Here is a 71,153-nt window from a genome sequence, read left to right as displayed (position 1 = left end):
TAATATTCTAATTAAACTTTGCATCTAACCTATTATATTTAACATGTCTTGGGTGCTTTAAAAGTAATTTAAGCATGTTTTTGATAGGTATTACAGTTCCTTTTCGATGTATCCAAAAAAAAAAAAAAAGAGAGGTATTAGAGTTTGCTCGACATTAAAGATTAAGGGATTGACCTGATAAATAAAGTGATAACTTCTTGTTTGGCAACAGAACTTTTTAATTAAAAAGTCAAAAAGTTACTAAATTAGTCAAAAAGCCAACAACTCATACCAAAAAGTCAAAGATTTTCTTTTCTCTCTACTTTTTGCACATCTTTTCGTAAAAAGTCAAAAAGTCATCCCAAACATACTAATTTTTTTAACTCATATTTTAGCCAAATAATTAAAAAATTATTAAATTAGCATGTCCCCAAACGGAGTCTTATTAAGTGTAATGCTTGAGCCAAGGTTCATAATCATATATTATTGCAATTTTTACTCCCTATTCCCTTATATCAATGGGGTAAAAAAAAAAAAAAAAGTGTCCACTCAACATAGCCTCCGTTGGGGAAGTGGGTTGAATTTTTGGTTTTTTAGCTTTTTTGGCTATTTTAGCCTGGGTTTAAAAGCTTGGTTTGGGAAGGGCTTTTTGGCTTTTTTGAGTTTTTTTGTGAGAGAAGAATGTAATGATTATGGGTTGGATGTGATATTTTGTTTGTTATGACTAAAATAGCCTATTTTATTTTTTGTGACTAAAATAGTCAAAAAAGCCCAAACCATGGCTTCCCAAACAGGCTTATAATTTAATTTGTGTAACAGTGTTTATAAACTTGTCATGGTTAAGCATGACATGGTGAATACAAACTGTTCGGCTTTAACATATAATGGGTGTTTGAGAAGTTGTTATTTTAGTAGGTTATTTTATTTTTTGACTATTTTAGTAGATTAAAATTTTTATGTTTCAGACGATGATTGGATTATTTTGTAGTTGAATGTAATATTTATGAAAGAAAAAGTAAAATAATTATAAATTTAATATGACATTTCGTCTTATTAACTATTTTAATCTATTTCGTCTTTTTATAAATTTTAGCTTGAATTGCGCTAAAATCCTACTTTCCAAATAGCCCCATGATAATAAAGATTTTGATCGAAAGATTCAATTGAACTAAAAAAATCAAATTAAAAAATATATGGATAAATTACATTGATCACTCATGAGATTTGAAAAAGTACCATGATAGAAAGCTCTGGACAATGAGGTCTAAAGGCCGGCAATGAAAAAAAATAAAAAATAAAAAGTCAAAACATCATATTAATAGGTGGTGCCTACCATTAGAGCTCTCTTAGAGCTCTTAGTTTAGAGCTTTCAAATATTTTTATTTAAAAAAAATAAATACAATAAGTACTACAAGTTTGACATAATTATAATAATATTTTTTTAGTAAGGTTAAAATGACCAAAAATAATATAAAAATGTATAGACATGTGATAATAAAAAATAAAATATATATTTTAGTATTAATAATATAAAAACATATTTTTTTTAATCAATATGACTAACGAATAATTGATTACAAGTACGTAAAGTATTATATGAATTTTAAAAATAAAAAAAAAGATTAATTATACTTAGCACTCCTATACAGTGTAATTGTGTTAAATTTTGAGATTCAATATATTTTTTTCAAATCTCAAGTGAATCTCACTTTAATTTATCTAAATATATATATGTATACAAAATAGGAATAAAATGCTTATTTTAACATATATAAAGGGCACAATATTGTCAAGAAGTGTGTACCATATGCACTCCTAATTACGACATTTATGATTTTAGTTATAAGAAATTAGTTATGATTCATTATGATGTTAGTTATAATATTATTTGGTTATGATTTAAAAGTTTTTTAGTTATACCTTATGTAGTGTTTAGTTATAACTATTTTTTTTTTTTTATAATTATGACTCGTGTACGATTGAATTACGATATTTGTAAAAATCAAATTTATAAATATCATAATTTACATATGATACACACTCTTAACATAACTCGTTTGTCAAATAGAGTGAAATTATTTTTTTATAGCAATTAAATTAAACGGATTAACACATCAGCATGTGGAAAATTCGTATGGTGTCAAACTTTTGTGTGGTCCCCGTTACCACATTAAACCATTGTCTTTGTGCCAAGGGACCATATGGGCAAACACACTCATTATGCATTATTAAAAACTAGTGGTAACCGTGATGCACGGACTTTATAAAATTTTTAAAAATATAGATTATAATTATCTTGAAATAATTTAATATTTTATCTTATAATATATATAAAATTTAAAAATTAATTTTTATATTTATAACTTTTAAATTATTACATTAAAAAATGTACAAAATATATATATATATATAAATTTATTTAATGTAATTTTAATAATTTGTATTAAAAAAAAAGTTAAGCTTGATTAAATGAGATTAAATGAGTTATAACATACATCTTCTTGTTATGAAAATATATAAATTTAAAAATTATAATTAAGACAAATATACACTTTTATTGTTAAATATGAAGTGAAGTGATAATTTGATATTTAACAATAATTAATATGATGTTTCTATTATTAATCTAATAATTTAAGTGACATTTTTTTTTAATTTCAATTTCATAACTAAAAATACAATGTGAATATAATACACATATGGATTTCTAATATTTAAGAATGAGAAGGTTTCAAAATATTTTCAAACTTTCATCATTTTCTTTTAATTTTTTTTATCTAATTTTATTTTAATATTGAATAAAATTTTTGATTTAACATGAATTACTTTAACTTTGTTATTAAATTTTTATCAATTTTTAAAAGAAATTTCATTCTTATCTCAATTTTTTTTTTCTTTTCACCAATTTTGATGGAAAAAACAATAATTTTCAATGCTTCGTCTTTTTAAATTTTTATCAAATTATAATTTGATAAAAAAAAAATATTAAGGGTTGAAGATTCTTTTAATTGGAATTATAATGAAATAACATCTTGAAATAGTCAAAGTTTGAGTATATATTTGGTTGAAATGTATAATATAATTAAATTTCTTTTCATATTTGTATAAAAATTAACACTTAAGGCCACATCATTATAAGTCAGATTAGGAAAAAAAAAATTGAGGTGTCAAACATTTTCTATTTGTAAATATCCTACATATTAAAAAAAATGTGTAACTTTTGAACATGTGTTTATCAGTTTTGTTTCATGGACATAAATAATTGATGTTTCAATTTAAAAAATTTAAAAGTAAAAAAAAAAAATAGATTGGGTTTTTTAGAGACAAAAGAAGTCATCTAACTTTTCTATATACTATTTAAGATGGACTATTTAATCACATAAAAAAATAAAAATTATATTTAGAGATTATCCTTATATATATTATGCTATTATATACAACTATAGATGTAACCAATTAACTATAATATATATGAAAAGTTATACTAAGTTTTAATTTTCAATTAATTGAATTATAATTAACAAACTAACAAATAGCACTAATGCTATAATGGAATAGAAAGAGGATAAAAATAAAGATCACAATGATATTTAAAAGTTTTAAATTTACCTAGTTATACAAAAATCTAATGTTATAGTAAAATCTTGAATTCTCAATAAATTTTTACATTTTCTACAAAATAAAATGACAATAAAAAAAAATCATATCCATATTTTTTATTTCAATTTTATTGTCTTCATTGAAAAAAAAACAAAATCCGATCAAATCTTTGGCATAGAACAGACATAGATATTTCGATTGTAACCACAATCACCAATAATTCTTCTCCACCATGCAAACACGTAAACAAACATATAAACTTCACTAAAACCGAAACCAACAGTAGAAAAAAGAATCACATAAGGAAAAAAATAAAATTAAAAAATAAATAAATTTATGGAGTGGGAGAATGTTACGTCCAACAACTAAGACCTCATCTAACCCAATTCGTTAACTCAACCGCCAGTACCTGCGAAATTTAGGAGTTGGGATAACTAATCAAATTATTTTTTAAATAAGACTTGAAAATTGATTAATTTATCTCATAAACTGATTTAAAATTTTGATAGATATATATCAGAAAAATAAATAATTATATAACTAAACCATAATTTAAATTTAGATATTATCATATTTTTTAAAGATCCATATCTAAATTCTTATCTTTTTTATTTTTGTGTGGTTTTTATTTTTTTTTTCAATTTATTTAAGATGGAGTTGTAGATTTCTATTTTTTTTTCAATTTATTTTATCTGTGATTTCTATTTGTTTTTAATTATTATTATTTAAGTAAGTTATAATGTAAGTTAGATATGTTATAGACATGTGAGTTTTTATTGATTTAAAGTATGATGGTGAGAGATTTTTTCAAATTAAATTTGTTTAAATAAACTTTAAAGATTTTTAAAATTTAAAATTGGATATTGAGATACAAAAGAAATATTTTAACTAAATAAATAAAAATCTAATTTATTAATTTTATCCATTTGTATATTTGATTTTTAGTTTTTATTTATTTTTTATTTTATATATATATATATATATATTATGTTATAATATAATATATAAGATATAGATACATATCCACAACTTTCATGAAAAATATTATATGATTTTTTGGGAAAGAGAGAAGGAATGCAAGTTTTAATATGTTTTTTTTTGGAAATCGGTGAGAGAGATTAGATGGAGAGATTATGAAATATATTTGTTATCTTTCCATTTGAAATCCATAAATTAAGGGATAATAATTATTTCTAAAATAATTAAATAAATAAACCAGTGAATAGTTTTTTTAATCTATTTTATAAATTGAAAAATCAATAATTTTAAAAAATTGATTAATTTATCCCATTAAGTGATTTAAAATTTTAATAGATATACATCAAAAAAGTAGATAATTATATTACTAAATCATAATTCAAATTTAGATATTGTTATATCTTTTTGAGATTCATATCTAAATTATTATCTTATTTATTTTTGTGTGATTTCTATTTTTTTTTTCAATTCATTTTAGATGGAATCGTGGGTTTCTATTTTTTTTTAAAATTTAATATATCCATGGTTTCTATTTATTTTTAATTATTATTATTTAGGTAAGTTATGATGCGAGTTAAATATGTGATAGATATGTGAATTTTATTGATTTAAAATATGATAGTGGGAGATATTTTCAAATTAGATTTGTTTAGATAGACTTTATGGATTTTTAAAATTTAAAATTGGATATTGAGAGACAAAAGAAATATTTTAACTGAATAAATAAAAATTAAATTTATTAATTTTATTTGTTTGTATATCTAATTTTTATTTTTATTTTTTGTTATATTATAATATAACATAATATATAAGATATAGATAGATATCCATAACTTTCATGAAAAATATTATTTGATTTTTTGGTGAAGAGAAAATGAATGCAAGTTTAAATTTTTTTTTTTTCAAAATTAGGGAGAGAGATTATGAAATATTTTTGTTATCTTCCCATTTGAAACCCATAAATTAATGGATAATTATTATTTCTAAAATAAATAAATAAATCAGCAAACAGGTTTTTTTTAATCTATTTTATAAATTGAAAAATCAATAATTTTAGAATGAGAGTCTGGAACTCTTAGGAGGCTTCTCATTGTTCTTTTTCTTTATATGATATATAAATAAATAGATAAATAGATATAGATATTTGTTTTAGATATTTTTTTAATATATAAATTATTTGTTTTGAAAATGGTACTGCAGTAATTATGAGAGAATTCAAAAATATTTGTAGAATAAGAGAAGTTAATAAATGCTGAGATTAATTTATTTTTTAAATTAAAAAATTAAGATTAAAATATTGAAGCTCCCACAAAATTTGTGGGTTAAAAATCCTTTTTAATATAATATAGAGACTAGCATGTTACCAGTACTATGAACAAGATAAAATAATATATTATTTAGATAATTATTTTAATTTTTTTAGATGTTTTTTTCGTAAATAAAGTTTTATATATAAGTTTAAGAGTTTTATTTAAAATATTCCTTTATTATAATATATAATATAGATAAATTAAAATTGTTATATTGACGACTAATAATTAAAATTATGCTTTGTTATAAAAAAAATGACATAATTCTAATATTTCACTATTTTAGAATAAAAATATATGAATTTAAAAAAATTATTATATTAGTTTTTGAAAGGGAAATAATTAAAGAAATTTTAAAAACTTAATGAGTAAAAAAGAATTATCGTAACATGTAATTTAAAATATCAAAGAAAAATTAAAAAATGAATAAAGATTTCAAAAAGATGTGATTACAATTAAAAATAATGTCATATTTATTAATAAGTATAATTTTATTTGGATATCTATTTATACTTTAACATGCTTATTTAAAACAAAAAAATAAATAAAAATATTAATAATTTTGAGTTTTAAAATATGTTTTTGTAGGCTTGCTATATTAACTTTTGGAAGGAATATATTGGAATATTTTTACAAAAATTGAATATCAGTCATTGAACAAATCTTATAAAATTTATAATAGGAAGAAATTAATGATATTGCAACATATACATTTTAACAATTTTAAATTTTGAAAAAAAAAAATAGGTTAGGACTTTGAATTTTAATTATCGTACAACATTATATATAATAATAATAATAATAATAATAATAATAATAATGTAGGTAATAGTACTATTTTTAAATAAAAGTTTGATTTATTTTGAGAAGGAGTAGGAGGTTGAGAATTGAGTGTGTGTGTGTGTGTGTGTTTTTCGGCAATATATTTGTATTATATAATTTTGAAGGTTAATATTTATGTCATTGAAATATCCAATAGATGTTTTAATTTTTTTTTTATATAAAAATCAGAAATTAAAAAAAAAATTAGATTTATGGTTTTGAAAAACTTAGAGCCTCTAAGATGAAAAGTCACTTTAATATAATATCTAGTATAGATAGACGATGAGATTTAAGAAGAAGATAAATATTAGGGGAGAGATTTTCGGCACTTGTAATTCAATTATTATTATTATTATTATTTTTTTTAAATCTATAGTTACTTTGTTAACCAATAATATTATTTTTAAATATTTTTAAAATTACAAACATTAACAATTTTAGTTTTTTTTTTTTTTTAATCCATAGTTACTTTGTTAGCCAATAGTACTATTTTTAAATATTTTAACAATTGTGGTTTTACGTTTTTTTTTAATCTATAATTTTTTTTTCTTTGTAAAATATATAATTATTTTGTTATGAGATGAGATTTGTGTTTTGTTTTTTTTATTTTATAATGTATAATGTTTTTTTAATGTATAGTTACTTTATTACGAGATGAGATTTAGGAAAGAGAGAAATATTGGGAGAAGAGATTTTAGGAATTTGTAATTCAAAATTTTAGGTGATTTTTTATTTATTTTTTATTTTTTTAATCTATAATTCTTTGTTAGCTAATAGAATTATTTTTAAAATCACAAAAAATAGTAATTGTGAAATGAGGCTTTGGAGCTCTCACAAGCCTTCCCACTAAGAACTTCATTTTTTTATATAATACTAGCATATCACCCGTGCTATGCACGGAATAATTATAAATATTTATATTTGTTTTAGATTTTTTTTAGTGTATAAATTATGTTTTTTAAGATTTTTTATAAAAATAATTTAACAATCTTATCACTAACCATAGTGTATGAGAAAAGTTAAAAAAAAGTACTGCAATAACTATGTATGGATTGTATCTATAATTATTTATATGAGGAGATTTTAAATGCTGATCAGGAGATTTTGACCAAATCAATAAATGCAGACATGTGGATTGAAAAAAGTTAATAAATGCTGATCATGAGATTTTGACCAATTCAATAAATGCTGAGTTTTTTTTTTAATATCAAAAAATTAAAAAATTTAGATTGAGATATTTGAGCTCCCATAAAACTTGGGATTAAAAACCTATTTTCCTTAATATATAGATAGACAGATGGCACATATCACATGAAAAATCACGTATGAGTGGGGGAGTTGATATAAATATTTCGATATAACTCAAATTGTCCATTATCCCTCAATTCCATATTTAATTTTGTGACCCAAAATAAATTATTTTAAACATTCTGTAATCTATATATACCAACATGGCTTAAAAGGTGACACAAATTCCGATACAAAAATAACTAAAGCACTCTTCTCAAAATAACTTATCATCGAACGATGTACCTAATTCCATTAGTCTCATTTTTAGTCCAAAAAAAGAATTAGTAACAATAATAATGTTTACCCTTATCAGCATAATAATAACTACCAATTATCAAATATCAATATGAAAATCAAAATACAGGGGAAGCCGAATTAGAAAGCCAAAGAACAATAACTTCAAAAAAAAAAAATTCTATGCACGGGATAATTATAGATATTTATATTTGTTTTAAATTTTTTTAATATATAAATTATGTTTTTTAGAGTTAAAAAGATTTGGAAGAATTTAATAAGTGCTAAGTTTTTTTTTTTCTAAAAAAAATCAAAAAAATTAAGAAATTAAGATTCAGATATTGGAATTCTCACAAAACTTGTAGGTTAGAGATAGATATAAATAAATAGACAGATATAGATATAGATATTTATATTTGTTTTAAATTATTTTTAATATACAAATTACTTGTTTTGGAAAAGGTACTGCAGTAATTATAAGAGAAGTCAAAAAGTCTTGTGGGTTGAGAGAAGTTAATAAATGCTAAGGTTAAATTTTTTTTTTTAAAAACAAAAAATTAGAAAATTAGGATTGGCATATTAGAGCTCCCACAGACCTTGGAGGCTAGAAACCCCATTTTGCTAAATATATAGTATAGTATAGATGTGTTAGACTTTTCAAGGAATTAAAAGTCTTTTTTTTTATTATATTATATTATATTAAAAGTTTAGGGCAAATTACAAACACCCCCTCAAGATTTGGTAAAAATACAAATTCCTCCTAAGGTTTGAGAAATTACAAATTGCCTCATAAGGGTCAAATTTTCATAACAAATTAGGAAAAATTAGGGGGGAGAATCTGTATGAAAATAAAAACCTCAGGGGGCAATTTGTTATGAAAATATAAACCTCAGGGGGCAGGATGTAATTTCTCAAACCTTAGGGGGGAATCTGTATTTTCACCAAATCTCAAGGGGGGTGTTTGTAATTTGCCCTAAAGATTAATATTTTGATAATAATCATATGTGTTGGACTTTTCAAGAAATTCATATGTGTTGGATTTCAAAGAATTTTTTTTATACTTGTTCTTAATGCATTAAAGTGTCAAAAATGCTAGAGGCCCCAAAAATTCTACCAAAAGTTTTACCAAATGTCTCACATGAATGTGGGTCCCACACCCATGTGAGACATTTGGTAAAAATTTTGGTAGAATATTTGGGGTTTCTAGCATTACTCTTAAAGTGTTATTATGAGGGTAAGACTTGGGGGTTGGGAGAAGTTAATAAATGCTAAGGTTTTTTTTTTAAAAATCAAAAAATTAGGAAATTTAAATTGAGAGATTGGAGCTCCCACAAGGCTTGGAGTTAAAAACTCCATTTTGCTTAATATATAGTATATAGTATAGACTAGCATATCATCCGTGCTATGCACGGATTGTGTTTACAATTATCTATATATGTGAATTGCGATTTTTAAATGTCTTTTTATTTTTATTTTTAAATGTCTTCTTTTTTTTTCTTTTTTATATTATATTAAAGTTTAATATTTTGATAATAATCATATGTGTTAGACTTTTGAAGGAATTAAATGTCTTTTTTTTATTATATTATATTAAAGTTTAATATTTTGATAATAATCATATGTGTTAGACTTTTCAATTTTTTTTTATGCTTGTTCTTAATGCATTAAAGTGTTATTATGAGGGATAATAATTATATGTGTTGAGACTTTTCAAAGAATTCATGTGTTGGATTTCAAAGAATTTTTTTTATACATGTTCTTAATGCATTAAAGTGTTATTATGAGGGTAAGACTTGGGGTTGAGAAAAGTTAATAAATGTTTTTTTTAAAATAAAAAATCAAGAAATTTAGATTGGGAGATTGGAGCTCCCACAAAGTTTGGGGTTAAAAACCCCCTTTTGCTTAATATATAGTATAGACGTGTTAGACTTTTCAAGGAATTAAATGTCTTTTTTTTTATTATATTATGTTAAAGTTTAATATTTTGATAACAATCATATGTGTTAGACTTTTTAATTTTTTTTATGCTTGTTCTTAATGTATTAAAGTATTATTATGAGGGTAAGACTTAAGAGTCGAAAGAAGTTAATAAATACTTTTTTTTAAATAAAAAAATCAAAAAATTTAAATTAAAAAATTAAAACTCTCAAAAAATTTGAAGTTAAAAATCCTCATTATAGATAGATGCTCCATTTGTTTCACGTGCCAACCCATTTTCAGCTCTTTGGTGATCCAAATGCAAGTGTCAACATTGTTTTTAGACACCCCATTTCCTCCTCTCTCTCTCTCTCTCGCTCTCTCTCTCTCTGTCATTTGCTCTGTAACCGTTCATTTGAGAGGTGGGCGTGAGACACATCCCACCATGGTATGCGACAAAGACAAGAGACCGAAAGCAGTAGACCCAACAGTTGCAAAGGGATAAGCTGGTCTTTCACACTTTCCAATTTTCCATGAAACATCCTTAATTATTAATGTGTTTGAATCATAAATTTAAGTAAAAAAAAAAAAATTACAAAATATGAACTGAATATAAATAAAATATAAGTTAAATTTTTTTCTCCATTTACTTTTTCTTTTCAAATTTCAATGTAATTACATGATTCAAACAGAATGTTAATTAATTCCTCCTTTGTCATTCAGTCATAAACTAACCAATTTTTTAAGGGGTGATAAATAAACCGAACGAGCCGAACATTTAATTGTTCAAGCTTGATTTGATAATTTTAACGAGTTTTAAAATTTATTCAAGTTTGGTTCGTTAAACTTTCAACCCGATTTTAAACGAACTTTTATCTAGTTGAGCTCGAATAATTTGATATTTTATATAATTTTAGACTTATTGAATTAAGCCGAACGAACAATTAACTTTTCAAGCTTGATTTGAAAACCTTAACGAATTCTAAAATGTATTCAAATTTGGTTCATTTATTTAACGAAGATAACTTAAATGAATATTTAACAAATCGAATACGAGTCAAGCTTGAGCTGTTTGATTCATTAATCACTCTTAAATTTTTCTAACAAACTCCATTGTCAATAAAGATAAGTTTATCTTTACCTAGAAATATGGCTATAATAGTGAATTGTGGCTGAGATTCAATTACCTATTATATGAGGTTTACGACTTAAATGAATTTGAATCTGACAATGATATTTTGGAATAAATTTTAAAGTAAATTTTTTGAATTTGCTGTATTATTGCTCCATTTTGCACCATTTCTCAGTTATGCCACACAATAATGTTATTTGTATAAAGAAATTAAGACAAATTACACTGGTGGTTCTAACATTTTGTTTCTTATATCATTTTGATCCCTCAACTTTCAATTGACTCAATTTTGACCATTAATATTAAATTTTGTGCCATTTTAGTCCAATTGATAATGTCGTTAGTATTTTGATAGAAAATAATCATTGAATTGGTTAAGTTTAACTCACCGAGTTTAGTAAATATATAATTTCATTATAAAAAATATGACACATGCTACATTTTTTTTGAGTGAATAAGTCATAAATAAAAACAAAAAATTTACAAGATAACAAGGGGCATACCCCAGGACCTAAAGCAGCTAAAAACAAAACCAACCAAGAAGATGAAACTGTTCAAGATTACAAGGGGCATACACATGCTACTTATATGCATATTTTTCATAAAAAAATGTTGAGAATTGTAATTAATTGGATCAAATTGAAACAAAATCATAAATTCAGGATCAAAATCGAGCAAATTGAAATTATAGAGATTAAAATGACACACAGACTAAAATAGAGAAACTACTGTCACAATTTGTCCAAAAAATTAATATATGATCCAAATTTATTGTGCTAAAAACAAAAAAACAAAACCAAAACCAAAACAAAAAAATCAAAACGTGACCTAGAACAATGTACAGAAACAATGAATTTAGTCTACACACTAATTTTTCTATGTACTTTTACGTAATAACTTGGTATTGTTAAACTATCTCACTAGTTAGGTAGAGTTTTTTAAAGGCTCTCTAATTAGGTAGAGTTTGTTAATTCAATTCAAAATTTAAAACTGAATGTGTTAAGTGAAAATTAATTAAATATATTTGAGAAATGTCTTTTAAAATGTAGACTCAAACCAAAATAGTAAGGTCAAATTTACATTTTAGTAATAGATCATGTAAATTTACCCTTGTTCACATACGTAAGTAAAGGGACTACTATGCTTAATTTAGTAAGGGCAACAAGGGTAAATTTAAATTTAGTAAGGGCAAATTTAAATTGACAATTTTTGTTAATTCTAAAGCGCCCTCTTAATAACCTATATTTTGAGTAAGCATCCATTTCTCCTTCTATCCTTGCCCGCATCAAATGCGCACACCACAAATTACTTTCTTGTTTAGTGTACGGGGGTCAAATAATCGACGTTACTCGTACTTCTTGTGTCTAAGCTGCGCTTCGATCTGGTCGACCTGAAAACACAATGACAGTGAGCTACCCGGAGGGGCCCTGCCGGAAACCCCTTCGACGGTTTAGTTAGCACACAGGGAAAGAGGGAGAAGAGAGAGGCAAAGTAGTAGGTGCGTTGTGATCATAAGATGTTCTTGACCTCAGTATGGGGGCGCAGCCACGTTTATATACCTTCTGCGCGTGCCTCTGCATCCATTCACCTTTGGACACGTGGACCTACTCTTCTCTCCCATTTTCCCACGTGTTAGCGCAAATACAGCTAACCACAACTTAACAAAACTGCCAACGGCATTGGCATGAACAGACAGCATGGCACTGCTCCATTTTCTTACGACCGCGTTACTTCCGAGACATGCAATGCTTTAAACCGAGCTACGCCTAGCACGTCGCCACATTGTCACACCACGACCGTGCTAATTATCTAGCTTCATTAAAGAATCCCACTGCGGCTTAACCGTCTTTAGTTATGACCGAGCTCCTGTTCGGTTGGACTGACCTGCGGAAGATCTAACCTGCCTAACTCAACAAGCAAATAAATTGAACCGGGCTGGCAGTCCGATATTACCCCGGCCAAATCGGACTAGGGCCTTGATTGAGCGCATTGCCACATGTTCGGCCCAAACTTGCTTGGCCCAATTTAGCTCGGTCACTACCACGGCCCAAAGCCAAATTATGAAATCTCCCTCTCAATTGCCCTTTAATTCCGTCCGCGTTAGCGTGACTGGAATTACATCCTCTGGCCAAGGTCACTCATCTGCTCGGCCCTTCACCTCAAGCCATTCACCGCGCTAGGTCTCACGCTCGGTCTCGTGACTTGCTCAGTCGGTGCCTCGACTTGTCAACCTGTCCTTTCAGGATTGACACTGCTCTTATTACAGACGCGTGTCGCCTATTTATTGGCCTCGTACAGCCAACCCAACCGCCTCACGTTGCCTCTTTACATTCAAATTTTGGCGCCTCTAGTTCTCTTATATACTCGTTGTACGTCTTTTTACATCCCTTCCTCTTCTGTTCATCTTCTTCCTCAAGCAACTCTGCAAACCAGAGCCACAGCATAACCTCCCCTACTTAACACGAGTCTTGTCCACATCGTAGCAGCCTACTAGTGGTTTTGGCTCTGTCGTTGAAACACAGAAACACCTCCACACTTGGAAATCTGATTCTCGCCACTAAACCTGTAAGTCCTTCGAATCACCTCTATCGTTCTTTCTATTTGTGGGCTCACCATGCTCTTAAATTCAACTCCCATAGATGAGTTTAGTGTAAGAACACCGTAGGTCTTAGGGCTTCGAAAGAAGTTAGGTTAGGGTTCCTCTCCAATGTGATCATAAAGACCATCTTAGCCACTGTTCATCATCTTCTGTGATGAACACGCCTAAATCTGGGACTGACCGGGCTTCAAACCCTCTTATGATCCAAACCATAAGTGAGCCGAGCAAGAACCATATTTACACGGCCTAGATGAAGACCGAGCTAATAAATGCGCTGGGACGTTCGACAGGGCTAATATCTGGTCCGTTTCGAGCGACCAAGCTGTTTAGTTCATCTAATTAGGCCGAGGTGCTGTTGTGCCTAAAGTGACCGGGCTAAAGTCAAGCTCATTTGCGCGACCACGCTATCACTTACACTTGGCTTTTAACTACAGAGTCCTAGGGGACCAGACACCAACACAAGGGCTCTCAAAGGCCGAGCAGCCGCCATGCAAAATTTAATCAAACCAATTCTGCCGAGCTGAAGAAGCTGATCTGCCATGGGGTGCTACCGCTTCCTTGTAGACACGCCGGGTGCCCTTGTCGCGTTCCGCGAGGAGTACGGCGTCCCCGCTGATGTACACCTAGAGCTCGGTAAAGAGGGCATTAATCCGTGGGGCATATTAGAATCTTGCCCATTCACCATACTAAGCATAATCGAGGAAGGGTTGCGCTTCCTGATGTAGCCCCTCATGTGCGAATTCTTGAGACGTACCGAGTTAGCTCTCACCCAAGTATCTACCAACACCTTCAGAGTCATAAACGGTATAGCCGAGTTGAACAACCGGCTCGGTTTGAACCTGGGCCTAGCCGAGCTCTTGCATTAGTACACGCTCGATCGAACAAAAGGCGGCTTCAACTATTACCTGAAAATAAGGCCGGGTAGAGAACGATTAGTGGCTGGCACGCCGGACAAGGATATGAACGATGACGATTTTTTCTAGGTGACCGGTAGCTACGAAACGGCTTATGTGCCCGGTTGGTGCATCAGCAAGAACTTCGGTTCATCCTGTAAGCTCATCTTCTCAACTGATCTCTTTTACTAAAATTGTTCGTGCCGAGCTAATTACTTATTTTAATTATTTTTGTTTTGTTTTGCAGCTATTGAAAAATTATAAGTGAACTACTTGCATTCCAACGAGGAAGCAATCAGGGTCGTGCTAAGATACCTGTACCAAGATTGCCACGATCTCCTCGGTTGCGTCCCCTCCTACCATTATTCAGCACCGCGCAGGAGCAAGGTTACAGACTTTCTCTGGGCTCCTTCTCTCCCACCTGACCCAAGTCTGCCAGACGTGCTCCTTATACGACTAACCGAAGAAGAAGAAATGGTGAAAAGGAGCAGGATTAAGAATCTAATTACAGCTACTTCCGCCGAGATACCGAGCATGCCACCTCCTGCCCCCTCCGTTAGCCAGAGCTCGAGGACCGTGATTGCCCTGGCTTCCACAACTGTCCTTCCTGAGTCCCGCCACGCTTGTAAGCGAGCAAGGTTAGCCGATCCCTCAGCTGAGCTTGTGGCCAAGCTAAGCACTGACCAAACAGTGTAGGAAGCCGAGCCAGCTACACCGTGGAAGCCGGAGCTCAAACACTGGGGCAAAGAGATCCCGGCCACCGTGTCTGTCAAAGGTGACAAGGAGCATCTCCTGGCCTTCAACTTATCGAAGGCACTGTTGCTACCGAGCGATCATGTTCCTGACACCCGACTCATGAAATCAGCGGTCAAGTCCATGATGAGGGTATATTTCAAAATCTTACCAAGTCCTTGCTCGGTTAATCTTCCTATTTCGGCTAACACTCTTCTTCTTATAGGCCATCCAGAAACAACACATGGTCATGGACCACATTGTCAACCTACGCCACAAGGTTACCGAGCTAAACAACACTGGTAAAAATGTCTCTGCTGAGCTTGGCCGGGCTAAGGCTTCTCTTGAAATTGCCAACGCTGACAATGCCAAACTCCTTGGCCAGCTCGGTAGGGCCGAGCAAGAGAAGGACGCACTGAAGGTCCAACTAGAAGCTGAAAAACAAACAAAACAAGCCGCTATGGATGAGGCCAACAATCTCAGTTTCAAGGAGGCTGAAGACAATTATATCAAGCAAGTCGAAGCCACCAAGGACATCTACTTCAAGTCCGGTTACAAGGCTGCTTGTGAAAAACTTAGCCAAGGATCTAAGACTGAGGTGTTCGACTCCCCTCTCCCTGCCTTCCTGCCGGCCTATCTGACACCTTATGCCAATGAAGTCTTCAAAGCTTTGCAAGAAGAGGTGAAAGAAGAGACCGAGGATGAGGCCATCTAGAAGGATCCCGACGAGAAAGAAAAGGCTGCGGTGGTCGACCTGGAAACCGTGACGGAGGGGGCCAGGGACGAGTTTGCCGACCTCTCCCTATTAGCGTAGTTTTTTTATTTGAATTTTTGTAACCGGGTTATAAGCCCCACCTTATATACTAAAATTATCCATCAATGAAAAGTTGTTCGCATTTCGCTTGCATTCTTACAATGTATGTTGTTTTTTTATCTTACAACCACACTATACATGCCCGACATGTTACACACTAACCAAACCGAGAAAATTACCTCAGTCTTGAGAGACTGAAACAAAATCATCTCGGCACTGAGTTGAACAACTCATCAACTCAACTAGCTAGGGTACATCATCTCGGCTAAAATCCCAGAGTTGAATAAATCATCAACTCTTTTAGTCAGGATAAAACATCTCGACTAAAATCTCAGAGTTGAACAAATCGCCGACTCATCTAGTCGAGATAAAATATCTCGGTTAAAATCTCAAAGTTGAACAAATCATCAACAATTTTAGGCGGGGTAAAACATCTCGGCTAAAATCCTAGAGTTGAACAAATCATCAACTCTTCTAGCCGGGGTAAAACATCTCGGCGAAAATCCTAGAATTGAACAAATCATCAACTCTTCTAGCCGGGGTAAAGCATCTTGGCTAAAATCCCAGAGTTGAACAAATCGTCAACTTTTCTAGCCAGGGTAAAACACCTCGGCTGTAAAGGCAGTTGCCCCTGGTACACTACATTTCTTCAATCACAACATACTTCCTATGTAAAATAATTCGTTTCTATTACATATTGCAACCATGAATTCACATAATGACTGAGAGGATTACATTGGTAAATGGAGGGGAAACCTTGTCCCTTTACAAAAATTACATTTGAAAGACAGAGACTAAAAATAGTACAACTTGAGATTGGCTGCGTTCCACAGCCGGGGTACACTTTTGCTGTCCAAGTCCTCTAGGTGGTATGCCCCCTTGCCTGCCAAACTGATTATCATGTAAGGCCCTTCCCAATTTACCCCTAGCTTTCTTTTGTCCGTCACTACTGTGTTGCCCATCACCTTCCTTAAAACCCAGTCCCCGACTTTAAACGGTCTGGGGTGCACTGTTTTGTTGTACTTTCTAGACAATTCTTGTTGATATGCGGCCACGTGGATTAATGCCTTTGCACGACGTTTGTCAGCTAGGTCCAATTCTAGGGCGATGGCGTCAGCATTCAAGTTGGGCTCAAAATTTTCGCTGTGGATGGTGGGCATGCCGATCTCCAATGAGATGACTGCTTCCATGCTATATGCTAAGGCAAAAAGAGTCTCCCCAGTCGAGCATCTCGGAGTTGTCTGATACACCCAGAGGACACTTGAAAGTTCCTCGGCCCACTTGCCTTTGGCTTTCTCTAGCCTTTTCTTCAATCCGTCTAAAATGGTCTTGTTCGATGCTTTAGCTTGGCAGTTGGACTGAGGGTAGGCCGGGGTGGAATTGTAGAATTCTATCTTTAATTCCTCATAAATCCTATGAACAACCATCTATCAAATTGGGTGCCATTGTCAGAGATCAAAGCCTTGGGGACACCAAACCGTGTTACCACGTTCTGCCAAACAAATTTCTTGACATCTTTTTCTTTGATTGTTGCCAAGGGCTCAGCTTCAACCCATTTGGTGAAGTAGTCTATCGCCGCTACGAAAAATTTGCGGTTGAGAGTGGTCCAACTATGTCAAGCCTTCACATTGCGAAAGGCCAGGGACTTGTGAGAGGAAGAAGCTCTCTGGTCAGCTGATGGATTTGGTGGGTGAACTTCTGGCACTTCTCAGATTTCCTCACATATTTCTGCACATCTGTCTGCATGTATGGCCACAAATATCCTTACGAAATAGTGTGGTAAGCTAAAGATCTTCCACCAACGTGGCTCTCTGTCATGACTCAAACCCGCCCCTATAGGTTTAGCGACATAACTGGCCAATAATCCTTGGATTACCAAAGGCCTCTTGACAGACTAACATATAGATAGAGGCTGCGGAAGCAAATATGCAATATATACATAGTCCATCGAGCTGTGCAGACATACATGAAACTGATGATCTTAAAACTTTTGTAAACTTACGAGTGACGCCAAAAGATATAATAATTACATACCACTCCTAGGAGTATGATGTTAGAAATCTTGACCAAAAACTCACAAAATAACAAAGTCTAATACGATTACAAAAACAGCCACAAAACTGGACTTCATCTGGAACCTCCTCGGGAGGCACAAAGGTTGGCTGACAAAAACTGAACCCTAGGCCGTCAACTCCGGGCCTAGTCACGTGCTTGCTCACCTACATACATAATATAAATAGTGAGCGAATGCCCAGTGAATAATAACAAAGTAAAGACTTTTAATGAATGATGCCCAAAACAGATTTCAAATCCCATAGCAAATCAGAATCATAATCAAGTAGCAAAACAGAGTCATAGTCTTGTTCACATTCACATCATGTGCGGTACATCCATCGCATAACATATCTCTTTGGTCAAGTTTATCAAGCCTCATATTGGAACCTCCGGTACCGGGTGACATATCTCATATAACAGCCACGGTATTGTTTCCCCCGGACGAGGGCCTGTGCTACGGTATTGTTTTCCCTAGGCGAGGGCTTAGGCCACGGTATTATCCCCTGGGCTACGGTATTATCCCCTGGGCTAGGGCCTCATGACCATAAGCCACAGTATTATGTCCCGTAGGCGAGGGCCTCTGCTAAGGATACCACAAATACATTTCAAAGAAAATTGGACAATCATTCATTCATACAAAACATAGCATTTCAGAAAACTTATCATTTCATATCATCAGAAAATAATTAAAGTTAAACATAACTTTACAGAGTTATTACTCACAGATAACCGGCGGCTCCAAATGAGCGAGTGGAGTAAGTAAATCACTTATCTTGAGGCACGTAACCTACACGACATGATAAATACATACGTTGAATACACATGTTTGGATTGGACATAGCTTATTTTATTTGTTCTTAGTGTGTTTCTGGCCTTTAACCCCATTATGGTGTCTTAATCATGACCTAGGAATGCCTAGGATGGAATGAGGATGCCAAAATGCATTTGAAAATATTTTTCAAAACTTGCTGAAAATAGGGGTCTCGCTCGAGCGTAACTTTCTTCGTTCGAGCGGACATACTGAATGTGAGTGGTTGCTCGAGCGCACACTTCTTCGCTCGAGCGGTCTGCAAAATGTGAAAAAGTTCTGGTTGCGTGCAATCTCTGCTCGACGGTCGCTCGATGGTCGCTGGAGCGTGAGACACAGGTCCTCGCTCGAGCGCAAGTCTTGTCGCTTGAGCGTGCTTCCAAACACGTAACTTCTGAGAGCATGCAATTTACGCTCGAGCCAATCTTATGTCGCTCGAGCAAAGGTGTGAAAATAAAGGTGGTCGCTTGAACGTGGAAGCAAAATTTTGGGTTTTCCAGATTTGCTCCCAAGGTTCAAAACATGAATTCAACACTCTAAAACTCATCCTCTTGGGCCAAAATTTTGGAAAACATTTAGAAACTCACACAACATCATGATTTAAAGATCATTTAATGAAATCAAGGCCCAAAAGCATGCCAATTGTTCAAAAATTCATCTTGAAACGGAAGAACATGATGTAATTATGCCATGCATGCATTCATTTGAATTCATGACTTCCAAAACATGATCATATGAGATATTCTTTCCCAAAACATGGTGAATTCTTAGATTACAACCATAATATGTACATGAATGTGAGAGTCCTCATGAAAACAACTTTAAAACTCTATGATATGGACATGCATGCATAAATTGATTCTTACATCTACTCTTTAGGTTATTTCTTGACTTTAGTCTCTAATTTCCATGAACCCATGCATTAAACAACTCTATTTCACAATTAAAAGGGTGGATTCCTACCTTAAGCCTTGAATTCTCAAGTGTGGTAGCTTAATCCTCCAGGTCCTCTTCAATTTCCTCTAAATCTCAAGAAATTCTCTTGTTGAGTTCAATTTTCTTCCTACTCTCTCTTCCTCTCACGTTTTTTTATGTCTATGAGCTCAAAGATGCATGTAAGATGAAGAAAAAGAGTGAGTGGGGAATAAAAAAGTGTCTTATATAGGCTTAGACCAAAATTTCATTGGTTAGGCTTAATTGAGCATTAATTATTCTAATTTAATCGTTCCGAATCGAATTTCAATTAAACCTATCATAAAATTCTAAAAATCCTAATTAACACATAAGTCAAGTCAGTTTTTGAATCGGACGCCGATAAGGCCTTCGACTTGCAAACTGAAAGAAAACATGAACAGATCTTTCTACATTAAACAGATATAGACACAAATAATGCAACACACCCATGCAATTTAATCCAGAATTTCACCTTAATTACTAATTAGGCATAACTAATCATGGATTAACGTTGATCATGGATCGGGATTGTTACACTCCCACACATGCCCTTGTGGATCTCATAAAGGAAAGCCTTCACGCGGTTTGGATGAACATACTTGCGGTATGGACCGGAGAATGACTTCTTATACAAAATGCCAGATGGAGAGAGCCAAAACCGCTCAGACTTCACCCGGACTTTGTGTGCTTCATTTTTGTCGGTCAACAGGATCCATTCTTTAAGAAAAATGATGATGGGGTCCATCTAAGAAGGACCAAGCTCGGTGCAGAATAATTTCGTCTGCTCCGAGTCCTCAATGCTGGGTCTTGGGAGGAACTCAATCAGGAGAGAGCTAGGAGTTGATTTGTTGATCATGGAAGCTAGGCCGACCAACTCATCTGCTCGACCGTTATCTTCACGGCCAATTTGTTGGACTCTTATTGCTTGGAATTTCTTGATGTGTTCTCTTACTAAGGCTTGGTATTTGACCATTCTATCATCTTTGGCTTCATACTCTCCAAACACTTGGTTTACAACGAGTTGGGAGTCGTTATAGACCATCAGCTCGAATGCATGGAATTGGAGTGCACTTTTCAGTCCGGCTAGCAGTGCTTTGTACTTAGCCTCATTGTTTGATGCTTGGAACTCGAGCGTGATAGAATGTTCGATGGTCAGTCCGTCTGACAAGATCAAAACTACGCCTAGCTCGGCTCCATGCCGATTTGAGGCGCCATCTACAAAAAAGTTTCCACATTTCGCCAATGAAAAGTTTCCAGCATTCTGAGGGATCTTAGGATGCTTGAAGGTTGAGTTGATCATGGTCGCTCGGTTGCTCAACTATTTCTGCTACAAGCTCGCCGTTAATGATTACAACAGACGTGTCTTCATCCCCCATCGGCGATGCGGCGCTGGATCCAACAAGTTGACCTGCTATTCCCAAATCCAACGTCACATTACCAGGCTGAAGTACACCTTCAAGTGATGGATTTGTGGACGGGCGCGCAAGTTCCGTGTCGTCATCATTTGGTTGTACAATTTTCATCGCGCTTACACCCTTCACCCCGACTGCCTCGGTAAAATCCACCGGGCATACCGGGTGAATTCCAAGTAAGAATTCAACAACAAAGTCGGCCAATGCTTGGGCTTTGATGGCGGTTCGGGATTGAAACTTGATGTCGAATTGGCCCAATTCGACTACCCACTTTAGAATTCGACCGAAGAAATCCATCCACTCAAATAATGCTTTCAAAGGGAATTCGGTCAACACCACGATTGTGTGAGCATGAAAGTAGTACGCCAATTTCCTGGAGGCCATCATTAGTGCCAAAGCAAGTTTTTCTAGCGGCAAGTATCTCGACTCTGCCAGTAACAAGGTTTTGCTCACATAGAAGATTGGGAGATGTTGGATACTTTCTACTCGGACGAGCACCGCACTAACTGCATGTTGAGAAACAGCCAGGTAAAGGTAGAGTTCTTCGTCGTGCTTGGGTGTGACCAAGAGTGGGACGGAAGACAAATATGTCTTTAGCTCGGCCAAGGCTCTGTCACATTCTTTGTCCCATGAAAACTTGGACTTTAAGGGTTGGAAGAAAAAGCGGCAACGATCTGATGACCAGTTTATGAATCGGTTAAGCACGACTGCCATACTGACAAGATGTTATATGTCCTTTGCCGAGTTGGGCTGTTTCAATTCTTGTATGGCTCTGATTTGTGAGGGGTCCACCTCGATGCCTCAGTTGGTGACTAGAAAGCCCAGGAATTTCCCTGACCCCATGTCGAAGACACACTTTGACGCATTCAGGCGTAGCTTATGTTGTTTAAGAATGGCGAACATCTCTGTTAGGTTGGTCAAGTGGTCGGCCTGATGTTTGCTTTTAACCACCATGTCATCGATGTAAGCCCCCATCGTGCGGCCGAGTAGCGGGGCTAATATCTTGGTCACCATTCTCTAGAATGTCACCCCGGCATTTTTCAAACCAAAAGGCATGACTTTATAGCAGAACAATCTCCTGGACATTGTGAAAAAGGTTATCTCCCGGTTGGGTTCATGCATAGCGATTTGGTGATAACCGTGATAAGTATCTAAGAAACTGAGCCGGTTGTGTCTGGCTGTAAGATCTACTAGCTGGTAGATTCTGGATAAAGAAAAACTGTCTTTAGGGCAAGCTCGGGTGACTGTCTTATAGTCAACGCAAAGTTGCCATTTCCCATTCTTCTTAGGTACCACGACCGTGTTAGAAACCCACCGAGGATAGTGCACTTCTTGGATTGCCATAGCTTCAAGCAGGTTTTTGACCTCCTCCGCCATTACCTTGGCGTGATGAAAGGCTGATCTCCTCGTTCTTTGAATGATAGGCCAAGCGTTCGGGACGACATTGAGTTGGTGGCAAATAAAGATTGGATCGATGCTAGGCATGTTGTAAGGTGTCCATGCAAATACCTCGATATTCGCCACCAAGAACTCCACCATCTCCGTCCGTTCTTGGGCGGTCAGGCTGAATCCCAACAAAAAGAACTTGTCAGGATTATCTGTGTCGATCCGCACCTCTACTGAATATTCAACAGCCTTTTCTTCGACCCTAATGCCTACATCATCCAGGACACTTTGATCTTTCGGGCCTTCAATCATTTGCATGTAGCCTTTGGCTGCTCGGCTCTCATTCACTGCCACGAAACACTGCTTAGCCATGACCTGATTGCCCCAAATCTCTTCAATCTCCTCTGTAGTAGAGGGGAACCTCATAACCTGGTGGTAGGTCGACACCACCGCCTGCATGGCGTGAAGCCAACCCTTACCCAGGATCAGATTATATGTGGAGGGCACCTTTAACACCCAAAACTCCACCTGCTTGACCACGGATCTGGCTTTCACCGATAGGATTATCTTTCCAATTGGCCACTCCGGTAGTGAGTTAAAACCCACTAGTGGCGAAGTTGTTGAAGCCAAATCTGTATCTCTGAGTTTGAGCTGCTTGAAGGCGTTGTAATACATGATCTTTACTGAGTTACCTTGGTTGATCAAAATGCACTTAACATCAAAGTCCTTGATGCGAAGGGTTACCACCAGAGCGTCATTGTGTGGCATTTAAATGCGCTTGAGATCCCTACTTGAGAAGTTGAGCACATATTTCTTCTCGGTTTTGCCTCTTTTGACCACGGGCTGGACTGACAGGACTTCCCTCATATGTTTCACTTTTTTGATCATTCCCCAAAGTTCGCAAACCTACACTGGCTTGACGATTCCATGGATCACATTGACCACTTCTTGGGGGGTGCTTCTAAGGCGGCCAAACCACTTGGCCCAACCAGAGCATGGTGTGCGACCCTGGCGCCCCCATTGATGTAACGGTCCAAGTGACCAGTGGCGACCAACTTCTTCAAGTGTTGTTTTAGGGGTAAACAGTCCTTTGTTTGGTGCCCTCGCTCCCTATGAAAGGTGTAGCGGTACCACGGATTGAAGCCTTTCTGCACATCGCCCAACTTGGCTGAAAACCAGACGTAAACCTCGTCGCGAATTTCGCTAAGTATGTGGTAGATTAGGATCTTGAAAACTGTGGTGATGGCCATTCGGGTGTTCAACTTTCTATTTGCATCTGCCGCGTCATCGCGGGGATAATTTGCTCGATCGTTGTGGCGACCTTTACCCCGGTTTCTACGATCTAGACCACGGTCTGATTCCCGTACACGGTCACTTGGACGGTTTGTCTCCTGTCCGATCGTGTGGACTTTTCCAGCCACTATTTTGTCTGTTGCCCCAGATTTGTCTTCACAGTGGCCGTGGTCACATCATCCTCTACTCGGATGTGCTCGTTGATGCGCTGCATCAATAGCTCCATGGAAGTTGGTTGGTTCATCGTGAGCAAGTCCCTCAGTCTATGTCCGACTGAGAGACCACGCTTGTATTAGGTAATTGTCAGGTGTAGACACCCCATTTTTGACCGTGCTTAAGACTTGGACGTCATCATTTGAACACTCGATGATCATCCATGTTCGTGTTCATCTTGAGTTCTCGGAGGTCTCGGTCACGTGCCTTGCCTCAAGATCTCTAGACTTATTTGTTTTGTGCTTGGTTGGACCAAGGACTTGTAGTCTTTGCACCTGAGGGCGGGAAATGGCTTGTTGGCTATCCCCATACATCACCGGCCATGGCCTGAGGCCATCGGCCCTATTTTATTACTACCGGCCAAAAGTGATGGCCGGTCGGCAATGTATTTAGTCAGCCGACCCTTTGTGTTGGTCGATCGGCCTTTTCTGCTGGCCGAACCCTGTTCATCTGATTTATGCAGATATTTAGTGCCAGGTGACACAGACCCTGCCCTCCATACCTTTTGAACCCTTGTTTTAAGCTTCTTGAGGAAGTTTAAACCTTTTGAACCTTTTTTTTAGCTTTCTTGAGGAAGCTTGAACTGTTTGAACCTTTTTAGCTTCTTGAAGAAGCTTGAACCTCTTTAGCTTCTCCAAGAAGCTTGAATCTCTTTAGCTTCTTGAAGAAACTTGAATCTCTTTAACTTCTCCAAGAAGCTTGAACCCTCTTGTTTCTCTATAAAAGAGGGCCTCCCTCTCATTTAGAGAGGTTCCAAAAATTTGTTTAAGGCTCCAAGATATATCTCTCTTTATATCTCTATATTTTGGATTCAAAAGGGTCTAGTTCTTGGCCTATTACACCACACTTCATAGCCACACACCTCCACCATTCATCTAAGGTTCTTGGAAGCCATTTTCAGAGGTTAAAGAGTTGGTTCTTGGTCCAAGAACCTGCTGGTTTTGCAGCTGTGCATCGAGGGTAAGAACTACCCTCTTTATTCCCCATTTTTGCACACGCTTTTAGCCTATCTTGCATGTTGTTTTGAGCTTAACTTATAACTGATAAAAGTTCTGTTTTTGCATGCTTTTGAATTTTGTTTAAGATCACTTTTGTGTTTGGGGTTGTTTCCCCCCTCTTAGGCCTTGTTTGGCCTCATTTTTGTGCCTTTTTTGTGAGCTTCGATTTCAGTGGTGGGGATGGTGTTTTGAGGTCCTCAGAAGGAGAGGGCCATCCCCCCTCCTTGTTGTCTTCAATACTTGTCATATTTGCCTCATATGTGAGCACCTTTGTTAAGTTTATGTTGGCCATGTCTTAGCTGGTATTTGTGGTTATTTTTTTGTCATATGCCACTGTTTTTGCCTATCTTGGTCATTCCATGCATGGTTTATACACTTGTAGTGTAAATTTTGCAAACTAGTCTTGTATGTCTCATGTTTGAGCATGTGTTTCTAGCTTATTTTTGGGCCATCTCAGTAGATTTTTGGTGTAGTTTTAACATGCCTTAGATCTGTTTTTGCTTGGTTTGGTTGGCCCTTGCATGCCTCATACACTTGTAGTGTAAATCACACACACTAGCTTTGTATGCTCCTTGAAGTAACATCTCATTTTAGCCTATGTTGTGTCCATTTCAGCATGTTCTTAGGCTTATTTTATCATGCCATACCTTTGTTTAAGTTTGGTTTGGTTAGCCCTTGCATGCTCCATACACTTGCCATGCAATCCCATGGAATAGCCTAACATGCGTCATGTTGTGACATGTCTTTTTAGCATGCTTTTGGCTTGACTTCAAGAAGATTTTATCCATGTTTTGAAATGCTTGAGGTCTGATTTTGGTTGTCTTGGTCACCCATGACTTGTTTTGCATAGCTTTAGTTCAATCTTGCTTGTAAGCTTTGTGTATTGAGTCATTTAGTATGCATTACTTGGCCTATTTCAATGATTTGACATCATTTGTAGTGTAATTTCAGTCCATGTGTGACAACCCTCACCACTGTTTACTGATAAACCACTGATCACTGTTAAACTGAGACTGATTATGATAATTGACTGAATTAACTGAAATCACTAAACTGATTGATTGATTGTGCTAGTTTGAATGCATATCTATCTGTTGACTGTTAAGTTATCTGTTCATGTTTTATGCTTTAAACTGCAAATTGAAGGCCTTATCGGCGGCCGAATCTGAAATTGGTTAGTGATATGTGTTAATCATAATTTATGTGATCTTATGGTGTATTTATCTGAAATATGATTTAGTATGATTAAATTAGATTAAAATAAACTAAATCCCACAAGTTATATTATTTACAATTTTGCCCTATTAGTGGGCCACTACACCAAACATTTTGAGGCTTGTTTTATTCCATCTTGTGCATCATCTTGTTTATTCTTCTTGAGCTCCTAGCCGACCAAAAGAGAGAGAGAGAGTGAGAGAGTTGAGTTCAACTTGTTGATTGCTTGGAAATTGGAAGAATTGTTAGAGAATTTGCCAAAATTGAGCCTCTAGACTTGTGATTGGAAACCTAAGGTAGGGATTCTATCCATTGGTTTATGTATTTAAGTTGTATCTTCATGAATCATGGAAATTGAGTGAGTTAAAGTCTAGAATTGATTCTATATGTTGAATTGAAACTCATTTCATGCATGCATGCCTATATTGATGAGTTTAAAGTTGTCTTCATGGAAAATTGTCACATGCATGTTCATATTTTTGCTAAGGACCATGAATTTATCTTGTTTTGAAAAGAATTGGCTCAGTTGAGCTAGCATTTAAAGCTTTGAATTGGGTTAAATTCATGCATGTACATGTTTATCATGTTCTTGAAAGTTTGGTTTGAAATTGAGTTTAATTGAACTACCTTTGGGTTTTGATTTCTCAAATTGACCTTTGAAACATGTTATATTATGAGTTTTGAAGAATTTTCCAGAAAATTAACCCAAAAGGATCGAATTTGGTACATTAAAACTTGTTTTTGAGCTTGAGGTTCGAATCTGGAATATCCAGAATTTGGACTTCCGCTCGAGCGGGATTACTGGCGCTCGAGCGGGAAAATCGTGCTTCCAGCACTTTGCACTGTTTTACAGTCCGCTCGAGCGGGGTATTGGACGCTCGAGCGAGGACTTGTTTCACACGCTCGAGCGGATATCGAGCGCCCAATCGAGCGTGATTTTCACACATCCAGTACTTTTTCAGTACGCTCGAGCGGGAAAGTTTACGCTCGAGCGGAGTCTTTTGTTTGCATGTCTGCTCGAGCGGGGAATCCCACGCTCGAACGAGACCCCTATTTTCTGAAAACTCTGAAATGTTTTCTAAGTGCATCTTTGCATCCTTATTTCATTCTAGGCATTCTTAGGCCTAGTTTAAGACATCTTAATGAGGAAATTGATGTAGAACCACACCGAGTCAAGAAAGGGATTAAGTTACTATTTTTTTCAACTGTGTAACTTAGTGTGTTTTCACTCTATAACTATGTAGGGTTGGCATCCGGAGACGCACTCTAGCTTATCTGTAGCCCAGAACTCTGTGAGTAACAATGTTGTAAAGATATGTTCGAAAATGAATATTTTTTGAATGATTAACTGAACTGTTTCTAAATTGTTTTCTGTTAACTGAATGAATGTTTGTCCTCTATTCTGAACTGTATTGTGGCATCCTTAGCAACTACTGTTACTGTTACTGCTACTGTTACAGAGATCTCTGTCGGTTCCCATGTTTGGAACCATTACTGATGGCCATCATTGAATGTTCGGTCTTTCAAGACCTACTGTTTACTGTACTGTTCTGCTAACGGATGTACCACATATGACTGTTATGACTGAATGACTGATACACTGAATCAATTGACTGTTTTCAATACTGAAAGGACATTCATTCTTAACCTCTTTACACATTATGTTATTCACTGGGCTTTAGCTCACTGCTCATATATATATGTAGGTGTACAGGCACCGGACCGTTACTAGAAGCGTCAGGGTAAACTCCAGTTTTGTCAAGCCAACCTTTGTGCCTCACTTCGAGGTTCCTGATCTGTTCAAGCTGAGGCTGCTCGGGGAGTTTTAGATTTTCCCTTTTTGTTTATGATCCGTATAGACTAAATGTTACTGTACTATACTGTTCTAATAGGGATTAAGTCCCTGTCCTGAATGATTATATATATATATATGAAAAGTCTTTTTGCATACAGACCGTCACAGCTCATTGGGCATTGTCTATTTATTGTTTTGGCTTCCGCCGTGCCCCTGTACTCTGTATTATTGTTTGACTGTTAAGCAGGCCTTCGGTAATCACAGATTACTGGCCGGTTACGGTGCTAAACCCATAGGGGCGGGTTTGGGTCATGACACCATGTTTCATGGTCATGCACATGCATTTATCACTCTTTAAATGCATTTGAGAGTTGTGCTTGTATGTCTCATTTATACACCATTGCATGAGCTTCATCTTTGTGCATTCCGAGCCACCATCCCAACACATTTGGCCACTAATTTTGGCATGCTTGAAAACTACCCATGTTAGTGTAAGTCCATCTCACCATGTTGTTGCATGCTTGTTTCATTTTGCATGTTGTTGCATGCTATACATGTCCACATGTTTAGGTTGTATGCCTATTGCATATTGCATGTTAACATGCTCATGTTGCGTTAGATTTGTTGCACACTTGAGTTATTTGCATGCTTGCTTGCTTGCCTAGGTTGCATTGCATTGTGTGTGTATCTCTTGCCTCTTGATCAATCATGATAGAGGTTGGGGCCCTTTATGTGTTTTGTGCATTTCATTCTATATTGAGTTGCACACTCGGCTTCTTTGGCCATCACACATTGAAATGTGTGATTGATGGTCCGAGGGTCGAAAACCATACTCCTTTGAGTCTTAAACATGATAAAGAGAGTGGTTATGCAAACATTGCTTTGAAAATGCATTGACATGCTTTGTTTGCCTTCTGCTGCAGCAAAACAGGATTCTGCAAGAAGACATGGCCGATCGGCCATCTTCAGTGCCGGCCGGCTATGCATTGTTGGCCAAGAGCCTCACACATGGTCGATGACCATTTTCCAATGGCCGGTGGCCTTCCACAGTGCTCAGAAGGTGGTTCAAAAGCATCCTTGGGACTTGTGCAGTTCTTAGAGGTGCAGAACAGTGTAAACAGAGGCAATATGTGGCATAGCAATGGGTTTCCAAGCGAGGCGAATCGAGCATGCATCGTCCCATCATTTCGAGGCAGGGCTGCGGCCACCTCCTTTTGTAATTAATTTGTTAATTAATTAGAATTTTGTAATATTTAATTAGCTAGAGTAGTTAATTATTTATTTGGTTTGCATTATTTATTCGGACCATCCGAGAGAGGGAAATGTTGTAATAAGTGTGTGTGAGTGTGTGCATGTCTTCTAACCCCCACTTCTTTCTCTTTTTTACTTACCTGCTTTCAATGGTTAGTTTTAGGGCACGTTTCAATTAGCATACTTATGATAGCATGTTTGCATCATTCATCTGTATTGCATGCACCGGGCTCGGCGTATCATGCTAACTGCATTGAATTTCAATTCCAAGTTGAATACATGTATTGGATTGTCGCACCTTATATGCCATTCTTAGGATAGCCGAGCCTATCTTAGTTGCATTTTGCATGCGTTGCATTAGTCATCTTAACATGAACTAGGATCATGCATGATTACTAACTAGTTTCTTGTTTTGGCTCGGAGTACACTGTAAGTGTTTATGCTTTAGCATCTCGCATGAGTGTGAATGTTAACATGACAACATGCTTTCCATGAGCCTAATTGCTTAGGTAATATAACTGCCTGAATGCCTGTTGGTGAAGGTTGGATTGCTTGAATTGGAATAATTCATTGAAATCCGTGTTTTAGCCTACTTACGAGTAGCAAACTTCAAATCATTTTCCAAAAAAACGGATATGCGATGCTTTGTTCCAAATCAGGCGATTTAGTCTATACTTGTTTTGCTGCGTGCATCACATAGTAATTCTAGCTAATTAATCGAAATAAGAACGCATGTGTTTTCAAAAACAAGATATCATATTTAGTAGTGGCCGATCTTTGATCAGGCGAGCGGGGGGTGCTCATAGCTGACCTTCCCCAATCATACCCAAGTTCCCAAGCCGAGGCAACTTTGGTGATGACGGACATGTGGCCTTAGGCAACGAGTCAGGGTTTTCTAAATTTTTCAAAAATAAAACATTTAGGTGGCGACTCTGTATCTGACAAAGCAGTCCATGTTTAGCACTTCTTTCTAAAAATCTATTTTTTAAAATGATTTGCCAGATTTGGACTCTTTGGTGATTTATCAATCTCACATCGCACATTGTGAGATCAGATTAAGAACCGTGACAATTTGAGTCCGAACTGTAGTGAGCCCAAATGAACAAAACGAGATTCCCTCCCGGGACGTTCGGGGACGTCTACACCAGGTTGGTCGGGAAATCAAAGATCTTGTTGAAAGTTTCCCAATATCTGGCGTTGTATGCTTTGAGGGAGTCGCCCGATTCCATCTTGACACTTAGGAGGTGGTCAACTTCCTTTGGCGTTTTGGTGTTGGTTTTGAATCGGGTCATGAATGCTTCTGCCAACTGCTGCCACCTTTCGATGCTTTTCTCCGGAAGCCTCTCAAACCACTTCAAGCCCAACTCGCCCAAACTTGATAGGAAAAGAAGGCACATGAAAGCATCGTTACGCCTGTATCCAGCCATAACCTGCCGGAAGTGGCTTACGTATATGTACAGATCAGTTTTTCCGTCATAGAGCGTAAATTTGGGTTGGTGAAAGCCCGTTGGGAGCGGTGTGGTCTCTATCTCAAGGGAGAAGAGGGTAGCGCTTAGTCTTGCCAAATCTTTGTCCAAATAGACAGGTACAACTGAACGGGGTGTCGGCATTACGACTTCTTCATTGGCGCGACCTTCGTAGGATAACCGCTGGAGCGCCGGCACCCTTTGCCCCTCCTATCGGTGTGCTCGTTCTTCTAAGACGTTCTTTAAGTCCTCTGAATGAACGGAGTAAGAATATCTCGACATCATCGGCGGACGTGAGGGGCGGTAACTGCTATCTTGTGCGCAAAACTTCTCTGATAGCGGGTCAAAGTCACCAACCCCATAGCTTCTGGTGATGGAGAGAGAGGGCGTGTACCGCTGGTTCTGGCTGCCTAAGCAGTGGGGTTGAGTGCGCTCACTGTAGTCACCCACTCCAGCAACACCCTTTCCTTTGACTTGCCGCTTGAGAGCTTCCATCTTCGCCGCCATTCTCCGGATGACGGCGTCTTGGTCCCTCAACTTGTGCTCCAGGCATTGAGCGTACGACTCTCTTCGCCGTCGGTGCCCGTTTGGACTCCGCGAGTGATCAGTTCTTTTAGCGCGCTTATCTCGCGTATCTCTGGGGAGTCTTCCTGGTGAGGTCTTCAGGCCCGCCATGTTCGAAACAGCAGGAAATCCGTCTCTCCGCCGAACTGACTCTAGGGTAATACCGTCGATGGCGGACAATGGTACTTCATCGTTGTTCGCCATAAAAGATGATCGGATGAGCTTGGAGGACAAGTTTATGTCTGTTGAATTTCCCACAGTCGGCGCCAATTGTACCGAGGTCAAATAACTGACGTTACCCGTACTCCTTGTATCCAAGTTGCGCTTCGATCCGGCCGACTTGAAAACACAATGACAGTGAGCTACCCGACGGGAGCCTGCCGGAAATCCCTCCGACGGTCTAGTTAGCACACAGGGAAAGAGTGAGAAGAGAGAGGCAAAGTAATAAGTGTGTTGTGATCATAAGATGTTCCAGACCTCAGTATGGGGGCGCAGCCACGTTTATATACCTTCTGCGTGTGCCTCTGAGTCCATTCACCTTTGGACGCGTGGACATGCTCTCATTTCCCATTTTCCCACGTGTCAGTGCAAATATAGCTAAACACCACCTAACAAAACCGCCAAACGGCGTTGGCGCGAACGAACAGCATGACGCCGCTCCATCTTTTTACGACTGTGTTATTTCCGAGACATGCAATGCTCTAAACCGAGCTACGCCTAGCACGGCGCCACATTGTCACACCACGACCATGCTAATTATCTGGCTTCAGTAAAGAATCCCACTGCGACTTAGCCGTTCTCAGTTATGATTAAGCTCCTGCTCGGTTGGACTGACCTGCGGAAGATCTAACCAACCTAACTCAACGAGCAAATAAATTGAACCGGGCTGGCAGTCCGATATTACCCAGGCCAAATCAGATCAGGGCCTTGACCGAGCACACTGCCACCTGCTCGGCCCAACCCAGCTCGGCCCAAACTTGCTCGGCCTAATTTAGCTCGGTCACTACCATGGCCCAAAGTCAGATTATGAAATCTCCCTCTCATTTAGTTTTGAGCACTTAGTTTATAATTTGGGGATCAAATAGAATGAATTTATGCCTTATAATCAATCATAAATCATTATCATTCCTTAATCCACTTTTAGGGTTATAAACTGTTGCTTCTAGGACAATGAGTTTGCATAATGAATCTCAATATGTTTTCAACATGAAGTTGACAGTAAATTTTACCTAAGTTGGTAGATTTTTGTGTTTGTTTGGAAACATGTGCAATTTTACTTAAAATGCATTAGTGTCCCTCCAGCTCATTGAAAAGCTAGGTTGTCTTCTGAAACAACTTCACTCAAAAAGATTATATGATAATTTCATTTTCATTTGACAAAATTTGCTCACAAATGAGAATATAGTGATTTGGTTGCCCATATGCGTTTCAATGAGGGTGTGCATATAAAGTTTTAAATAGGGTGTTTGCAGTGGATGTGGGAGCTAAATTAAAAAATCACATTTCTCTAGTTCGGAGTTAAATTGATGGAATAACTTCTCTCCTCTAAGGATAACCTCTTCCCCGTAGATGATATAATTAGAGAGGTACTGATGGGATTTAATGGGCCCACTCCATGTCTATTCTATTATTGGAACCATTCAACTTATGTTTATGTAAAAAATAAGATTGATTGGACACCAATATAGACGCATTAGTGAATCATATTAATTTTAAAAAACTCAACAATAAATATAATTTTGAAAATATACTTTTTATTTAAAAAAAAAAGATAAATAGAGCTGCTCATGTGACTATTAATTTTTTACATAAATAATTTATTTAAATAACTGTACAAAATAAATGATGCGGATAAAAATAAATTTGTGATGGGTTGTACTGAGTCCAATAATACATCTCCACTAGGATCTCTAACAAGAGAGAAGTAGAACCATTAAATTGTATATGTATATATTTTATATGTAGAGGAATATATAGAAGTGTTAAAAGAGTTCAAGATCCTTCACAATAATACCCCATAAAAAATTTTTGAAGTTTGGAGGGCCATCCAAAATTTGAAAAGTCAGACAATATGGACCTCAAAAAAATAATAATTGCATAATTGCCTATTTGTCAAAATTAAACTTGAACTTTAAAAAAATCATACTAGTGCCTTTTTGAGTCTGAATAAAGTTGCTTAAAGAAAACAAAAAAAACAATAATAATGTATTCCATTTTTGGCAAGAAAAATATCAATTAAAACCCTAAAGTCTTTGATTTGGCTATGATTGCTTTATTGGCCTTTGGCTTAGATGAAGGGTGGAACTCTATCTATCTAGGGCTCTTGAACCTATGACTGACCAACAGGGCCGGGCAGACGATTAAGACCCTCAATTTTGAATAAAATTTAGAATCTCTAATTAAGAGAGTGTATCATATCGTATTATTTTATAATTATTTTAAAATTAGTTTTATTTATTTATTTTCATACTGTTGTATGGTATTATTTTGATTCGTGTTCGATTGATATTTTATGTGAAAACTTTTACTTTTAGTTAAAAATAATTTAGCAAGTGTATGAAGAGATTAAAATTTTTTCCATAAGTTGAATTTTATAAAATTTATTTCTACTAAATGAAATTATTCATAGAATGTTTGATTTTAAGTCAATTGCATTTTTCTAATTAAAAAAATTGTACCTTATTATTATATATTTTTATTAGATTGACTCTAAAATAGGTAACAAAAAAATACATATCTTAAATGAAAAAAAAATATTAGCCTTAATTATTATTTTGCATACTTTTTTATTCAGTTAGATGGAGTTAAATAAAATATTAAAAAAATGTCATTGCATCCCTTGGTGAACATTAAAATATATAACTAATAATTCATATTATTGAATCGTGTCATACTTAGATTCATGTTGAAAAATAGTCAATCCTAACGTACTAATTTTATATATTCCTTGAGTTGTGTCGAAAATTCTCATCCTTACTCCCAATTAATTTTAGTTCTTATAGCATTGGTAAGCTAAAAAATAAATATTCGATTCAACTAATTGAAGTTCAACTATTATATATATATATATATATATTTTATCTAAATTTGTTAAATTGTAATGCAATAGAAATAAATTTTTATCCTTTTTATTTTATCTAAACAATTTTTTTTTTAAAAATAATGATACATGAAAGGTCCAATTTAAAAAATTTGTCTTAGACCCCTAATAACTCAGGGCGGCCCTGCTTACCAAACACTCCTCTCCCTCCTTCATCATGGCTTCATGCAATGCCTCTTTTTCTGCTTTTATTTTCCCATTTTTGAAATGTACTTTACTACCCTTTTCAATAGTTGGTCCAAATGATTTCTTATAAGGTTGAACCGTGTATACAAGATGAATATGAGGTGAAAGATTTTGTTTGGAGTTTTGCAAACCTTTTCTACAGGTGTAATTTCTTGTTTACTTTAACCCCATAGCTAGAATAATATTGGGTAAGTTGCATATCAATGGGACAGCCTAAAAGTAATTGCATTTTTATAGAGACTTGCACAAAAATAAAAATAAAAATAAAAACTTTTTTTTTAATGAAAATGTTTTTTTTTTTTTTTTTTTTCATTGTCTCACCAATATGCAATTTGCCCAATAATATGTCATTGGATAATCAATTTGTGACATATCATTGATATGTTATATAATTTTAATCAATCTATTTTGAGACAAGTTGTAATGTTCTTATCTCAAGTTGTAATGATATTGTTTAATTTGGACTATGCTCTTATAATTTTAAAATCTTTTGTTATTAAAAAGAAATGTAAACTCAATTATATAATTTAGAATTTCTTTTTTTACTAATCCACGTGGAAGGAAATGTTACATTACATGTGCTCATTGTGATTGTGTTCTCTAAATCTAAGGCCTTGTTTGGAAAGTTAGCTATTTTAATAGGTTATTTTAATTTTATGCTATTTTAGTAGGTTAAAATTTTTGTGTTTGGGAAGATGGTTGGATTTTTTTGTAGTTAGTTGAATGTGATGTTTGTAAGAGAAAAAGTGAAATGATTATGGGTTTAATGCAATATTTTGTCTTATTAACTATTTTAACATATTTTGTCTTTTTTATAAATTTTAATTTAAAAAGCCAAATTTTAGCTATTGCCAAACAAGGCCTAAGTTTCCAAGTCTTTTTATAAAAAAAGTGTGGCAGCGAAAATTCCTAACTTGCTGTGGCTGAAGTTGGATGGTGCATTGTTTTACCAACAAGTTTTCTTCCATTTTTTTTATTGCCTTCAAAAACACATGCTTTTCTAAGAAGCAAAATTGATTTCATAGTGGTTCTAAAAAATCGAATTTTACGTTAAAACTCACATAATATTTTGTTATTTTTTTATCAATCATTCATTAGTCATATAAAATATGTATATATGTAACTTTGATTATCACCACACTTTCTGTGTTAATTCTTATTGTTGTAATTTTATTAAAAATGACAATGAAATTATATCAAACTTAAAAATTTTATTATAAATTTTTTTTAGATAGGGGATTTTATTATAATTTTTTCAAACACTTATCAGTATAACTTACCAACATGTTTCAATTACAAAGATGTATGGTCTCAAAAAATAAATAAATAAACAAAAAAAAAAAAGTAGAAGATCTAAAGATGTGTGAAAAGGATTAGAACTGGGGCCTTCTTGTCATTAAACCAAAAAAAAACAAACAGTTTCAGACGGCAGGTTCAAGTTCTAGCATGGTAAGGATTCCACTTGCCAAAATAATCTCTCTTTGGTGCAGTTTTCTGCCAGTTAGAAGTTGATAATTTAAAATGAGAAGACCATTTTCCTTACGAAAAATGTTTGAGGGCCACAAAAACAGTGGCTCAAATGGCTCAAAACTGTCAAAACGACGTCGTTTTGGCAGGTTTTGATCCCAAAACGACGTCGTTTTAGCAGTTTTGAGCCATTTGAGCCACTGTTTTTGTGGCCCTCTACCATTGCTCTTTTCCTTACTTCTCAATAATTCGATTTTTTTTTTTAAAATTATAAAAGTTATTTCTGTCTACTAAGGCCAAGTTTGGGAACTTGTAAAAAAGTCAAAAAGTTACAAAAAAAGTTAAAAAATTAACACTATTTACCAAAAGTCAACAATTACGGCTGCACAACTCCCAATTCGAATTTTTCCCTACAAATCAATTTTTACAATTTTTTATTACATATTGTTTTATAAAAAGTCAAAAAATTAACCCAAACATCCATATTTTCAACCTCAATTTTTTAGTCTAAAAAGACAAAAAATGTACTTATTTAGGACAATTGTTAGTTTCTGCATCAAAAACTCTTACAATTTTTTTTTTTGTTAAAAAAAAAATCAAGTTTATAATTACACCAAACAGCGCGAATATAAGATTGGAAGTGCATCCAATTGGATTGCAACTGTAACCAAAGAACCCTCCTTTGTTTTAAAGCCTTAAACTAAGCTTTCTTTTTCTCCTTTCTTTTTACCTTCTATATTCTGAGGTGAAAAAGCAAGTAGTTCCCATCATTCTCCACTAGTTTGCCCTAACAAATTTTTCAACAGTTGGCACTTTCAATGCTTAACTAGAAGATTAAGCCTATCCAACTAGGCTTATTAGTGTAATTAAACAACTCTTCTTTTTGCAAATCCATACAAGCATTACTTTTTTAGATCTCTCTTTTTCTCCATTGATCACAATATAGATACTCTGCTAATTCTTTCATTAGTTGGTCCCATTAAATTCCATAAGCAAAGTTAGTTCCTGTAATAAGAACTCAAACTTTATCAACTACATGTGAATTGAAAAAAGACCAAACTACAGCTTCCAATAAGGCCTGTTCGGTCATGGCAAAAAGAGCCAATCAGGTAAGTGATCTAAGCACTTTTAGGACATCTCTCCCTTTGAACACTGGGCCAACCCAATGACACCATCCCTATCACTAGATAAAGAGAAAAAAAAGTGTTTTTGTCTGACTCGTGATGATGTGTAAGGTGTTTGAATCTTCAATTTATGAAATAATTCAATTTTTCTTCTTAAATTTAAGATTTTAATATAGTCTAAAAATTGAAAAAATCATATGAATTAAGAGTTCCTTTGAACATCTCTAACGCCAAATGCTACATCTGCTATCCATTGTTAAATTATTTTTTTGAGTATAAAAGTAGATATGCAGATAGGTTACTATACATATCCTTAAAGGAGCATTGCACTTTAACATCACACAATAATCTACGAGAGACCCTACAACACCTACGTCGGAGCATAATCTAAGATTTTACCATGTGCCCTGGACACTGAAGAGTAAATTTAATCCCACTAAGAATACCAATGCAAAAATTTGATAACTTCAATGGCAGCTTCTTTAAAGCACCCAACTGTTATAATATAGCTATGATGTTGGAGATCTACTTTTAGGTGTGAACTAGTTTGGGTTCATGGGGCCACATCTTGGAATTTTGGGTTCGCTTCAGACAAGTAATCAACCTTTCGGTGTTCACATTTTTTGGACAGTTGTGCCCCTCCAAACCTTACATATAAGTCATCCCACACTCCTCTGTTCTTACTCTACACAACCTCTCTTCTTCTCTGTACAAAACTCTGCACTACTATCACTCTTAATCAATTTCATTTCTGGGTGTCACAATACCACTCAAAATTTTCAATTTTTGACAACTTTTGAATGATTTTGTCTTCTGGGTATTACAAAAGATTCTAATTTTTGAAGTTCTAACTAGTTCTTTAGTAGTTCTTGCTCTGTGTTTTTTGCTATGCTCTATCACAATCTATATTTATATAGTTGATTTTGTTTTTGGGATCAAAATTCCAAAGTGGGGTTGGTGGGGAAGGCTTTTCATTTATAAATTTGAATTTTCAAGGAAGATGATACCGTTGCACAACGGGTGCATTTTATGGAAGTTGTTTGCAATTCTTGAGAAGAAATTCAGTGTTGAGAAAAGCTTTTATTTTTGGATCTTCCAAATTTCCATAGGTACAGTTTGGGGACTTAGAAATAGCTCTGAAATTATCTAAGCTCTTCCCTCTTTCTTTTCTTTTCTTTTTCTTCTTTTGCACTGGTTTTGGAGATTTTGGATAGTTAGGGGAGTGAGAAAATGGCCGGGGCATCATTGCCACCCGGGTTTCGTTTCCACCCAACTGATGAGGAATTAGTTGGGTATTACCTAAAGAGAAAAGTAGAGGGACAAGAAATCGAACTTGAAGTGATTCCCGTAATCGATTTGTACAAATTTGATCCATGGGAGTTGCCAGGTACTCAATGCCATCTCGTATTTAAATCTTTGGTTCTCAATGTGATTTGTTCATATGAAAACTATACAAAAGACATGGGAAGTAAATCTTAGAACTTTATAAGGAACAAGCTATACTGAGGCTTAATTTAATTACCTTTAAATTCTCATCTTGACGTGCCACGAATTAGGCGCAATTATTATGTTGAGAAGAGATCATCTTAGCCAAATGAGTACAATTTGTAATGTTCTTGATGGGTTTTATTTCATATGACATTATTGTAATTTGAAACCAATTTGCATAGTAGAGAATTTCTAGTGTTGGAAAGTGGCTGCTTTTCTGTTTTTATATGTTTAGCCGCAATCATGTGTTTTTTTTTTTTTTTGGTGGGCCATCTCACTTTTGTTTCTATCCAAAGCCACTTCTATCGAATTTCTGTTCTTTCAAATTGACATTGATGGAACAAAAAGCACAACTTCAACAGTGAAATTTCTCATTCTTTTCTGTTTTCCGTGCTTTGGCTTTCATTTTTGTTGGGAATTTTGATGATTCTCATATGGAAACCATGATTGCAGAGAAATCATTCCTTCCAAAGCGTGATATGGAATGGTTCTTCTTCTGTCCCCGGGATAGGAAGTATCCAAATGGATCACGCACCAATCGTGCCACGAGAGCCGGATACTGGAAAGCCACGGGTAAAGACCGCAAGGTAGTCTGTCAGTCTGGTGGGACTGGTTACAGGAAAACCTTAGTCTTCTACCGTGGACGAGCCCCAATGGGGGATCGAACAGACTGGGTAATGCATGAGTATCGCCTCTGCGATGATCTTTCTCAAGGATCACCAACTTTCCAGGTAAATTTCATAGCCCCATTTAATGGATTAAGACTTTTGAGGGACTAAAACAGCATGTGGTCACTGGCACTTGATTTTCAGGGAGGTTTTGCTTTGTGCCGTGTGGTTAAGAAGAATGAGCTGGCGCAGAAGACAAATGATGGTTATGGAGAGCCAAAAGCAAAGCGGATTGGAAGTAGTTCAAGCATTGGGGATTTTACCTCGACAGGAATGTCAAGTGAGGCTGTGACCGTCTCTGAGGACACAACCTTTCAAATGAGTCACCTAGGCAATAGCAGTAATTTTTCGAGCCCGGTTACTTCTCCATATCAGACAACACCAATGGTGGAGAGTGAAGCATTTTCAATGGGGACTAATCCAAGTAGCCTCTGGGTATCACCTGACTTGATCCTTGATTCTTCTAAGGTACTGAAATTAGTTCTTTGGGTGTTTTAGGTTCTTGATGTGAAATTTCTCAAAACAATTTTCTTGATGAGAAATTTCTCAAATTTTTTTCTTAATTGCCTGATACAGGAATACCCACAAGGACAAGGTGTGTCTGCATACTATCCACAATGCGAGTTTCCAAATTCAACAACTCAATGGCAAACTTATAATCAATATGAAATCTCTCCCAGTTCATCGTACTCGAATTTTACAGAGGAAGTTGAACTTGGTGATGGTCTAAGTCAATTCTGTAGCATGTCACCTTACTCAGGACACACAAATTACATGGGTTTTTGTGGAAATGACGATGTGCAATATGAAGGTTATGATCACCAGACCAATTCACTGAGAAATCCAAAACACTTCTGAAAAACAACAAATGGGAGCCATTGTAGTTCCATTTTCATTTTCTTTCTTTGACGCCGGATTTGAAACTTGGGAACAACCTGCAATTGCTAGGCCTAGCAGATATTGGAGTTTGGAAGAACTTCGTGGTCTATGGTCATTGTGATGTGAAGAATAGTCTGCCAAAAGTAGGGCTATGCTTCTGAGACAACGCCTTTTAATGTTGTTCGTGGAGTGGAAAACAATGAGTACTATCACTTGTAGTCGGTATGGATTTGCTGTTAGAGTCCCGGTTATGGTTGTTGTCGGTGTTGCTCTCTGGTTTATGTAACTACGTAGTGAAAAGGACGATCCCCCTGGTGATGATCACTTTTATAGATTGCACTGGGAGTTGGTTATATATGTTGTTCTTATAAAATAATGAAGCTTCTTTCATGGAAGCCACTTTTCTGTCAAAATTAATGTTGAATGTTAAATCTTCAAAACCCAAGTTCGATATGGAAGCATTTTATTTACTCCTAAAATGCCACAGAAAGCTTATATTGTGCAGGAAAATATTGAAACAGTGAAACCATAGCTGCACTTTCAATTGCATATCATAAAATTCTCGTGCAAACTGCAAACCTTCATGTACAACATGTTTTAAACCCATGCATGTCTAACTCAAAGCTTATATTGTGCAGGAAAATATTGAAACAGTGAAACCATAGCTGCACTTTCAATTGCATATCATAAAATTCTCGTGCAAACTGCAAACCTTCAACGTGTTTTAAACCCATGCAGGTCTAACTCAAAGCGGGCAGTATTAGACATGAACAATAAATTAAAAATATCAGAACAATTAGTGCTATATTGTCAGTCCCCCCCCCCTCCCCCTTCTTTTCTTTTCTTTTCTTTTCATAATCTCTTCTTTTTTTTTTTCTTTCTTGGCTAGTCGGATTAAGAAGGTAAATGTGAAGCAGCTCATTGACAAAGACATGAAGAAGTGTCACCTTCAAGCATCCAAGAATGCACATTCCTCATGACCAAACTTTCCAAACTGATAAAACAAAAAAACAAAAAGAAACTACACTAATGCAACTTTAAATGGTGCTTTTAAAAGCTATAGAGCATAAAACCCTTTTGCTGCAACACCAACCGATATTCCCTGCAATACATTATTGTCCCGCCCACCTACTACTTCACCGCACCACCTACTCCTTGGCCATGGGGTATCGAATATTTGTGTAAGCAGTCCCTTTTCTTTCTCCGAGCGTGTGGATCAACATATAGTTAAGACAATCCCTTTAAATATTTATGTTTCTTTTTGGTCTGTCCTCTAAAGATTGTGCTCTATCCCCACTTGCTTCAATTGAAAACAATTCCAGGATTGTGACTGTTTCATTGTAATCAAATAGAAAAGAAAATGTCAAGAAAATTTGAAGTGTGGCAACAATCAATTCTCTTCTATTGGAAGGTTTTTACAACATGGTTACATAAATACCTGTTTGGACACCAATCTAGTATAGGCTTGCAATTTGAGGGCTGCAAAACACTTGCACCTCTTCAAGGGTAGCCCTGTTCTCATCACCAAACAATGACTCCTTCCCATCTGGCCTTTTAGCATAAGACAATCCTAATCTAGACTTAGCTTGCCTTAGATCACCAATACCTGAATTAGTATCTGGCCCTGCAAAACCACCCATGACTGGTGCCAGTGGTGGTCCAATGAGCAGCCCATCAGCCCCAAACTGTGGGCCACCGCGAGCATAGTCAAAAAGGGCTGCACCACTGCCCCCAACTTTGGGGAGAATAATGGGTTCTTTGTTCTCATTATCTTCTTCCCAATAGAAGAGAAATGGATCAAAAGTGTCATAGTAATCATCAGTACTTCTGTAGCCTTCTGGGTTGAATGCTCCAAACTTGAATGACTTGTTTGTGTAGCCAATTATAACACAGGGTCCCTTGAAGTCACAGCAGTTGTGGAAGGAGGTAGCACTAAATCCATCAATGGCGGCCTTGTAGCAGCATTTCAGTTCCCTACCTGCTCACATATCATTCATTCCAAAACTTAGGTTTCTTGAGGTTAACTTCAGATTCATTTCTTTTAAGAAATGCAAAGCTAAATTCCATTTTAGGGGTCTTGTTAACAACTACCCCCAAACCAGTTCAGATTTGAAATGCGAGACAATTTTTGTCAATTTGAAAACACATCTTACTGATTTCAAAACAAGCTTTTTCTCCTTTTTTTTTTTTTTTTTTTTTTTTTTAAATAATTTACTTCCACTCCAATTTCAATGTTAAACAACATTCAAAGAGGACTCATTAGAAATTACCTCTTTTTAACATGCACCTGTAACAATTTTAAGGCCTTTTAAGTTTGGTAGGTTTCTATATCCCAATTCTCATTTCCCATCTCAAAACACATGTTGACCATACAATTCTCATATCTCAAGATTCTTATATAATTTAATGATTGTGCGTATTTTATCACATAATTCAAAGATCGTAAGTATTGGAGAAGGAGAAAACATGAACATTTGTGAACACAGGATTCTAGATTTACACTTATTTTGTCTTGATTTTCCAACAATACCCAGAAAAAATATCCTCTACATCAATAAACTACATTCATCTAGACCACACACCTGACTTTGAGGATAATTTTTGAGCAATAAATTCAGGGTAGATGGTGTTTTTTTGTGATTAGATTGGGAAGCATACAAAGTATTGAATGTGCATGTGATACGAGTGTGCGTGTGTGTGTGAGAGAGAGAGAGAGAGTACCCTTCAGGAAAGTTTTGGAAACAAGAGAAGGTGGGAAGGGAAGATGATCAACAGGATGGTAGTTGGGCAGTGGTCTGTCATCTGCTTTGCCTCTGCCAAAGTTCCAATCAAAGAAGCTCCTTGGGATTCTCTCCCATCTCCTCTGCCTCTGCGACACACAGTTTGAGTTTGAGACAACACTAAAACCCATCTTCAGTTACCCAACAACACTCTCTCATTCACAATCACAACTAACTACCCTAAAAAAAATCATTTTTAAAATATATATATATATTTAAAAATAATAATAATAAAAATCCTTGTCCTTAGATCAAGTGATACCAACTGATTTCTCGACCTCAAACCTTGTCATTGATTTTTCCGATCAAAAAAAAAAACCTTGTCATTGATTTTGGGTCTAAATTAAAATACAAATTTAAATTATTTCGCATCATTGACATCAACAGGGTCCTTAGCTCAGTGGTAGAGCATTCGACTGCAGATCGAGAGGTCACCGGTTCGAACCCGGTAGGGCCCTTTCTTGGTAATTTTTTTCCACTTTCTTTCTGCATTCAATCCCAAGGGTTTTTTTTTTTTTTTTTTTTTGGGGGTTTAAAAAGCCTCCTTTTCCTTTTCTCTCTTTCGTTTCTTTTCTTTTCTATGTCTTTTTCTTTTCGGGTTCACATTGAAGGGTCATCAAGTTAAATTTAGATTTTTTTTCAAATATTTACTTAAATCTATGATTTGAACATAAAATTTTCATTGTTGGGTTGATGAAGTGCCATCGTGAATACTATAATGATAAAAACCGATTGCAAATATTGGAATCACAAAGTTTTCGGTAAAACAAGTTTCGCATAGGAATTGACTTTTTTTTGTAATTTTTTAATTTTTTTAGTAGAAGAAAAATGTTAATGTGTTTAAAAATGACTTTTTTTTAATTATATGAAAAAACCTAAATGAGTAATGTGTATATATGATTTGACTATTTAAATAAAAAAAAATTTATACTAATGTTTAACTATCATCAATTTTTAAAATATTTTAGCTAAAAAGTTAAGTCGCTAAGCAAGACATGAATTGTCAAGGCTTTTATGGCAGGTTAACATATAACTATATCTTAGGATACAGTGAGAAAATGTCAGGAATTCGAATTGATGGAGCAGAAGCAATCCTTTAACTAGTACACTAACTTTACTAATAAACTAACAAATCTAACTAACTACCTAAAATGTTGAAAGAAAAAAAATAAAATCTTAGAGATTAGAACTTAGAAGTGGTCAAAGTTGGTTGAATAATTAATACACTAGATATATAATTTTGACCAATAATACTATATCCAATTTATATATATATATATATATATATATTCAAAAAAATATATGAATCACGATTATTTTATATATAACTCACATCTCACTAATTTTAAATGTATACCATATAATTCACTTTTGGAATACTTTTGAAGGAAAAAAAAATCATGACAGATAACATTTTCCAATTTCAACAACGGGAAGATAATCCCAGTTTAAAATAAATAAATAACTATAATTCTTAAGAATAATCTAATTTAGTTTATTTTTATTTTTTTTAACTACATAAAGAAACCAGCCCCATAGCTGTCAATGCAAAAATTATACCTCTACACCTCACTCATCACGACTCATATCTTAATCTGCTCCATGGGAAGGCAAATGGTTCTCTAAATTCCCCATTTTAGGTCTCTCACACCTCACCTCTACAACCTCATCATCACCATCTTTAAACTCCTTAAACCTAGCTATCCTCCCCAACTCTTCAACTTCCTCAATGACAAGATCAAGCCTTGCCACTGTCTCCACAAGCAAAGAAGCAAAAGCAGCAAAAGGAAGTGCTTCTGAGAACTCAAGCCCAGTGATGGCAATCTTGCTCAATGTCGGTCTAAGCACTTTTCGCTCACTCTCCTTCGCCTGCTCAGAAGACCTCTTGCTTTTCCATTCCATCAAAGCTGATATGTCGGTTTTTGCGCTTGATAGTGAAGCCCCAGTGGCCTTTTGTTGGGCTGCTGTTGCGGCTGTTAGGGCTAGTATGTTGGTGCTGTCGGTGGCATGTTTGTTTTTGGGGCCAAGGAAGAGTCTTGGTTGAGATTTTAGGGCAGTGTTGAGGTCTTGTAGGGCTTGATGAAGATGATCAGAGAGTATTTCTGGTGAGCAATGGCGACGATTTCTTATGCTTTGTGCTAGTTCCATTAGGGCTTTTGATACTTCTACTGCAAGTCGAATGCATGGGTCTTTGAAGAGGACTCGAACAGTTCTTGGTGTCTGGCAAAAAAAAAAAAATTGAAATGATCAAAGCATAGTTTGGTTGTGGGGTTGCTTAAATAAAATGTATGAAATAATGAGATCAAAAGCAACTAAATATATTGCATGATAAGTAAATTCTTGTCTGGCTTCAAAATAAATTTAAAATGTCAATCAATATTTCATTTATCTAAGAAGGCTTTTGAATGGATGAATCAAAGAATTGTTGAAATGGCTAAGAGTATGTTGTATCAGATGAATGTTTCATTTTCCTGTTTTCCAAAGTAAAACCATATAAGGTTTGAAAAACCCATCAGTTTAATTTTTTGTAAGAAAATAGTTTTCAAAAATTCGAAAGCAACTTTTTAGTGTTTTCTAACAAGTAAGTGGGTGAGTTCTAATAAGTAAGTGGTTGAGTTGTTTTGAGATATTTTTTTTTTAACACAGTTTTCAGAAAAAAATTCATCAAACAAAAAGTAGAAACCAAAACTTTGGGAATATTACCTGAATCTCAGTTTGCAAACAACCATGGAGAGCTACAACTGTGTATCCAAAATGGCGAAGAGCACATCCTAATTTCACATATTGCTGCCATGGAAACCTGCAGTGTCTTGAGTGCCTTGGCTCCCAACTTGCATGTAATGCCTGCTCTCACCCCAAAATAAAAGATATATGATCAGTTTCTTTTAATTTAGCACCAAGAAACATACTAGAGCTATTCATGCTCTCTTAACCAGTCATTCAATTGATAGAACTAAACCAAAAAAAAAAAAAAAGAAGAAGAAGAAGAAGAAAAGAAATCCTTGCCAGAGTCTCATCAATAGATTTGGAGTCCAAAACTGCCTTATAACCCTTGTAAATAGGATCTTCTGATGATTCGTCTGTGGTTACTTCTTTCTCCTCTTCCCTAAAGTATTCATTAACACAAGCTGCAATTTTAATTTTACATCAAGTTTTAGTAAATATGTGCAGCTCTCTTTCTATATATATGGAACAACAAATTGCTTGGCTATTGTGCATGTAATGCCTGGATCATGAAATGTATCTATGTCATTACTCAGTTTTGAGGAAATTAATGGGGAGGCTGCGTTAGCACTTGGTGGAGGTACATTATTGAGAAACATTTCGTAACATGTACACGTGGTGTTCCTAACTAATGAGACCTAAATATAAGACAGGAGCTATCAGTGGCGGACACATGAGGCTAACTTCACAAAAACTTCATTATTTCCATGCAATTTCAAGTATTTATGCAAGTAATTAGTACTTAATTTGGCCGCTCCAAATCCTTGTAATTCTATTTCGGCTCTCACAAATTTGACAAAAACCTCATCAGTTCCATGCAATTTTGAATATTTAAAAAAAATAATGGCATTTTAGCTCCCTAAATTTATATAATTTTACTTGAAGTCCCTCCAAAATCTAAGTAATTTACCTTGGTTCTCCCTGTGCATAATTCTAAGTTTCCCATCTAGCCAATCAATGTAGGTCAGGTCAACTTCATTCATCACGTGGTCCTCCCTTTGCATAATTTCCAAGTCTCCCATCTAGCCAATCAATGTAGGTCATGTCGACTTCATTCATCACGTGACTATTGCTCCTATTTTTGTAAAGAAATTAAAGGTTTCCAAAATGTTTTCCAAGTCAATCAATTCTAAGGCAAGTTCCTTTATCTTGCTAAATGAATCAATACTACTCACTAATCAAGTTTCTTTTTCTTTTCTTTTTTTCTTTTTCTTTTCTTTTTTTGCAAGATTGTAGTATTCGTGATTTACTAAATAAAGTTGTGCATACCTTCAAAGGATTTGGCTAATCCTTCAAGCTTGTTTACAGTGGAGTTATGGAGGTCCTCACCAGACCAATTGGGAAACACCAAGAGACTCATGAGAAGACAAATACCACAACCAATGGCGATGGTGTAAAAGCGGTCATGAGCCATCTTGAACACATTGTCGACTCGATAGCTTGAGACAGTGATCAGATTGAATGTCAAGAGAAATATCACAACTCCATAGTCAAAGTTCTTCTTTATGTAAGGAAAGAATCTCATGTATGTTGATGCAGTTCCTGTGTTAAAATCATACAAAGGTCAGCTAAAATTGAATTCAACACAAAAAAATAAAATAAAACAAATGAGAAGAGAAAGTGCTGCTTTTTCTTCTTTCTTTTTTTCCCTAAACAATTGGTAGGAAGGGAATAAAAGAAAGGAAAGGAAGTAGCATTCATAACAATAAGACTTGAACTCAAGCATTGCTTGGTATGAGTGTCTCATTGACCAAAATAGCATTTTTTACTCGGCAATTTCGTAATACGGAAAAAATTTTGAAAGTTGACAAATAGTGTACTTTTAAACAGTAATGCTACATGCAAAAAAAAAAATACTACAAAAAATGTGCACAAAAAAATTGATGTGCTGTCGAGATTTATTTTGCTTGTGATCCACAGCACACGAATCTGAGCCACGCATTAATTTTTATATGCAAGCATAGTACTATTGACTTGTCTAGAAGAAATACTCAAAATTTAAAATGGGTGATTAAATTCATCTTAGGTCACACCACATTAAATTTAATTTACGCCATTCATCCAATTTCTAAATCTTTTTTCCTGTGTATATGGAAAATCTCAAACATTAAAGAATATTAACTGAATATAAAGGTCATGCCCCATGAAGAAATAAATGATTCTATTCTACTTTGGATGGTATTTGAATTCTGAACATAAAACTTGGCACTCTGATAATACATTGATACCAAAAAAGCACATTATGACCATTATTCCAATCTCAAAGTGATTATATCACCCCCCCCCCCCCCCCCCAAAAAAAAAAAAAAAAGGAAAAAATTTGTCTTGATGCATTATAAAAATGTCAAATGAATGAATATTTTTTTTCTCAAAGGGTTAATATTCTGAAACTTACCAATGAAAAACACAGCACCTCCAATGAATATAGCTCGAAATACTCTACCAGATTCTTTTGCAATATACTCTATCAGAAATACCAATGATCCTGCTAACAGTGTTCCAAGTCCTCTGTTCAATCCTTTGCATAGTGTTGCTCCTACCATACAAGAAACATCAACAATCAAATAAATCACCTTTCTTTACACCTTTCTGTTTGGGCCGAGAATATTTTCCTAGAACTTTTTTTATTTATTTATAAAAACACTCTTTTTAGAAAAGAAAATACAAATGCATAGTGATGGGTTTTTTAATTTCCAATAAGTGGATATAAATTATTCACATTATTATGTATGAAAATTTTGTGCCTTCTATGAAAAAATATTTTTTTGTGTTTGGTTACAGCTTTGAGAAAAATAGTGTTGATAGTTGCCGTACTGGTGGGGTGGTAGAGTGGTGGTGGTGAAAAGAAACATTTTCCTTTCAAAAAGTGAACGATATTTTCCATCAAAATTAACTTATTGTCCATTAGAAAGAAAAAGATATTTCCCTGAATTTCATTTCCAGTCGTATCAAATGTCACAAAATATGAATATATTTTCTGCCGAAACAAATAGAACAGAAATGAGTAGTGAAAAGAGTACAAAATATTTACCTGCAGTGAACTCAAGAACTACAACCACAGTCATGACAGCCCAAATAGCATTCTGTCCAATACCTTCAAACATTGGCTCAATCAGATACAACAATGAAACCAATGTCAATGCCAACCCTACTTTGAATGAGTGAATCACTCTCCTCGGATCTTCTCTACCCACTTTCCAGATCGTTTTCCATGTCGAACCTGGCAATCTTTTCATCTTCTCCTCAAAGATTTTCACACTTTTCTTCAAGTATTCAATCTTGCTACCTCCCTGGATTTCTCCTGTCACCACCTCGTCAATGCCGTTAGCAACGCCAGAAAACATTCCTCCACTGGAAACTAGGAAGTGCAACTCAATATATGATCAATGACTGTGTAGAGTATTTGTTATTGAGCTTCAGATATGAAGTCTTTTTAAAAAATGGTATTATTTTTGGTGAGTGGTGATGAGTTTTTGAGTATCATGTGCCACCCCCACCTCTCTCCCTGTGAAGAAGATGTTAGTTTATAAATATATATATATATATATAGTGAGAGAGAGAGAGAGAGAGAGAGAGAGAGGAGTGATGTTACTTTCTCTCATGTTCACATGTTCTCCATTGAAGTGATGAAGATGTTTGGGTTTCACAAGGAAAAAAGAACAGAAAGGGAAACCCCAACTCAAGTGGAAATTTTTTTCTTTCTATTGAAAGTGACTACAGGTTTGGATCTGTTTGGCTGCTTGGAATTCAATACTTTCCCCAACCATGGACCAGATTTTTTTTTTATTTTTTAAAATTTTTGTATAGTCAAGACTTTTCATAAATGGGTGGTGTACAATTCTTCTTTTCCCAAGTATCTATTGTAAATGTGAAGAAGATTTATAAAGTTATGCTTCATATATAAATGTCCTTGTGTATATAAAGATATGTTTTCAAATAATGGTTAGAACATGCATTAGTGGTACCAATATGCTGTCCCATTATGGTATATGAAAGAAGATCTCATTAGGAATATAGGTATTTATTAGAGTACCACATAAATAATATCATCTGGTATTTCGAAAGTATTTACTCTCTTCGTCTCAAAATAATAGTTTATTTTGAGAAATTTAACTTATTTTGGTAGTGTAAATATTGCACTTTAAAAATATTAATTTTCCAAAATTATTCTTTGGTAGTACATTTTTTTGAAAATATCAATTGTCATAATTGTAGTTTTTATGTTGTTAATGAATTTAAAAGAAGAGCAAAATAAAAAATTCATATTATTTTAGTCCTTGATTTTTGAAAAGAAACTAATATTTTGAAACAATAAAAAAATGAAATAAGGAACTAATATTTTGAAACGGAAAGACTATTCAGTGTGCTTGGTTTGAATTTTTTGGATTAGATTTTTTAAAAATTGAATTTTTTGGTTTTCGTGTTTTTTTTTTTTTTTGTTTTTGGTGAATATTTTTAACATTTTAAACATTTTTTTTTACTTTTTTAGATGCACCTTACTTAGATGTATCTAAAAAATAAAAAATTTGTGAAAAAATATTTTTTTAAATTAATAAATACATAAAAATACAAAAAAATGCACTGAATTCTTGCTTGTTTTTTTTTTTTTTGTTTGTTTTTTTGATATTTAGTGAATTTTTAAAAGATTTTTTTCACAATTTTTTTACTTTTTAGGTATATTTATGTTAGGTATGTCTAAAAATTAAAAAAAAATTACTTTAAATATTAAAAAAATTAAGTAAAAACAAAAAAATACAGAAACAATAAAGTAGAATTTTCTGAAAAATGTTTTTGAAAAACTCTAACCAAGCAAATGAATCACTTTTTAAAATACATTCATGTACATGAATTATTTGATGGTGTTTTAGCTGAGAATAGGTACACCAAAGTCCAGCATGACCTAAAATCTAGCATGTTCATCATGACTTCAGTTCTTCTAACTCAAACTAGATCCAACGAAGTCAATCGGACATTGACATGTCGATTTGTATTTGGCTAAGTGCCTTTTAACGGCCAGTTTTGCATTCAAATTGCAGGTATCTAGGTGGGATTCAAGAATCACGGGGGGCAAAAGATCATGGCCTAAAATGTCAGTAACTTGCTAGTAAAGGAAGAGAAAGCTTATTGTTAACCTAACATTAATACTTACAACCAATTCAAGTTCAAGTTGGAGTTGGAGTCGGTTAGTTGTTCTCACACTGGCTGGTTAAGTGCTCCCTCCCGTGTATTCTCAACTCCTCAGTATGAAGTCCACAATTCGCCACGTGGCACTTCTCCGATCTTGCCATGTGGCCTAGTTGGGTACTTGTCACTTTCAGTTGCTATGCATCTGTCTCTCTCAAAGTTCTTTTTCTTTTTTGAAAAATCATCCCTCAACCTCAATCATTCAGTCCCATACTAATAGAACAAAATGAACCTGGTAACACACACAAGGTTCATGTGCAGTTATTGATGTACAGAATGGTTCTAAAAGTAAGTGGTTATTAGGGTTCACAAATAAAAGATCTTAGAATTAAATGAAAAATGATTGACCACCACACCAAAACCGATTGGAGGTGGTGTTCGCTGTGATTAGTTTGCGCAGTAGTCAAACTAACTTCTCCATGAAAATTAAAATTAAAAAGAAAAAATAAAAGAGAAACTGCAGGGTATTTCAAGCTTCAGCAAAATCTAAAAGCAAGAAAAGTGTTGTTGAGCCAGCCACGGTTCTAACAACATGGTCTGAAAAGAACCCTTATGTTACATAACTGATATGACAGTTGCCCAACCTCGTTCTCTTAAAAAACAGAACCCAAAACAAAACAAACAACACAGGTCCTGTAACATGTTAATGATGAACAGTATAGTATAAATGTGATACGACTGAAGAAAATGGAACCCAGCAGAGTTTCAATGAATGTAGCAACAAAACAAAATGCCAACATACTGATTGTGGAACCAACCACCTGCATAGGCAATGATTGTTCAGTTGCAAAATCTGAGAATATGCAACATGCCTCGCAATAAAATTAGTACAAGACTTCCAACAATTATCAGCATCGACTGTTTCTCCATAAAACTCCACAGATATATATTAAAGCCAGACTGTTTCTGCATAAAACTCCACAGACATATATTAAAGCCAAAAGCCAGATATGAGAAAATGCTTTCCTCATTTTCTGCTTTTTGCATAGTCACAAGTAACAGCCATTGCAATCATTTGCAGACAATAGCACAAGCCTCAGGCTTTGCTGCTTATTTACATACAATATATTAAGTTGACGCCACAACAGAATGAAAAAATAAAATAAAATAAATACCAACAGCCAGGGTGTATCCACATATTTTTAGTCAACCTCAAAAGGGTTTTACTAAGCACACCACTTTTAAGCCCGGCAACATGACTACGAGCTTGCGCCAAACACACGGATTCTTTGTTCAATTGGCAACCGGCAAGATGGGCATGTAGCTTTTCCCTTCTTCCCATAATCCTCATTGCAATTGGCACACAGAACTTGATGGGCACATGGCAGAAAAACAACAGATACTTCATCTTTCATGCAAATTAAACATTCCCGATCACAAACCACTTCTTTATCTGAAGAATCGTCCAATTTATCCAACTCATCTAGTAACCTTGCAATAGTTTCTCCTTGGGGCTTTGCCCCTTCAGGGTTTGCCATTGATATATTATTAGATTGATGATGTAGCTCAGTGGATTCAACAGACGCTTTAAGCCGCAAAAGTTCTTGCTCCAGTCTTTGAAGATCATCTTTGTGACGCTGGAAGTCTATCTCTATCTTTAGGCGCAAGGCCTCGTGCTTTCTCTTATTACTAGCCTCAGTTGATTCCTTGAGGCACCGTTCCTCCTCCACTTGGGCTAAGGCTAGTTCTTTAGCTTTCTGCTCCTGCCTCCACTTTACCTGGTATGGGAATTGAATCATGTCAATTACTAACCAGGAGCTGGTAGGTTTGAATGAATACTAGTAGTATACCTTCTTCCCTAATTTGTATATGCATATGTCATTTACTTTTGTAATTTGTACATGCATGCTTCCCCTACCTTAACCTAACAACTATTTTAACAGGAATTCTATAAATTTGTTTGGATCACAAATTTCAGTAGTGCTCACCATCCCACAAAACTTAGGCCAGTTTCTAATGTTATGCATGCACAAGTGCACTTAATAGCAGTTATTAATTGCTCATTGTGTCGAGCAAGCATAGCAACCTCACACTTAAAGAAGTTTGCATTGGTCAATTAAGATTTCAAGGAATAAATGTGAAAAAGAATGTGGCTCCAAGCACTAGAACTTCCATGATTGGTTCCTACTTCCTACTAATATGCAGTGTGGGCAACAGAAATTCGTTCATTATTTTTTATAGTTGCACTGAGTTAGCACCTAGGCAGTGAAGTCAAGCACCACCTTGGTACCTAAATCAGGTGATAGCCAAAGCGACCAAGCTTGGTGATCATATGATGTATATAGTCCATCAACAACTTATTTATTTATTTATTTATTATTATTATTTTAAAGAAGCATAGATAAAATAGTTAGGGGCAACCTAAGGCTAGCACAAAGCATGTACCAGCCAGGCAACCGGCAACTGCTGCAAGAACTCCCCAGTTCCAGTTTCAGTTCGGTTAATTGAGGAGATAATGTTTACATCTATTGTGTAATAGATCCAAGAAACACAATAGTTCATGCCCCAAAATAAAAATAAATGTAAGTTATGAATGCAAAATTCAAGCCTCATCTCTAACATAAGCTACAAATAAAAGTTCATGCTTTACAATTAGAAGGCAGAAAGGTCATTACTAGTGCTGGTGCGTCAACCAGGGCACCAGGAAGAGGGAAGTTGCTACAAAGATTCAAATGGCGTTCATGTCCTACTCTAATTAAATGGTCTGTTCCAGATGCAGGTAAACTAAAGCTTAATACTGATGGCTGTGCCAGAGGTGATCCTGGGTATGCAGGTTTTACGTACAAGTCTCGAGGCAGAAATTGGCTATCACAGAGGTCTCACCATAGCTTTTGAAAAGGGCTTAAATGAAGTTATTATTGAAAGAGACTCCCAGATGTCTGACAAAGTGATAAAGGAATGTCCTCCCGTGAACTTCCTCTAAGAAGCTTTGTTGAGGATACACAGTACCTTTTTCCAGAGATGTACATGCACAGTGCAACACATCTTGAGGGAAGGGATTCAATGTGCAGATAAGCTAGCCAAAGTGGGAGCAGATCAGATGGAACCACTTATGGTGGTGGAGGATCCTCCAGATGTGATCAGGAGTCAGTTAATTGCTAAGTTGGTGAGCATGGTGTATCTGAGGACTTAGGTTCTCAGTGAATTTGTCAGTCTTATTTTCTTTTGTTGTTTCTGTCTGCATTTGGTAGTACGAATAATAATAATCTAAACAGCCCACTTCTTTACACACACTCGGTACCAAAATTCCCTAAGCAACAAGCTCTGTTTCCCTGTGATTGTAAGCAACAGTGACCTATCAAAAGTCAACATGCAGAAATTGAGTTTTAAGAATGAACAAATACAACAGAATCAATAGCTGGTGTATGCAGATTATGAATAATAGATTGGTCACTGAATATAATTATAGCAACCAAAAAAAAAAGCAGAGAGAGATCACTGAAGTATACCATACTTGTATGAAACAAATGATGAACCTCCTGAGGTGTACCATACTTGTACCCAACACACACCATTCAAGCGTCTCACAAACTCATTGTGTCATTGAATCACATTTTACCTCTTCCTCAGACACTGTTACATGTTTGTTAAACTCCATATCCAGAGGAAGAAGCAGCACATCCAAAGAAAACACAAATCAAGCAGTAGGGAGACTCTGAACAATGACACATTCAACCAAAAAGGTTCCCAATGTCTGAATAGCTTGGAACCATAAACATATTTAGAGAGATTGATAGAAAGATATTTACGCACCTCAGCCTCTTTTTGAGCTGCCTCAATCTGAATCAACTGTTGCTGCAAGTCTGAAATCTTCTGTTTCTCTGCTGCAATTTCCTCCTGCAACTTGGTTTTCTGCCTCTCCCAAGCCAAAAGCCTCTTCAGGCACTTTTTCTCCCGCTTTGCAACCTCCAAGCAAGTTGTAACCGATTCTGATGCACTTAACTTGGAAGCCTCCATCTCTGCTCTAATTTCTGCATTCTCAGTCTCAAGGCGCCTCACAGCAGCATTTGCATGATCCACTTGACCACTTGCCTTCCTTAGAGCATTTTCCATTTCCGAAAGGCGTTTCATAGTTGTATCCTCAAGTGTCTGCTTCCCCTTCTTCAATCGTTGGGTCTCCTCCCTTTCCATCCTTAACATCTTCAGCTCTGTAAGATCATTGCTGAGCTTCCTTGCAGCTTGCATTGCCTTCTGGTGAGCCCACTCCTTCCGCTCTTTCACCTGTCTCTCAATATCCTTAATCTGATGAATTAAGCTCAAAATCATCTCATCTTTCTGATCTTCTGGCACATACTCCATATTCTCATCAAGATTCAATTCACGAAATTTATTCAACACAAAATTAACCACATCTTGGTTCTTTGAATTCGGGAGCTCCTCATTCTGCTCACTTGGAACCTCAACCCCTGAAACAGCAGCAGATGATGAATCTCCACTCGACAAAGAGCTAGCACAAGCCTGCGATTGCGTCTGCATTTGTTTTGAGTTTGCTCTAAAGCCTGCAGCAAACATTGCAACATTCCTCTTCAACAAAGACTTCATCGAAGGAGTAAGATTGAACCTCTTTGGACATTCAATCTCTTTATGCAAATTCATTTCCGATGCATGTGAGAAAAACCCATTTACAGGAAATTCAGAAGTACCACCATTTCCAAAACCCCAACCTCCATGAAACCTGCATAATGCCGGGGCAACCCCAACTGGATTGTTACTAACACTCTCTGCATTGCTAGGAGACGGACTGCTACACCCATTATTACTAGTCGGGGGAAGAACCGGAATTTCCATCACACTCGCTCGACCCACATGAAGATCACTCATCAGGAGACACCACATGGCATCACCTTTAGTCAAATGGGGCTTAACCTGTTGTAACAAACACACCATAGCTGCCAGAGAGTACTCCTCCAACTGTCTCAAATCAATGAAATTGGGCTCAGAATCCTCAGAATTCCCAGTATTACCACCACACCCACTATTCAAATAAGCTAAGGAATTGTGCAATATATTAGTCAACACATCCATTCCACCATAGCAATGTCCATTCCTCAATATAGCTTTAAGAGCAACATCCTCATCATAACCCAAAGCAACAAGCTTTGAAATAGCTTCATTATACAAAAACTCCAAGTTCTTCAACAGAATCTCCTCTAATTGCTCTTCAGTACAGTATCCCCAACCACTATCATCAAAATTGGGGTTAGGGTTAGGGTTAGGGTTTGAATTCTGGGACAATTCGTTAACACCCAGTTCGTAATTCAAAGGTCTGATACCGGATTCGATTACGGGTTTAGAGACTGACGTTCTATCCATGAGATTGGTCTGATCAATATCGGGTTTTACCGATCGAGCCCTCCTATTGGTTCGGATGTGTTTTTCTCTTACAGTACAACCCATTGAAATTTGAAAGAGTGAGAAAAATAATATATGAAGAACCCTTGACGAAGAAGATAATTGATTATGATGGTGGAGAAAGAGAGAGAGTGATATAGATATATGTTTTTACGAATTTATATATGAATATAGATTGCTATGTATATACAAATACAAGGAGATTGAGAGAAGTAACTCACATATTAGTCTCGAAGATCCGCGTCTGGTTATGGTCTCTGAGTAGCTCAGAGAGAGAGAGAGAGAGAGAGAGCCTGTGAGCGTCATGCATTGCCTTTTATATACTCCTAGATTGCTCACGTGGGTTCATTTCGTTATTGGGCCAAACCCTGGGCTCTCCCATGGACATTAAAAAAATGGCAAAATTTGGTGGTACGAGGCTTGTAAGAATTTAACCATATAAGTCTAAAATTATGGCTCAATTTCAAGTTTGCCCAATGGAATGGTGGCGGCGGATTTGACGGCTGGAGGCAAGCAAAATTGGTGAAGATGAGAAAGTAGAAAAGGGTTGGGAACAGATCGGGTGGGGGTACAATCGTGGAGGCGGGGAGATAGCAGATCAAGTGGCGGTGTGGTAGTGGCGACACTAGAGTGCAATGAAGGAGGAGGGAGAAAGTAGATCCAATGAAAATCATGGTTGGGGTAAGGCGGAAAGGAAGAGGAAAGGAGAAACAAGGAAAAATTCCACCTAAGGGAATAACAACTAACAAGAAAGGAGAAATTGGAAATACAAAGCTTCCAAGATTTATTTAACCAGAATCGCAGAGAAAACGGAATGATAAATATGAGGTAAAGAGGAGCGAGGAGGCCGGAGCCCCTCTCTCCCACCCAAGCGACGCTCAAGACGAAGAAAACCTAGAAGAAGAGTAGAGAGAGAGAGAGAGAGTATTAGATTGTAGAAAGAGAGAGAAAATGTTTTTTTTTTCTTTAATTGCCTTTATTTCATTGAATGAGGGAATTACTTATGTGATAGTATTAATTTAGAAATATAAACTAGATTGTGTGTTGTTTGTGTAGTATGTCATTTTGAGTAAATTAAGAAAGATTTTTTTAAGAGTTTCAATCTTTTTCCAACCAATATTGAGGGTGTTTCGTGGAGATTATTTTAAATTAAAAATTGATAATCAGAAAATATAAACTAAAAGCACCCCTCATCCAACTTCTGAAAAATCAATTTTTTTTCTAACTTATTTAAGTTATTTCTACCTGATAAGTTATAAACAGAAACTATACTAAATAGTCTAGAAAGTTGCTTCCATAATCCCCACCAAACATCTCAATTGTCGCGGCAGAAAAATAACAAGTCAAAGTTGTTCTCAAAAAAGTTGGTGTAGCTAAACCTAATGAATTAATTTGATTTTTTATCTTGAAAGAAGTCTCTAAAATGCACTAAAGCTTAAGTTATAGTTGTGTTACAAAATTTTCTCTAATAATGTGGCTAACAATTTTGAGATGTGGGGGAAGAGTTCGAAATGAGTTGATTGGTTGGTAGAGTAATACCATATTATTAGAAAAGTTTGAGGAGGAGAAATTGGAGAATAAAACATTTTTGTTCACATAAATGAAAAATTATGACAAACACTAACCAATTTAAGAGTCTAAAAATTTGTAAAAGTGTGGATCCTACATTTGGGTGAGATATTTGGTTATTTATTTGACAAAAAATTTAATATTTCTAACATTACTCTTATCAAAAAATTAGGCATCTACAAACTTCTAAAAATCAAGCAAAAATTTAAAAGCCCGGCCAAGTGGATTAAAATAATAGAAAATTACCAGTGAGTTGTATTTTTACAAAATTATAATGAAAAAAATTAAAGGTTTTAGTTCGTAACTTTTGTAAAACTTATCACTAATTTATAATTTTTATTTTTAAAAAAATCACATTAAATGAATATTTCTCCTAAAATCATTGTTTGGTCAAGCATAAGGCTGGCATTATTGGTGGATTTTTCGAACAGTGGTAGGAATATCCATTGGGATTTAATAAGAATGTAGAAAAAATGCCAAACAAAGTAACAAGTGGTAACCACCGGGGGTGGTGGCCCAGCGGTAAAGGCATTAACCTTCCCCAGTATAGAGTCAAATTCAACTCTTAGGAGACATAAAATGTTGAGTTTTCAATGGTTTCTACAAAGACCTCGTACTGTATTCTAATTGAAACTTGACCTTGTTAAGGGTGGTCGATGAGCTCAACTGATGTCTTGGTGGTAAATTCCTTCCTATGGGTTTAGTTAAATTAGGCCGGCAACTGCCTACCCCGGGACCTGAGCCCACAAATGCCGTGATAATACCTCCAAATATCATTTTTTTTTCATTCAAAAAATAAAAAATAAAAAAATACCAAATGGAGGTCCCTCTCTATGCAATGCTTTGCTATCATCTTGCAATGGGTTCTTTTGGCGTGTTCTCCACCTTGGAAGGGTCATTGGCCATTCTTTATGATGCATAAAACATATTTTCCTTTAATTTTGTACTTTGTTTCGAATTAATCCAATCAATTATCGGTTTCGCTTTGTCTACTAGAATTCACTAATTTGATAACAATTCTTTTAAATTCATCTTCAACTAAAATAGCATATATTCCAACAGATGATTATATTATGCATAGTATCTTCGAAGCAATTAAGGGTGTGTTTGTTTGGACGGACTGGATAAGGGAGATTAAAATCCACCGGACTGTTAGTCTTGGGATACATTATCCCCAGACTATTTGGTTGGACTGAATTTATATTCTATGTTTGTTTAGTAATGTGATTAAATGTCTGGATTAGGCTATTAAATCCTATGTTTGTTTGGGATATTATGAAAAATGATAAATGCTCAAATGACTATTTTATCCTTTTCAATTATATACTAAGTAATAGCAATGTTAAACATATCTTTAATATTTTAATTATTTTTAGTTAGATTAAATAAAATTTTATTTTATTTTATTTTTTGTAGAATTAAATAAATTTATTTTTAAAAAATTAAATAAAATATCAATAAAAATATATGTTATTTTTTAATTAAAATTTTAAATAAATTTATTTTAAAAAATAATAATAAATAAATAATGAAATAAATAAAACATCTATTAAAATTTAAATAAAGAAATTAAATAAAATATAAACAAAATTTTAAAATAAAACATCAATAAAATATCTATAAACAATTATTTAAAAAAATTAAATAAATAAAACATCAATAAAAATTAAATAAAATTATTTTATTTTTAAATTGAGACATTTAGAGCCTGTTTGGTAACGTTTACGTTTTCAGTTTATATTTACAAAAATTTTATAAACTAGTTTTTGTTTATTTTTAGAAAAACATAAACTACAAACGCGTTTGGTTTAGACAAAATGTTTAAAAAAATTTAAAAATATAAAAAAGAGTGAGAAATGACAAGTGGTGGCGGGTGGTAGGTGGTGGGTGGTGGTGGTGGCAGGTGGGTGGCAAGTGGGTGGTGGGTGGTAGGTGGTAGTGGCAGGTGGGTGGTGGTGGCGGGTGGGTGGTGGGTGATGATGGTGGTGGTGGTAGTGGTGGTGGTGGTTGTGGTAGTGGTGGTGGTGGCAGTGGGTGGTGAGTGGTAGTAGTGGTGGGTGGTGGTGGTCGTCGTGGTGGGTGGGTGGTGGGTGGTCGTCGTGGTGGTGGTGGCGGCGGCGGCGGTGGCTGGTGGGTAGTAGTGGGTGGTGGTGGTGGTGGTGGCGGCGGCGGCGAATGGGTCGTGGTGGGTCGTGGTGGCAGGTGGGTGGTGAGTGATGGTGGCAGGTGGTGGTGGGGGGTGGGTGGTGGTGGCAGAAGACGGTGGCGGAAAATGGTGGTGGGTGGTGGCTAGTGTTGAGTGGTAAAAAAAAAAAAACTCAAAACTCAAAACAGAAACACATTTTTTGAGTTTACATTTTTTGGCCAAATTTATAAACTGAGACCACTGATTTATAAATCAAAAATTTACCAAATAAGTTTTTATTTGAGTTTTTAAAATTTTTGTAAATATAAACTGAAAACTGAAAACTGAAAACGTAAGTGTTACCAAACGGCACCTTAAATTTTATTAAATTTTACTAAATATAATGCATAATTAAATAGTAGAGGGTTAAAATGATCATTTCACCACCTAATTCCATATCCCTCTCATCTCCTCATTTGTGTCTCACCTCCTCCCATGGAACACAATAATCCAAACATATTTGAGACTAATAGTCCGGAGCAAAAATTTTGAACCAAACAACGAACTATTAATCCGGAAGGACTATTAATCTAATCTCATGACTCAATCTCTCAAAACAAACACCATCTAAAGCCACAAATTCAGTTTGAAAAGTACGTGTGTGCGTAGATATCAAGAATAATAGTAATACCATGTGACAGTTTATTTAAAAATGAGAAATTTCTCATTGTAATAACAAAAATCATATGATTGAACAGTAAGAAGATTAGAAAATAATATATTACTATCAATGTCACGTCAACATGTGTTTCCACTCCTGTACTAGAAGAGGCCCAATGTCAAGAATGAATCTTCACTACAGACCCAAATTATAGATGAGACCTACAACTTTTGAAAATCTCATTGCAATTTTAAATATTTATAAAAGAAATCAGTGTTTTGACTGCTAAAAATCTACATAATAATACTTCAACCCTTTCAAAAGTCTAAATAATTTTATCTTGGCTCCCCTTTTTACAATTTCAGGGTCTGCCATTATATGTATCACTTAATGCATTTCACCGATTTTTTTCATCTCTAGTGTTGTGTAAGATCCACCATATCAAGAAAATAATGAATCCTGCATATATATACATAATATTTATTGTATTCAGATAGAATGTGAGAAAAAATCAGTGAAATTCATCCAATGACACTATTCAAATTTCACACAACCTGACTTGAGAAGTAGGTGAATAAACCAACAAATCATCATCATCACATTAATGTTGTGTTTGATTGGAGGATTTAGAAAGAGATTTAGAAAGGGAAATAGAAATGGAAAAGATAGGTGAAATGTGAATAAAATATACATAAATTTCACCTAATTTAATTTCACACACCTTTTATTTTTTCCTTTCCAAATCCCCCAACTAAACACACTATAAAAGACATAAATTTGGCAAAATGGACAAGGGGACCACCACCAGCAATGTTCCAAAAGTATATTTGCAAATCCAAATCTTGGACCCTCAGTGGGATGAAGTGTCTGCCAGTTGGGGTTACGCGGCCCAGTCTGAGTGGTCCATTCCGCTAGTGCCCCCAGGAAGGAAGGAAGGAGCGTGTGGCTTAAATGCAGCATTCACATGCATGCAATGAGGTACACTATATCCTATCTAATGACTACTCCTAAAACCAAAAACATATATATGAGAGAGAGAGAGAGAGAGAGAGAGAGAACAGAGTTTCCAACAAAGCTGATCTTGATATGCCACCAACAGCAACCGAAATCAACCACATCTATCCATACCAAAAAAAAAAAAAAAACAACGCCTAATAAGTACACATTAATGTGTGTTTGGGAGGGGAAAGATTCAGTACACACCTAAGAAAAGAAAATGAGAGCTCCATTGCACCTTGAGAGATAACAAAGACGAGGAAAATGGTAAAAATTCTCTTCTTCTTCTTTCTTTTTTATTTATTTTTTTAACAGTTAACACCTCCTTTTCTCCATATTTTGAAAAGTGCCATGTACCCAAAATAATTTTAATTTAAGGTGTTAAATTTGGCGTGATTAGGTCACATTTAGAAAGGAATTTGATCTGTACATTTCAAATTCTAAGCACTTTTCTAAGTATTTATTTTTCCATAGCATTGCTGCTATATTTTTGTCCAGTACTTTGAACCTCTCTCACTCTCTCTCTCTCTCTGATCTGCAACTTGCAAATGTCTGTGTTTGGCCCACTTCATTTTGTTCAACAGAATTCGTAGCTCACAGAAATGTCTACTTTCTTTTATATATGGTTTGCTATTTACATAATTTGTGACATTCTTTTTTCCATCTTTTATTTGCTTGGAATTCTAACTAGAATTTAGTAGTGTATCTTTCTTTGAAAATTATGGTTTTCTTTCAAGTCCTTGAACTGTCTTAGCTCATGCATTCCTAGTTTTCTTTTTCTTTTCCCAGAAAATGGTAATGACAGACGAGAAAGTTCTGTTTCATGTGTATGAAGAAGAGAAATTTTAAGATCTTGGAAGAGAAAGTGAGAACCTTTGAGAGAGTCATAATGCCAGCACCTCTTGCTCCATATCCAACCCCTACAGCAACATTCACACCTCCTGCAAATGGTAAACTACTCAATTCTACACTTATTTTAGCCTGAAAACAACATAGAATTAAGAACAGAAGCATTCAAAGAACCAAAACAATAATACTTACAGTTCAAGAAACAATTATGAGAGAAGTTAACAAATCCAATATCAATCTCTTGTGCAAAAGTTTAGAATTGAAGATTACAAGATTTGGGTATGCAAAAAAATATCAATTATCAAGGAATGAAATGGTTCATATAGTTTGCAATATTGTTTTGTTCAATGTCTAACCTGGGTAGTAGTCTCATCAGCCAATAACTCATCAAGAAATCTGTAAATTTGCACCAATACAGAGTCGCCCTGTTTTATGAATCACTTTTTATCATCAACCGGCTGCTTACATTTTGATCATCAGGTGCACAAAGCCAGCTCGTGTGTTCCGGATGTCAAAACCTTTTGCTCTATCCAGTTGGAGCAACCTCTATATGTTGTGCTGTTTGCAATGCTGTCACAGCTGTGCCACCTCCTGGTATGCTTCTTCCCTTTTTTTAGCTTGTCTAACCCTAAAACATTGTAAAGAATCAATTTTGTTTCATAAAATACAATACAAACATGGAAATTTCCAGAAAAGTGCACAGAATGTAGCACTTGCAGCACTGCATTCATTCGGTTTCTTTTTTAAGGATAAGTAGGGTTAATAGTATACAGCTTAGCAATCTTATGTTATTGATTGGACTGTGGAAAGGCACGGAAATGGCTCAGTTGGTTTGTGGAGGCTGTCACACCTTACTCATGTACATTCGAGGAGCGACAAGCGTTCAGTGTTCTTGTTGTCATACCATCAATTTAGCCATGGAAGGTATAGAACCAATAATGGTATATATATATATATATGAATAAATTCATAAGATCTATGTTTTTTCTGTTGTGTGGGTTTTTAGTGACACATCAAATGTATATGGTGACAGCAAATCAGGTGGCACATGTCAACTGTGGGAACTGCCGGATGCTGCTAATGTACCAATACGGAGCACGGTCAGTGAAATGTGCAGTTTGCAATTTTGTGACATCAGTTGGGGTTAGTCTCTCTGTCTCTCTGTCTCTCTCTCTCTCTCTCTCTGTGTATATTAGATTGATCAAAATACTCATCTTCAGATATAAACATTTATTGAACCACAAGATTCAAGTTTATGATCACCCTAATAGGCATGTCTATGGAGGAGACACATCCTGCTATATGATATTATGATCACCCCCTCTAGCAGCAACACTTAGCTTCCGAAGCATTTTCCTCTGCAACGATCCATATCCATCTATCTACACTCTCACCTAGTTCCTCAATTTCAGCCTTACTTTCTAAATTCTGATTTTTGCTGAAAAAGTTTTTCTATTAACAAAAAAACTGAAGAACGAAAAAAAAAATCTGAGTTCTGTGGATCACTTCAAGAAATTAGACAATTTTATTTTTTTAGGATCTGAGTTCCTTTTAAGTACCAGTAGGCATGATATCACTACAATGGTGTAGAAAATAGAAGAAACCAAACTCAATTAGAGACTAAAAATTTCCCCTTTTTTGTGTTTATATCTCATTAAAAATGTATTTCATTGGACGATGCAGCAGCAGGCAACAGCAAGCACTACTGAGCAAAAATTCAACACCTAAATTCGTGAGACAGTTGAGTCGGTTACTACAAACACTTCTACAATTCCGGTTTCTCATCTTCCAGTGTCCCTAGTACTTGCCATCTCTGAACAAGCACAACATTTCTCTAGCTACTTGTATAGACTATTATGAATAAGAAATGTTGGCAAGTCAGATGTATGAGAAAGTATTGTGCAATAAAGACTTTGAGGTTACGTGTGCATTTGAATGTTCTTGGATACGAAAAAACTTCATTTCCCTTTACTTTTAGATTACACATATCAGTGTGTAGAGTTGTTTCAGTATAAATCTTTGACCACCGAAGAGATAAGGAAAGGGTCAGTGTTGGGGAATGACTATGGTTTCAAGATGGTACTAATGGTTAACTAATAATATCACAATGCGTGGCAAGTGTTATCATGTATTAAGTGATAACTAGAGCTTGACTGAGCAATAAGTCAATTGTGGCAAATGATATCACATTCAGTAGTAAGTAGAGAATGATAAGTTGGTTGTAAGAAGTTACGACTAAATGTAATCCAACTTACTATCTCGGTTTTGGAGGCTTTTTTATGCTTTAGCAATCAACGTCCAGATCTTCTCCACTGCTCAATCAAATGGCCATGGTACATTTTGGTACCTGTACTGAAAACCACCAGGACGGTATCATAAAAAAATCCAGTTTTGACGAGTTTGATGCATCAGAAGTATTGTACAAGAAAGACCTTTAAGGTTATGAGTGAATTTAAGCGTTTTTGGATAATGAAAGCTTCATTTTCCTCTGCTCTTGGATATGTATATCAGTTGCATAGAGTACACGGCAAGAAATTATTTCAGTACCAGAATGTCATTTAATTGTCAAAGGATTGCTTCCACCCATATAAGAAGACAATGGTTCAAATTTAATAATCCAATAAAAGTCTCAAAGGACCAAAGAGATAAAGTAAGAGTAAGTGTTGAGGCGAGAATTGTATGAAAGAAGACCAACAGAAAAGTTGATGTATGGAATTGACTTGAACTCTAACCAAAAAAATAAGAGAAAAAATATTTGTCATGTATTAAAATTTCTTGAAGTTTCTCAGAAAGATATCTGTTAGACAATAGAACCAATTAAATCAGAGTACTAAAAAAATGTATATTCATTTTTGAGTCACTTAATCCAATTTCCTAAACACTAATATTACATAGGCAAAATTTCCCCAAAACTGCATTCTTTGCACTTCTCACTTCATCCAATTTCCTAAACACTACTTTGCTTGGTTCCCATTTTTTAAAAACAGTTTTCAGAAAATTCTACACTCTTATTTTCCGTATTTTTTTGTTTTTACTGAATTTTTTTAATATTTTATGCAAATTTTTTACTTTTTAGACACACCTAACAAAAATATACCTAAAAAGTAAAAAAATTGTAAAAAAAATCTTTTAAAAATTCACTAAATACCAAAAATACAAAAAAAAAATACAAGAATTTAGTACATTTTTTGTATTTTTATGTATTTCTTAATTTTTTAAAATATTTTTTCACAATTTTTTTACTTTTTAGATACATCTAAGTAAGGTGCATCTAAAAAAGTAAAAAAAATGTTTAAAATTTTAAAAATATTCACTAAAAACAAAAAAATACGAAAATCAAAAAACTCAATTTTCAAAAAACTTAATCCACAAAACTCAAACCAAACACAGTCATTTCTCTTAAAATCTTTTATCTTTGTATTGTTTTCCCTTCCACGAAAAAAAATATTGGTTGCAGTCTTTGAAGGCAGCAGAGAGGCCAAAGAATTTTACCTCCCAACGAGGTGAGGTCTAAATAAAGATGAGGTATCATGATATAAAAATGAAAGTAGTAAATAATTACATAAAAGATTCTCTTTCAACTATTCAACTTGTCACCAATTTGTATTAACTTGAAATTCTCATAAATAATTTCATAATTCTATCCTGGCAAGTCTTCTTTTGTCACTTGTCCATCTCTCATTCAATATATATATATATATATATATATGTATGTATTTTGATCGATCACCAAAACCTATACTTGCTTAGTGCAATCTTACAAAGTTTACCCTTCAAGTGAGATAAGTAGTTTGTTGAGTACAATATTGTAGACGTCCCCAAACGTCCCGGGAGGATGAGTCCCGTTCTATTCATATTGGGTTCACTACACTTCAGGACTCTCAAATTTGTCATGGTTCTTAATCTGAACCAAAAAGTCCAAATCCGGCAAATTATTTTGAGAAAAACAGATTTTTAAAAAAGAAGTGCCAAACATAGACTGCTTTACCAGACACAGAGTCGCTACCTAAATATTTTATTTTGAGAAATTTAGGAAACCCTGACTCGGTGCCGAAGGCCACGTGTCCGTCATCACCAAAGTTGCCTCGGCTCGGGAACTTGGGTACGATTGGGGAAGGTCAGCTATGAGCACCCCCTCTCGCCCGATCTGAAGATCAGCCTCTACTAACCATGATATCTTATTTTGAAAGCATTATGCATTCTTATTCCGATTATTAGCCTAGAATTACTATGTTATGCACACAGCAAACAAGTATAGACTAAGGCCCCGTTTGGTGTAGCTGTTAAAACAGCTTATAAATTATAACTTAACAGATTATAGATTATGACTTTAATCAGAAGTTGTTAATCTGTTTGGTGTAACTATTAGATTATAGATTTAAGTTGTTGAGTAGTGTTTGTTAAATAAGCTGTGAAATAACTTTTTCAATTAATTTTTATTTTTTGTTTGTCTACATTTCTCATAAAAAATAATAATAATAATCTATAGTCCATTTGAGTCTTTTTCTATTTTTAAAAAAATAAAAAAATAAAAAAATTTAAGAGTATAACCATAAATTAATATGTCCACAGCAAAAGCTGATAATCAGAAGCAAGAGGTGGGCAGCTTCTCAGAATCAGCTTTTTTGAGTTAAAATAAGCTGTTAGAATCAGAAGCTGTTTGAAATAAGTTTAACCAAACAGTCTAAAATAACTTTTTCAAAGCTAAAAGCCATAAGTTGGCTCTGAAAAGCTAAAACAAACACCCCATAAGTCGCCTAAATTGGAACAAAATATTTCATGTTTGTTTATTTGAGAATGATTTGATGGTGCTACCTGTGAGTAGGCTAAGATGCAGGTTTTGCCACCCTCAAGTGGGCTTTAGAAAAGATGGTTTTGCCACTCTCAAGTGGGCTTAAAACTCACAGTTTTAATGCATTATTCCAATTTAAGTAACCCAACCTTCACCCACAGGCATTCAGGCAGTTATAACACGTAAGCACGTAGCCTCATAGTAAGCATGCTGTCATGGCAAACACTCACACTCATGCAAGATGCTAAAGCATAAAAGCTTACCTAGTACTCCGAGCCAAAACAAAAGCTAGTTAGTAATCAATGCATGATCCTAGCTCATGTTAAGATGGCTAATGTAACGCATACAAGATGCAACTACAATAGGCTCGGCTATTCTAAGATGGCATGTGACGATGCTACAAACTTTGGAATTGAAATACAATGCAGTTAGTATGATGCGACGAGCCCGGTGCATGCAAGACAAATGTATAGATGCGCGCATGCATAGCATAAAGTATGCTAATTTAAATATAACCTAATACTAACCATCAAAAGCAGGTAAGTAAAAAGGAGAAAGAAGTGGGGGTTAGAAGACATGCACACACGCACCCACACTTATTACAAATACGCCCTCACTCGGAGGGACCGAAAGAATAATACAACTAATTAACCTACAAGCTAATTAAAATGTTACAGACCAATTAAACTAATTAAACTAGTTAAGCAAATTAACTAATCTAAGAAAGTAGTAAACAGCCTCGGGAAGAGGGCCAATGCAATGTGTGTTCGACTCCGCTCGGAAACTCGCTGCCATAGCACTGTTGCCTCTGTTTACACTGCCATGCTCCTCTGAAGACTGTGAAAGTCCCCAGAACTGCTCCTAGAGTGTTGTGGAATGTTACCGGCCAAAAGAATATGCTACCGGCCATGGAAATACTCTCATCGGCTAAATATTGTTCTCTCGGCCAAACATTCTTTGCTGGTCGGCACTCAATACTGCCAGCCGGCCAAATCTTCCTGCTGAAACCTACAGTTGACAGCAGCAGAGGGCAAGCAGTGTATGGCATAGAATTTTCAGGCAAATGTATGCATGGACACACTCCCTATCATACAATGAACTCCAGGGAGCATGGGTCTCGATTCTCGGACCACTAATCGCGCATTTCAATGCGTGATGGCCCAAGAAACCAAGTATGCGTTTTGATATGGAATGTAATGTACATAATCAAACAAAGGGGCTCTACCTCTATCATACTTAACTCAAGAGGTGAAGCATGCATGCAAATAGAATGCAACCTAGATATGGAGGCTAAAGATGCAAAATGAGCATGCAAGGCATGTGACAACAATGCTAGTGGCAAACATGTAAGGACATGTAGAGTGGACTAAGCATAGGAACAATGCAAAACAACTTAACCAATGAAATACATGCCAAATGCATCATGATTTCAAGCAAGCAATAACATGTAATAGGCCAAGTATGCAACAATGCACAAGGCAAGCATGCTATAACACATGAATGATGGACTTAAACTAATTTAGGCAGCCCTCAAACAAGCCTAAAACAGTGGCCATAAACTATGGAGATGGGGCCAAATGCACATACAAGCATGCATGCATACATGATCCAATTCCTAAGCATCAAAAGGCAACTTTTAAGCACACGCAAAAGAGATGATCATGGACATATGGCAAACATACCAAACTCTGAAATTGCATAAAATGGAATTGCCAAACCAACCAATTAAAGCAAGCAAAGCATGCTCATGACATCACACATTCAAGGCCTACAAGCTAGAATGCAAAGAGACTATACAAAATATGTTAAGCATGACCAAAGCAACTGAAAACAGAGCTAAAGCACACTAAAACATACACAAAAGCTTCACAAAGCTTGGCCAAAACCATACTAAAACAAGGGTCAATACTTAAAGCATGTTAAGGCCAAAACATGGCATTACAAGGCATGTATGCTAAACAAGCATGGTGTACCTAAACCAACTAAAAACAGAGCTATATTATGACATAATAAGCACAAAAATCAGTTAAGGCATGATCAACATGGACCTAAACTAGATGCTCCCTCAAGAGGCTAAAATGGCCCTTTTCAAGGACAACAAGGAGAGGGGATGGTCCTCTCCTTCTTAGGACCTCAAGGCACCATCCTCACCACTGAAATCCCTCAAGATTTCAGTGGTGAGGAGGCCCAAACACAATGGTCCCGGAGCTCACCAAAAATGCACAAAAATGGAGCCTAACAAGGCTTAAGAGGGGTCAAACAACCTCAAAACTCAAAACACTCTTAAACAACTATTTAGAGTAGACAAAAACAAGACTTTTATATGTTATACACCAAGTCTAAAAACAGTTGCAAGGTAGTCAAAAAAAACTATGCAAAAATGGGGTAAAAAAAGGCAAGAATGTTACCCTTGAAGACCCTCTTCACAAATGGTGAACCAGCTGCTTCTTTGGCTCAAACCAGCTCCAAAACTTCAAGAACAGCCTCTTAGTACCTCAGTAGCTAAAGGAAGGTGTAATGGTGGGTGTTTGTGCACAAAAGTAAGACAAAACACACACAAAACACAAGAGAGAGCGAGGTATAAATATAGGATAGATACACAATTCAAACCCTAAAACCAAAGCCCTCTGAAAAATGTTGTCTAACCTAAAAGAGGGAGAAGATGCCTCCTCTTATAGAAGATTCAACCTTGTAAAGCTTCCAAGGCAAGCTAACAAGGTTGAAATCCCTCCATACACGTGTATGGAGGGGAGCAAAGGTGGGTACCAGCTATCACAGCTGGCACAAAAATATCTGCAAAAGCAGGTGAACAGTGGTCGGCCGGCAAAAAATGCAATTTGACCAAAATAGATGATCGGCCGGCCACAAAAAGTGCCGGCCGGCCAAACATTTGGCCGGTGGCAACAAAACAATGGCCGGTGGCCCCAAGCCATGGCCGGTGATGTGTGGGGATGGCCAATAAGCCATTCTCTGCCCCCTTCAAGGCAAAACACAAGTGTTTGGTGCAAAACCAAACACAAAACAGTCGAGTTGAGAGATCTTGAGGCAAGGCGCGTAGCTAAGACCTCCAGGAACTCAAGACGAACACAAATAAGGATGATCACCGAGTGTTCAAACGGTGACGCTTAAGTCTTGAGGACGGTCAAAAATGAGGTATCTACAAATACCCTTCAACAGAAAGGGGTTTTTTGGTAATACAAAGGTTCATGTCAATCACACAAATAAAGTGACAAAAAGGGTAGCTCCCAAGAGCCCCTTGACAATCAATCTTAACTGTCCCAATTTCAATCCCTTGCCATTTGCATCCACACAGTAAAATTTGAAGGACCTATTAACAGTTCTAACTTAATTCATCTCTTATCTTGAGTAATCATCTAGAAGTATGCAGCTGGCAAACAATGTAAGCCATGAAACCTCTTCCCAGCTGCATCTTAATTATCAAGCAGAAGAGTAACTTTTTGATTCCTTCAAATTTGGTAGTCTGATTGTGGATAACAAT

General features: G+C 35.5%; 5 protein-coding genes, 1 long non-coding RNA gene and 1 other non-coding gene across 13 annotated transcripts; 3 read left to right on the top strand and 4 right to left on the bottom strand.

Annotated features, from left to right (window-relative positions):
- Nucleotides 1-38,267: 38,267 nt before the first annotated feature.
- On the top strand, nt 38,268-41,035 carry LOC114284776 (NAC domain-containing protein 71). The gene is made up of 4 exons (XM_028227721.2): nt 38,268-38,974; nt 39,529-39,806; nt 39,888-40,211; nt 40,320-41,035. The coding sequence occupies exons 1-4, from the start codon at nt 38,818-38,820 to the stop codon at nt 40,599-40,601; spliced, it is 1,041 nt and encodes a 346-aa protein (XP_028083522.1). The 5' UTR covers nt 38,268-38,817; the 3' UTR covers nt 40,602-41,035.
- On the bottom strand, nt 40,515-43,682 carry LOC114284777 (TLDc domain protein). The gene is made up of 3 exons (XM_028227722.2): nt 43,344-43,682; nt 42,061-42,600; nt 40,515-41,952 (listed from the first exon to the last, which is right to left on the bottom strand). The coding sequence occupies exons 1-2, from the start codon at nt 43,531-43,533 to the stop codon at nt 42,077-42,079; spliced, it is 714 nt and encodes a 237-aa protein (XP_028083523.2). The 5' UTR covers nt 43,534-43,682; the 3' UTR covers nt 40,515-41,952; nt 42,061-42,076.
- Nucleotides 43,683-43,788: 106 nt separating this feature from the next.
- TRNAC-GCA (transfer RNA cysteine (anticodon GCA)) lies at nt 43,789-43,860 on the top strand. The gene has a single exon. It is a non-coding gene; the product is annotated as a tRNA-Cys (tRNA).
- A 980-nt stretch (nt 43,861-44,840) lies between these two features.
- Nucleotides 44,841-49,651, bottom strand: LOC114284779 (aluminum-activated malate transporter 12). The gene is made up of 6 exons (XM_028227725.2): nt 49,158-49,651; nt 48,522-48,662; nt 47,396-47,668; nt 46,409-46,530; nt 46,106-46,246; nt 44,841-45,622 (listed from the first exon to the last, which is right to left on the bottom strand). Exons 1-6 carry the CDS (start codon nt 49,468-49,470, stop codon nt 44,993-44,995), a joined length of 1,620 nt encoding a protein of 539 aa, XP_028083526.2. The 5' UTR covers nt 49,471-49,651; the 3' UTR covers nt 44,841-44,992.
- A 2,520-nt stretch (nt 49,652-52,171) lies between these two features.
- LOC114284778 (MND1-interacting protein 1) lies at nt 52,172-57,629 on the bottom strand. Of its 2 annotated transcripts, none has more exons than XR_014348810.1 (3): nt 56,884-57,629; nt 54,765-56,690; nt 52,172-53,028 (listed from the first exon to the last, which is right to left on the bottom strand). XR_014348810.1 is itself a non-coding variant. In XM_028227723.2 (3 exons), exons 1-3 carry the CDS (start codon nt 56,970-56,972, stop codon nt 52,510-52,512), a joined length of 2,235 nt encoding a protein of 744 aa, XP_028083524.2. In that variant the 5' UTR covers nt 56,973-57,629; the 3' UTR covers nt 52,172-52,509. The 2 variants fall into 2 exon arrangements, 1 of the variants encoding a protein (XP_028083524.2); XM_028227723.2 differs by having other exon boundaries at nt 55,064-56,690.
- Nucleotides 57,630-62,058: 4,429 nt separating this feature from the next.
- On the top strand, nt 62,059-64,844 carry LOC114284780 (protein LOL1). Of its 6 annotated transcripts, XM_082902150.1 has the most exons (7): nt 62,070-62,152; nt 62,225-62,280; nt 62,803-62,963; nt 63,343-63,456; nt 63,673-63,786; nt 63,896-64,005; nt 64,546-64,844. In XM_082902150.1, exons 3-7 carry the CDS (start codon nt 62,837-62,839, stop codon nt 64,588-64,590), a joined length of 510 nt encoding a protein of 169 aa, XP_082758276.1. In that variant the 5' UTR covers nt 62,070-62,152; nt 62,225-62,280; nt 62,803-62,836; the 3' UTR covers nt 64,591-64,844. The 6 variants fall into 6 exon arrangements, with proteins under 6 accessions (XP_028083528.2, XP_082758276.1, XP_028083530.2 ...); XM_028227727.2 differs by having other exon boundaries at nt 62,059-62,280; XM_028227729.2 differs by lacking the exons at nt 62,070-62,152; nt 62,225-62,280 and adding an exon at nt 62,362-62,617.
- On the bottom strand, nt 63,441-65,942 carry LOC145806123 (uncharacterized). The gene is made up of 2 exons (XR_014348809.1): nt 65,118-65,942; nt 63,441-63,490 (listed from the first exon to the last, which is right to left on the bottom strand). It is a non-coding gene; the product is annotated as an uncharacterized LOC145806123 (long non-coding RNA).
- Between the last annotated feature and the right edge of the window lie 5,211 nt (nt 65,943-71,153).

Source organism: Camellia sinensis, chromosome 13 (genome assembly GCF_055761805.1).
Source record: "Camellia sinensis isolate YWXY chromosome 13, ASM5576180v1, whole genome shotgun sequence".
Classification (NCBI taxonomy): domain Eukaryota; kingdom Viridiplantae; phylum Streptophyta; class Magnoliopsida; order Ericales; family Theaceae; genus Camellia; species Camellia sinensis.
Note: the sequence above shows the minus strand (reverse complement) of the source record. Positions and strands in the feature narration are given on the sequence as shown.

What these genes read in the sequence shown, in the direction of transcription:
- LOC114284778 (XM_028227723.2), bottom strand. Translation starts at nt 56,972, where the DNA reads ATGCATGACGCTCACAGGCTCTCTCTCTCTCTCTCTCTCTCTGAGCTA. An exon ending in CGGATCTTCGAGACTAATAT is followed by an intron (nt 56,691 to 56,883) that starts GTGAGTTACTTC and finishes TTGTACTGTAAG; the next exon opens with AGAAAAACACATCCGAACCA. An exon ending in CAGCTCAAAAAGAGGCTGAG is followed by an intron (nt 53,029 to 55,063) that starts GTGCGTAAATAT and finishes TTCCCATACCAG; the next exon opens with GTAAAGTGGAGGCAGGAGCA.
- LOC114284777 (XM_028227722.2), bottom strand. Translation starts at nt 43,533, where the DNA reads ATGGGTTTTAGTGTTGTCTCAAACTCAAACTGTGTGTCGCAGAGGCAG. An exon ending in TTCCAAAACTTTCCTGAAGG is followed by an intron (nt 42,601 to 43,343) that starts GTACTCTCTCTC and finishes ATATGTGAGCAG; the next exon opens with GTAGGGAACTGAAATGCTGC.
- LOC114284779 (XM_028227725.2), bottom strand. Translation starts at nt 49,470, where the DNA reads ATGTTTTCTGGCGTTGCTAACGGCATTGACGAGGTGGTGACAGGAGAA. An exon ending in AGTTCTTGAGTTCACTGCAG is followed by an intron (nt 48,663 to 49,157) that starts GTAAATATTTTG and finishes CTTGTATGGTAG; the next exon opens with GAGCAACACTATGCAAAGGA. An exon ending in GTTTGCAAACTGAGATTCAG is followed by an intron (nt 45,623 to 46,105) that starts GTAATATTCCCA and finishes TTTTTTTGCCAG; the next exon opens with ACACCAAGAACTGTTCGAGT.
- LOC114284780 (XM_028227727.2), top strand. Translation starts at nt 62,837, where the DNA reads ATGTGTATGAAGAAGAGAAATTTTAAGATCTTGGAAGAGAAAGTGAGA. An exon ending in CACAGCTGTGCCACCTCCTG is followed by an intron (nt 63,457 to 63,672) that starts GTATGCTTCTTC and finishes GACTGTGGAAAG; the next exon opens with GCACGGAAATGGCTCAGTTG. An exon ending in CATCAATTTAGCCATGGAAG is followed by an intron (nt 63,787 to 63,895) that starts GTATAGAACCAA and finishes ATATGGTGACAG; the next exon opens with CAAATCAGGTGGCACATGTC.
- LOC114284776 (XM_028227721.2), top strand. Translation starts at nt 38,818, where the DNA reads ATGGCCGGGGCATCATTGCCACCCGGGTTTCGTTTCCACCCAACTGAT. An exon ending in AAGGATCACCAACTTTCCAG is followed by an intron (nt 39,807 to 39,887) that starts GTAAATTTCATA and finishes CTTGATTTTCAG; the next exon opens with GGAGGTTTTGCTTTGTGCCG. An exon ending in TGATCCTTGATTCTTCTAAG is followed by an intron (nt 40,212 to 40,319) that starts GTACTGAAATTA and finishes TGCCTGATACAG; the next exon opens with GAATACCCACAAGGACAAGG.